This window comes from Typopeltis vanoorti, chromosome 10 (assembly GCF_054136105.1).
Source record: "Typopeltis vanoorti isolate ZY-2024b chromosome 10, IOZ_Tvanoo_1.0, whole genome shotgun sequence".
Lineage (NCBI taxonomy): Eukaryota > Metazoa > Arthropoda > Arachnida > Uropygi > Thelyphonidae > Typopeltis > Typopeltis vanoorti.
The window spans coordinates 133,502,076-133,574,164 of NC_143558.1; the positions used below are offsets into that span (position 1 = coordinate 133,502,076).

General features: G+C 34.9%; 4 protein-coding genes across 4 annotated transcripts; all 4 read right to left on the reverse strand.

Annotated features, from left to right (window-relative positions):
* Nucleotides 1-4,556: 4,556 nt before the first annotated feature.
* On the reverse strand, nucleotides 4,557-12,950 carry LOC150102808 (uncharacterized). The gene is made up of 2 exons (XM_090399506.1): nucleotides 12,333-12,950; nucleotides 4,557-5,124 (listed from the first exon to the last, which is right to left on the reverse strand). The coding sequence occupies exons 1-2, from the start codon at nucleotides 12,948-12,950 to the stop codon at nucleotides 4,879-4,881; spliced, it is 864 nt and encodes a 287-aa protein (XP_090255632.1). The 3' UTR covers nucleotides 4,557-4,878.
* Nucleotides 12,951-14,488: 1,538 nt separating this feature from the next.
* Nucleotides 14,489-20,964, reverse strand: LOC150102809 (uncharacterized). Its single transcript, XM_090399566.1, has 2 exons — nucleotides 20,327-20,964; nucleotides 14,489-14,938 (listed from the first exon to the last, which is right to left on the reverse strand). The coding sequence occupies exons 1-2, from the start codon at nucleotides 20,948-20,950 to the stop codon at nucleotides 14,552-14,554; spliced, it is 1,011 nt and encodes a 336-aa protein (XP_090255692.1). The 5' UTR covers nucleotides 20,951-20,964; the 3' UTR covers nucleotides 14,489-14,551.
* A 6,584-nt stretch (nucleotides 20,965-27,548) lies between these two features.
* On the reverse strand, nucleotides 27,549-31,328 carry LOC150102810 (uncharacterized). The gene is made up of 2 exons (XM_090399468.1): nucleotides 30,680-31,328; nucleotides 27,549-28,350 (listed from the first exon to the last, which is right to left on the reverse strand). The coding sequence occupies exons 1-2, from the start codon at nucleotides 31,295-31,297 to the stop codon at nucleotides 28,027-28,029; spliced, it is 942 nt and encodes a 313-aa protein (XP_090255594.1). The 5' UTR covers nucleotides 31,298-31,328; the 3' UTR covers nucleotides 27,549-28,026.
* A 7,971-nt stretch (nucleotides 31,329-39,299) lies between these two features.
* Nucleotides 39,300-42,091, reverse strand: LOC150102811 (uncharacterized). Its single transcript, XM_090399476.1, has 2 exons — nucleotides 41,445-42,091; nucleotides 39,300-40,106 (listed from the first exon to the last, which is right to left on the reverse strand). Exons 1-2 carry the CDS (start codon nucleotides 42,060-42,062, stop codon nucleotides 39,783-39,785), a joined length of 942 nt encoding a protein of 313 aa, XP_090255602.1. The 5' UTR covers nucleotides 42,063-42,091; the 3' UTR covers nucleotides 39,300-39,782.
* Nucleotides 42,092-72,089: the final 29,998 nt, after the last annotated feature.

Below are 72,089 nucleotides of genomic sequence, written 5' to 3' on the forward strand. Positions count from 1 at the left end.
TTAATCCCTATACTGTCCTCTACAGATAACGGGGAAGATGAAAAGCATTCTTGCTTCGCCCCTTTAAGCCAGTCCTTACAAGGACTAAAATCTTTGTATCCATTCTTCGTCTGGTGTCCACTCATGATGTTTGATGGCGTTCGGCTTTGGATTTGCTTACTTCGTGGGAAGTCGAGAGTGGTGGGCTTTTGCCTGTTGCTGTGTGATGCTATCGCTGGGTTTTCTGGTCGGAAGTAATGAGGAGTTTGATGATGGTATCTTGGTGTCACTCAGCAAGAGCGGTTCTTCTTGGTAGTAGAGTGCACTCCACGCATTGGGGATATATAAATATTCAAATCTAAAATTATTTTCTTAAGTATACTCAAATATTTCACTTGTAGTGTTTTGCGTAATTTTTATCATATACCATACATGTAAATGTACTGTACGTACAAAATATTTTAGTAATTTTTAGCATTGCATAAGAAGTCTAATTCCTTTTGTAATAACCATGTATGAAATGGATCATATGTTGTTAGTAGGCATAGTTAAAAAAAGTAAGTACATATATTCTAGTGTTAAGTATGGATCGTTATTTAGTAGAAAAAAATTAATATCAGATTATACATGAAGACTGTTAAAGAGACACTTGATGTATTTAAGCTTGCATTGTGGAAGTTTATATTTATTTATTTTTTAATCTGAGCCTCCATAGAGAAATCGGAAGGTTATTTTGACATTTTCCCTTCGGTCAGATAGAACTTCTGGATTCGAATTCCGTCACCTTTTATATGGAACCTTTCAAATGAAGGTAGGTAAGCATGTCTGGAGCTGCGGAGTCAGGGTTTCTTCCTATACTCTTGGGATTTTTTTTCCCGCATAAAAAGTAAACCTGCCAGAACACACACACGTGCTGACAGATTTTGTGAATAAGCGCAGTCGTCTTGTTCCATCAAATTGGCTTTGAAGTCGTGTAGCTGACCTGTGTGTTAGCGTATAACGATGGCGTGATTTTTTCCTATTAATGCTTCTTATTATAAATATAAGAAGCATTAATGTTTCTTTTTAAATGATGTTTTTAGTAGAAAACATTTCAGTCGGAATTAAATTTCATTTGGAAAGGACTTTAGATACGATAGATATTTCGACAGAAGGCAGATCCCAATTTAATGGTCTTGGATTAAATTACTTGTAATCTTCGTTTGTCAAACTGTGAGCAACTCGCACACTCACTACATATTTTCACTTATTTGTGGTAAACCAAACGCATGAACTTCACTGTAATATTACAGTGAAGTTCATGCGTTTAGTTTTAATATTACGAAGAATATTATTCGCAAATTATTTCAATGCACCAAGTGTCCTCGAAAATAAGTGCGGTCCATAAGTTTTCGGACAAAAAAAAAGCACACGAGAAAAGATAAAACATCTTTTTTTTAATTATTATCCGAAACACGATCCATTGACATCTTTAGTGCAGTCGTACAGTTTTTGGAGAGCCGCAGAAAATTCCGCTGGTTCGATTCCTTAATTTAGCTTTTTGCCTGACTGGAACATCCGTAAATTGGTGTGTTCTTTCAGCTTCCTTTTCGAGTTGGGGTATAGAAAATAGTTTGCAGGGGATAAAAGGGTGGAGATACCTTTTGTGTGTCAAAAAGTGACGCACATTTATAGATTTCTGAGCGGGGGCGTTATGCGACGGGGAAAAAAATCTCGCGATCGGAATGCTGCATGACGAACCCTACACGTTGAATGCATTTCAGGAGGCAATCCGTAACTTCTTTATAAAATTCCGCATTCACTCTTCTCCTCGGTATGATCGATTTCCTTGTGCACCACGCCTCGAGAGTCAAAAAAACAACAACATCGTTTTGATGCGTGACTTTTGGAATCTCGTTTTTTTTCGGACTGGGAGATGTCTCGCCAACCCATTCAGAACTCTGTCCGCTTTGTTTCGAGGTCGCAGGCGAAACACCAACTCTCACCTTCAGTTAAGAAATTTCCGTCTACATCCGACATCACGATAATGTCCTGACAAGACATGTCAGGACATTATTAGCACGATCTTCTCCTTCCTCAGCTGTCTAAGGCATATGGAACAAAACGTGGACACAATTCCTCTTCCTTAAATCTCCACTCAAAATGTGAAGAATGACGCTGTTAGGGATGCTTGAAGCCTCCGCCATCATCTGTGATGTGATTCGACGATCGTTCTTCACCAACTCTGGACACTGGCAGTGTTTTCCAGAGTTTGAATTGATACGAGACGGCCGCTTCTCTCATCTTCTACCAAATCGAGAATACCACTTGAAGACGTTAGATCGGTTCCGAGCATCATTTCCATACGCCTTTTGTTTGGTTCCCTGCAGCAGAAAGACAGAACTACACATCATCATCACTCGCAAACTACCGAACTTAAACTAACCTCACTCTCTGGGGATGCAGACGTTATTTGGTATTACTTAGCGCATTTGCCAAAAAATCGCTCCAGTACTGTACGCTTGTAAATCTTCTTTAAAACTTATGGACCTCCCTATACAGGGTGGTTCAAAATTCCACGTACAAACTTTGAGGGGAGGTAGAGAACATCAAAATCAACCATATGCACATAGGAAAAGCATGACCGGAAACACCACCCGAAAGTGAGAGGTGGCGCTGTTCGCCAGCGCTCCAGATTTGCAACTGGGGAGCCCTCATTCAAGCTTTCGACGTCCTATGAACATGTGGTTTTACGAACGTTGAAATGGCAGACGTGAACCTCGTTTACGGGTTAGGTGACGGTAATGGACGAGCCGCTGTACGAATGTATCGCGAAAGGTACCCAAACAGACGTGTACCGCATCACCAAATGTTTGCGTATTTGCATCAGATTTGTGTGACTATGGGTCATTAAGGGATCGCAGGCATGATAGTGGGTGGTCACGATCGACCCGAAATCCGCCATGGAAGAGGAGGTGTTGGAACCACATCTGCTGACTGTGCGTCAGCAGATGTGGTTCCAACAAGACGGTGCTCCAGCCCATTTTGGCATTTCTGTGCGTCAGTATTTGGACAGGTCCTTTGGGGCTCGATGGATTGGGCGTGGTGAACCCGTCGCGTGGCCCCCCCGTGACTCACCTGATTTATCGAGCATTGATTTCTGTCTTCCTCTGACATGGACCTCGTGGCAAGATCGCCATCGCCGCTGCTACTATCCGGGAAACTCCAGGTATTTTCGAAAATGTACGGCAATCAATGCGTCGTCGGCGTCAGGAATGCATCACTGCTAATGGACGTAACTTTGAGCACCTGATGTGAAACCATATTATGTATCCAAGTACTGTTGAACTCTTCAGTTACGCCTAATAAAGTTTTTTACACTACTTACTACCTTGTATTATTTCCGTATCTTTGTGTCCCAGTTAGTACCTTCCGATGGCCACCATGCTTTCCTAGGTGAATATGGTTGATTTTGATGTTCTCTACCTCCCCCTCAAAGTTTGTACGTGGAAATTTGAACCACCCTGTATATACTATTGTAGATATAGTCGCAGAATGATTCTAGTACTCTTCTCTGCTTTTGAACTACCTCTTGATAATCGCATATCGTACGATGCTTAAAGAGGTCTGACATTTATGTGACAATTTTTTTTTATCCAAAAAAGCTTCAATTAATGAAAATTTCTGCTATTTGGTAGCCGTTCCTTAAATAAAACTTCGTTCCACTTTAAAAAAGTTGGTTAAGCATTTTCCATCATAAAAAAAACAACAACAACTAAAGTGTGCTCAGATTAGTCACCTGATTTTTAAACATCAAGACTGTGGTTTTCAGACTGCGGCACACTTGATAAATCAAATTTCTGTCGCAGCACACACCCGTATTGTTTGTGGACTTTCTGTGTAATTAACCGTAAGTTTATAGTATTTTATAGTTTGCACAACATTGACTACATTACAGTCCTAGGTACTTGATGATGTAACCATTGACATATTGCTGGTGGTCAATTGGTGGCACTTAATTCACCATTTGCACCAATGGTTACATAAATATTTTGATATTGGGTAAGCGAAAGTTTTCATACAAATATAATCTTATAAATAAGCAAAAGCGCCTCAATATATAAAAGAGGCTGAAGGAATTTTGGAGAAAAAAGGTTCTCTGTGTTATCAGATGTCTTATCTACATTTCTCGACTACCTACTTGTGCGAGCAGGGATTTTCCTCATTGGCCAACATTAAAAGTAAGAAGCGGTAGCGAGAATATGATTAGTTGAAAACACATGGCTTCGCTGTAGTTGGAATAGTGAAAAATGATATTCTTTGGTACTCTTACTAAATAATTTTGCTTAACAGGCTGTTTGGAAGCTTAGAGTGGAAATGTTTTACGCGTTGGTTAAAGTTGATGTTTTATTACATATAACCTTTTAGATAATCCCAGTGATACTGTTTTATTAATGACTATACTGCAATCAATGTACTACAAGATAGTAATGACTTTCTAATTCAAAAAGATAAGAAATGCAGATTTGAACCGTTTACAGCAGATATTTTCAATCCTTTAAGATTACATTTTATTTTTTTGTTTAGATATCCATAAATCGCATAAATGAATTTAAAAAAATACACTGAAGCCAACTGCAGCACTCTGTTTTTATATGTACACTATTAGTAATATGATAGATATCCAACCCATGGTAAAACTCCTTTCAAGTTCTTGCATATCCTAAGTCACTGAGGCTCGCAATTTTTTTTTCTCAAGAAGTCTAGCAACTTTCTTCCCTGTTATGTGATGCAGGTCACAATTTTTGAAGCATCCTCTATTTTCAGCCACTGGATGATGTCTACCTCTGTTTTGAACATGCTCTGCAATCACTGGAAGTTCTCTAAATGTTAATGAATTCGGATGACTCAAGAAACCGATTACAGCGAGTCATCCATTAGCTTCCTCCACACAGATGCGCAATATTTAGTCCGCTTTAAGGGAGAAGAAACGTCTTTAAATCGTATAAACTTCGAAGGGATATCCCTGCTGAATATTCCGTTATGGTCAAAAAATTTTGTAAGTCCACAATTCCGTGCTTGTTGTTCAAGTATTTCGTTGTGCAGTCCTGTGCTGCCATCAATAAAGATAAACAACGCTCCGCTGTGCATATTATTGAATACACGCTAGAAAATGGAGAATAAATAAAAAAAAATAGATTAATTAAATATCTTGTTTATATTTGATTAATTGAATATTTATATATTATTTATATACAGAATTAATTTTTTTACACTTTCTTAAACCATCACAGCATCTACACTGTTACTTTTCTAGATTATTAATTCTCCATGTAGTACTTCCTTGGATTTAAGTATATATAGTATGGTGGTTCCCAAGCATTACTTGCCTGCAGAAAAAAAAAAATCATTTCGGCGGCAAGTAGCGCAGGGCATGGACAGTGCTTTGATGAATTGGTCACTGTTATTTATCTACTTTTCTCAAAATCATGTTCCACCTACTTCTCTTCTTCGTATCCTCTTTCCACACACTGCACTGATATACTATAGGTCTTGTGGCCTTTCCTGCGTGGATTAGATAAAAAAAAAAAAAAAAACCTGCCTAAATCATGATTCAGGAAGTTTTTTTACTTAATTTTATGAAGAAAACATCTAAAATCCTTTAAGCTTTTTTATTAACTTATAACACCCACTGTTATAAGAACAGAAATGTGATAAAAGTAAACTATACGATAAATAATAACAAAAATGTAAAAACAATCTAAATACATACACAAAGTAGAAATACCAGCCACCGAATTAGAACCTTTTACTTAATACCATGTTGGACCTCCTTTAGCCCGAATTATATCATATATGCGGTTTGGCATAGACTCCACAAGGTGTTGGATTGCATCTACGCTTGCACCGTACAACCTACCAGGTGTTCATCAGACAGTCCCCTTAATAGGAAGGAACATTGTTCCCGGATTTGTATCTAACATGTCCCATAAATTCTCAATGACGGTTCAGACCCGGGCTTTATGGTGGCCAGGTAAGATGATAGAAGTCGCTGTCATGTTCGCTGAACAATTCTTGGTCAGACAGTCCCCTTAACAGAAAAGAACTTTGTTCCCGGATTTGTATCTAACATGTCCCATAAATTCTCAATGAAGGTTCAGATCCGGGCTTTGTGGTGGCCAGGTAAGATGATGGAAGTCGCTGTCATGTTCGCTGAACAATTCTTGGTCAGACAGTCCCCTTAACAGGAAAGAACTTCGTTCCCGGATTTGTATCTAACATGTCCCATAAATTCTCAATGAATGTTCAGATCCGGGCTTTGTGGTGGCCAGGTAAGATGATGGAAGTCGCTGTCATGTTCGCTGAACAATTCTTGGGCGATTGACAATAACATTGTCCTCCACGAAACGACCGTCACCTGCTGGATAAAAAGTCAGCATTGCAGAATGAACTTAATAGGCAACAATGTTCAGATATTCCTTGGACATCTGAACTTTTAAACAATATTAGGGGACCCGTTCCGTGCCAACAGAACATTTACCACACCATTTCTAGAACCTCTTGAGTTGTGTTTACAAGGCAAGCTGGATTCATTGATTCATGGGGTTCTGCCAAATTCTCTGCCTACCGTCGGTACAGAACAATGTGTGCCGCGATTAGTCAATCCACATGACTTTTTTCCCATCTTCCAGTTGATCCTGACATCACTGTAGAAGAACTTTCCGGTTCTTCGCAGCAATCAGTAGTTTCCGTATAGGCATACGACTACCAGTACTGATCCTCATCAATTCCTTGTGCATAGTTTGGTGAGATATAAGTTGGGGAACAGCTACATTAAATGGTTTGGCCAATTGCTGCACACGGGAAGTTCTGTTTGTCCGTACAAGACTTCTCAGACGACGGCGAATCCCATTCGTAACAGACTTCTTTAGGACCACCGTTATGCCTCTTAGACAAGCAATGCGGGCTATTTTTCTACTGATTAAACACCCAGGATATCTCACCTTTCAAGAGAAACCAGTCAGCGCTGCTGTTTTCAAAGTCGTGGCTCCAGTTAAATGGGCATCCACCAATAAGCCCTTTATCGACCTCCGAAAAATCTTTTTTCTCATTGTGATCAACACTATCGACGATTATTGACCAGCAGAATTTTAAAATTTTTGCTAGAACACGTGGTGACGCACGTGATCAAGTGTTTTGCATATAAGCCGTCATAAGTGACGTTTATGTATATCTGCATAAAGATTTTTAATTCAGTAGCTGGTATGTGTTCAATGCATATTACAGCTATTCTTAAATTTGTATTTTTTTCTCACTTCGAGGAATTTAAATATTTTTTGGATTTGTCGGTAAAAAAAAACCCATAAAATTCTTTACATTCGAAATAATAATTGGTAGCATATGTGGAGTTCGGCGAAAGACTGGTTGAACGAAATGTTCAAGACCTGTGGTTGTGGTGCTAAATCGCGAGTTATATTATAGTAACTTCGGCCACCTGCTGTTAAATCATCTCTAGAATTAAAAAAAAAAAAAAAAAGTAAAACTTTTTGTGAAAATGTACCTTGTTTTTTATTTATTAAATTTTTGTGCTTATTGGAGTTTAAGTGATGAAACTGGTTCTCTCTCCCTCAAATCTGTTCGAAAATTTTGGGGATAACTTTTGCATTTCATATTTACATTAATTTTGCATTTTTAACGTCATTAAAAGAATAGCGGTACTGTATTTTGTTTTTTTTTTTCCTTCGAAGTTGTATCTGCCATGGTTATTAGAAATACGTGATTCAACAGGCACGCACGCACGCACTACAGAAGCTGATGATGCACTGTCACTATCTGAAATGTGTAACACGCTGCAAGGCCGTAGCAGATACACATCAAGCGCCTATGATTAAAAATACAAAGGTCACTCGAATTTGAATGCGCACTTTAGGAGCAAAGGATTTTGCTCTGGAGCAAATTCTGGAGGGAAAATATCTGTGTGTTAGAGTGAGTATATTTGCAATTCCAAGAGGGTTGGCAAGCCACATGCAGCCTGCTTCCTTTTTTTTTTATTTGCTGTCAAAATAGCTTTTCAAAGCACTTCAAAGGAATGCCGCAGACAATGCCACTTCAACTGGACACGGTCTGGGTGGATCTATTTTTTTATATTTGCAATTCGTTCTTTCTGGCTGGAAACCAATTGTAGGGTTTTCAATGTCTGTATTATCTTAATAAAGTAAACTCCTTGTTGAACCAGTTGATTGAACAGTTTTCAATTATTGGAGAAAAACTGCCAAATTTCCACTCATTCTATTGGTTTAGTTTGGTACCTGATCTAGTAATAAATCACTACGTTTAGCCAATGCTCCAGAAATACAACTCAAATTTACTAGTCACAAAACAGTTTTACTCGCCCAATGTATCGGTCTACTTTATATTGTTATTAGTGATTAATAAAAAAAAACTTAGCGCTCTATGTGGAGCCAGACTCATTTTTCACGATGCACTCAGTCAAATAATGCGACATTTGATTTGTGCTTGCAAGATAATTGTCCTTTTAAAATATTATAAGGCATTTTCGTTATGTAAAATTTTCAAGTATTTAATTACACTAAGCTAATTCATGTTTTGAGCTGTAAAAATAAGCTTAGAACAATTTACAACTGCGCGCCCACTTAAGGGATAAATGTGGTGTAGTACGCAGATGTATATACGTACTACAGTATTTAATTCAATTGTGCCAATTTTAATTTGTGTTAATAAGTACTGATTTATTTTTTAATGAAATTATATTGTGAGAAAAGTAAAATTAATTTTTTAAAAAAAATAATAGATTGTCTGTTAAATATGTCATGCGTACTGCAGTATACGTGTAAGGTTAATTTTGAACTAAACGAATGCATTGATTTGGTTAAAAATTTATGAGAATTATAACTGACTTCATTTAAATGTATCCATAATATGAAAAACTTACATTTCTCGCAAACTTCAAGTATGCGAGATTTATTTTCAAGTGAAGCGCAGTAACTATAACAGGCAATGGCGGCTAATTTGTCTTTCTTCATGGCAAAACCGGAAGTGTGATACGATGGATCATGCGTATAGCGAAAAGAACATTAATATTATCGTGAGAGAAAGGAGCGGATATTTATGAAGTCTTTCATATAGAAATAAAAATATTTAAAAGTTATCAGTTATGTTACGACAATTACAACCGAACAACTGTTGTGGCGCAGGGGAAGACACGGCAGGTTGAGCTTTTAATTAATTTAAAGTTCTGAACCTTAAAGGAGATAATAGAACAGAAGAAAGTGAAGGCGATTGGTTTACGTTATGACTATTAGAGAAAACCCTCTGCTAAAATTGCAAGTGTTTTTGTGATTCTTTAAAACGGAAGCTTTCTTTAAAAATAAAATAAAGTATAAATTTGCACAAAAGACAATGTATTTTGAATTCATTTACACCCTCTTTCCAAAAAGAAACCGAACTTTTCGAAAATAGAAGCAACTAGCGCGCCACCTGATGTATCTTTTTTGTTCTCGAAAGCGGCAACCTTCATTAGTATTGTGTCAACTGTTTATAACATTTGTTGCATTAGAAGCCGAGATATAATGCTAAGAGTGACGGTGTGTTTCGACGAACGGTCGGAAAATGAGTTTCAAACAGAGAGCTGCGATTGACTTTCGGTAAACGTTTTACCGAAACGCATCAAATGCTTCAAAAAGCATACGATGACGAATGCTTATCCCGTACTCAAGTTTTCGAGTGGTTTAAGCGATTTCAAAGTAGTCGTGAGACGCTTGAGGAGGACGAGAAGCCGGGCCGTCCAAAAACTGGGCTGAGCGAAGTTAACATCCAAAAAGTGCGTGATTTCATCAAAGAAAACCCGAAATCGTCCGTGAGATTGATTAAAGATGAGCTGGAGATTCCAAAATCAACTGTGCACAACATTTTGACCGAGTGTTTGGCCTTCGTAAATTGAATTCGCGATTTGTTCCTCACAAGTTGACCGCCGACCAAAAAATGTATCGAATTGAGCACTGCAAGGACCTCATTAAAACCGCTCGTAAGGACTCAAACTTCCTTATCATCTCATTTCTCTGATATAGTTGCCGATATGGGTTCCAGTCGTAGCGAGGTGATGGTGGTGGTGGGGAACAAACAAAAGCTCAAACTGATTTGAAAAACATAATTTGTACAAAAAAGGCATAACGAGATCATTACTTAGGATCCCACTGTGGCAAGGGTGTTGTGAGTGTCTTTAGCTGGGAGACGATTTTCATGTAAGACCACACTGTGTCTGTATTAGACACGTCAAATGCCTTGGAGTCTCGAGAACAGTTCCTGTATTGTCTGAGCCTTAACCAATTCGCAGTGCTAAATGCACGACACGCTTATAAACCTTTAATAGGAGGGTTAACATAAGTTATTAATTATTGGAGACAATTAAAAGTAGTCTTCAATAGCATTAGTAATTTTCAGAACCAATGGAACCTTGAATTCATGTTAGCATTATATGCACGTTCGACATATAATTTTGCTTTGGCTAATTTTGTAAAAATGGTCGTATTGAAATGACTCGATACTGATATATAATTTCCAATCGCTTTATGCCTTCAAAACATCCGATTGAAAGAAATCTTGATATGTTTAGACAAGTTCCTTAAAGAAAATGCGAAATACGTAATTTCAATGAATTCCACTCAAACTTAGGTTATAACTTGAATACGGATGACAAAAATATAATTGGTGCATGTATCTTAATTTTTCATGCAGAGCAAATACTTGTGTAGAGCACATCAGCTCTAATGAATGAATATTACCATCTGATTATGTAGATATATGATTGCAAACTATGAAAGATAATATAAAACGAGTGAGTCAAATAAGATATATTATGCATATTCTGTATCAACATTTTAGAGGTTGTTACTAAGGGTTTTTAATTATTTTAGGACAAGCTTTGGTAACAGAGGTATACGGTCTCAGAGAATCACTTGGTTTATTGATCTTTATTGAGCAGAATATATGCTTGCTATGAGAATAATGCGGCTGTCGATCATCTCATGAAATATCCGTTCTTTTGATCTGTTAGCTGATGTTGATTTTGCTATTTTATGTATTATTTCTGGTGTTAATTTCATCATTAATAATGTCTTCTAGTTTCTTTTCATAATCCGATTTCCTAAAGCATATGATTATTTTATCTATTTTACTGATCATGATGATAAAAATAAAAAACAACCATGAATAGATATCCAATGTCGTATTATATTAGTGGGATTAGGCTAGAAGAAACTGATGACGCTAGGGATCTTGGAGTGTTATTAGATAGAAAGTTAAAGTTTAGGGACTATGCGGCAAAGATTGCAAATACAACTCAAAAGATAATTGCAATGCTGAAATAAATGTTCACATGTAAAGATAAGGATGTTATTTTGCCTCTTTACAAGGCCTTGATAAAACCTTACTTGGACTGTTGTGCGCAGGTCTGGTCTCCTGATTTCCGTTGTGATTCTGATATATTGGAAGGAGTACAAAGGAGAGTGTTAAAAATGATATCAGAATTGTGGAATACTGATTATGAAGACAGATTGAAATTTGTAGACTGCAAATAGGAGAAAGAGGGGTGATATGATTGAGACTTACGAACTTCTAAAAGGATCATAACAGGATTTCAATTGATGGGATTTTTCAATTATGGAGGGTGGGGAAAGGACGAAAGGGCGTCCTTGGAAGCTGAGAATGAAGGCCGCCAAGAAGGATGTCAGGGCTAGATATTTCTCTCAGAGGATGGTGCGTGATTGGAATGGATTGCCATTGGATGTTGTGAGTGCAAGGTGTGAATGAATTCAAGAATAAGTATGATAGCTGGTGCGTGTAGTATGTGGCCTCCCTCGATGAGTCTCTGACTCCCTGGAGGTCTCTCTTAATAATAATAATAATAATATTGTTAGCATAAAAATAGATAAGGTTGATAAAACTGTGACATTCAGAAAATTGCGAAATGAAGTTTGAAGACAATGTTAATACTAATACAAAAATTAAAATAAGAAAAATATTATATCAAAAATAATAAAGGAAAATAGACATGATTTTGCACCACTTAAAAATTAAAGTAATTGATAAATATTTCATGCGATAATTATTAACCCACTCAAATGACATAACAAACATATTCTTCTTAATAAAGATCCATAAACATTCAAATAATAAGACACATTACATCATACAAACACACAATCGCACTCCCTTAGCAGAGTCTCAAAACAATTAAACCCTTAGTAGTGATCTCCAATGAATACTGCATATAAAATGCAATTAAAAACAAATTTCATAGTATAACAGTAGTCTAGTACCAACTTAAGACGGTTAAACTTACGAGATATACTAACCTGTAGCATTAGTTTGGCAGCTTCCACATGCCCTCCGGTGATAGTAGAGAGAAACCGCACCATAGTCACAATATCAGCCTTATTTGTAGCTTCTGTAACAACTTCGCTGAAGTTGTAGAGTAAGTTCCCTTCCGTGTATCTCAGCTGCTCTGGCTGTAAATCATGATCAATCTCTTCTAACTCTTTGTAAAGTATTCTTAATGACGCGTTCCACCCAGGCATTAAATCTATAATATCGACACTTTTAATCGTATAATTAGAATGTATTAGAGCTTTTCTTAGTCCCATAATGTCACTTCCTGGACCACCGCCTAGAGAGCAGATGCGGAAACCCGAGACGCATTTCCTGTAAATGATATTCAAGATATCGGAATGGTTAAGCAGCAATAATTTTACAATATCTTCTACAAGTAAGGAATGGATCGGTGCATACAAATACAGGTAGGCACAGCGATTGCTTGCTATAGAGTAATCCACTGGCTCGATTCCTTTTTTGAGAAGATTGCCTTTGTATGCTTTACTCACCTTTTCAACGGCATAAGCCAACTGTATGGTAGTAATGAGAACATTTTTCGATTCAAGATCAATTGCCCGCTGGTATAAATCCCAAAAATCCATCCTGTGTGTATGCACGCTATCATCACAGAATTGTGATCTGTCATCAGTCTGTATGAGAGAATAACAAGTGCAAAATTATCGACAGTTTTAGTTTCAGTTTCAAAGCGGCTTTAAACATACGTCATCATACATTATACGCAGCGTTTTCCTTTTTATCAGTTAATAGTTTTTTTTCTGATAAAGTCTTCATTATCTAACCGAAGCGAAAGAGAAACACAAAGTTGATTTGTACCATGACATGCGATAATTGTGATTGTTTGCGTTGTAATTTCTAATATATTATAATAAATAAATACTTAAATACAATACGCGCATTCCTTATAAGTTTACATTTTTTGCTAAAATAGCGAAAAAATTAAAGTGTACACTACTCAAATTATGGAAATTTAAGTTTTCTTAAACTATCAAAGAATAGTGTTGATGTAATGGACCTCCAGTGATGCGACTCCGTCGAGATGCCCATGTGTTATGATGATAATATATTTTACACGACACCTTTTGAAAAATACTGTGGGAAAATTTGAAAAATGAAATAGGCTAAATACATTCGGGGGAAATAAGTATTGGGATAATATTCCTGTTTTAAAATAAAATTTGCTGATATCTGTGTACCAGTTTCCAAGCTAGAGTCAATTATACCTCTGTGTGTGTACGATCAACATTATCAATATCAGAAGATGAAAATGCGAGGATTTCATCTTAGTCAAGAAAGACATAGAAAGAGAAGACAACACTGAGGGATCAAAAGTGCTCGGCAGTCCGATGTGGAAGAGATCAGTGAGAACTTCAGGACGTCAATTTAATAGTATAGAGTAGTTAAGCAGCTGCACACTGTAATGAACATTGCGAGGGGTTCGTAGATTTCTATATGTGAGTAGTAGGGAGGAACGAACCACATTATATTCTTCTTCTTACATCAGACGGACAGGTGTGAATATGAAAAATACTTGGGGGAACACCATATAGAACATCTTATGCTCGCGAATATCATTCCAATCGTGAAATTGTGACACCATGGATATAATAGTCTGGATCTGCTTTTCCTGGTATGGATTTCGAACTTTGGTTGCAGTGAATGAAATCTTACTACTTTGTGATAGATAGTTTTCCGAACATACTTATTTTTCTCCCAACACGATAATGCACCATGTTAAACAATAGCCATTATTACTACAATTTCAGTAAAACCATGTGGGAAAACTTCATTGAAATTCGCTGCACAGAGTCTCGATCTCCATACAGACCATCCTTGGGATGATCTGAGCGTCGGGTATGGGGTCAGACAGTCCAGTAATAACACATGGAAATCCCCGCTTTTACCAAAAACTAGTGGATAGAGTATTCCAGGCCAAAGTCAACTGAGGTGTGTACTTTAGGTTTATCTAAATATGTTCTCCTAATACTTATTTCGTGACAGTATAAATTCATTGTGTACGAGTACTTGGAATGGTTATTCTTTTTATTCAAATTTCTAAGTACTGATGTTTGGAATGCCGTAAAATAAATGACATAAGATATGATAAAACTCATTATTCAGATACCGTGGAAAATACAAAAGAATTAAAACAAGTGTACAGAGTATCAGTGTACATAAATACTTTTTAATATTTTTCCAAACGCCTCTCATCCGTACGTTCGCTCTCATAGAAACACAGACAAGAAAATAATGCTCTGAAAAACTCGTCAAGACAATTGCCGTCTGAAGAGTCATCGTCATTGTCTGAGTAACCACTCCTCGTTTCAGATTCGTCGTCCATCGTATCTTTTCTCCAAACAGATGCCCAATATTTCGAATGCATTAGAGGAAAGGCGACATTTTTAAACTTCGAGAACTCCAAAGGACAATCTATGCGGAATGTGTCAGCACTTTCAAAGAGTTTTACGAGTCCACAATCTTCTGCTTGTTCTTCGAGGATATCATTGTGCAATCCTGTGTTGCCATCGATAAATACGAAGAGTGCTCCATAGCGCATGATTTTGAATACTCGCTAGAAAAAGAAAAAGTTAAAACGGATTAATTTTTTCTTTAAATAAATCATATTAATGTTTTATTTGAACTACGTTAAATATAAACATAAAAAGAAAAAAAATCAGTTTTTATTTCTTTAAATATTTTTATTTATTATTTTATGATAGCCAATTCATCAGATTGACCGATGCTGTTGAGAGAAATTTAGATTGACTGCTTTAAGTAAGAATGGTGTGTAAGTTGCTTTCACATTCCTCAGTATCAAATTAAGGGGAAAAATATGTGCAGTTTACCTGCTCTCTGGCTTTTACTAGTAACCTATTTCATTATGTGACAACACGCGATGTCCACTTCATCATGAAGTTGGTTCAGAAGGAAGGTTACAATGACCAGATGGTTTTTGACTTGTTTGAAAGTTGTGTGCCTGGACTTTCCTTCCAAAAAAGATTGTTCAAGGTAAGTTTGTTATGGATGTCTATTGAGTAGAACTGTGATTAATCTGTAGTTTGGTTTCCACGTAATCCAACAGCATTCTCTCTCCCTTGTTCATAACATTTCACATACGTCTTTAATTGTCATTTTTCAACAATTTCAGCCCTGTTCAAACACGTCAGCCTTCTCGTTCACACTTCGCTGCCTCAAAACATTGAGTCATACTGGGCTCGAAGTCTTGATGAATATTTACACCCACTATACCTACAGCCAACAGAACTCGTTTCACTGAATATCTTTGCTGCATACGGTTAGCAGCAATTATGGCATCCTGTCGCAACTCCTTTTTCAAACTCCATGCGTTCCCTTCTTGCAGCTATTTCACCTGGACTCGCACTGACTTTTGGAGCATTGTATTACTCCAATTTAAACCGAATACAAACACGTGCTACAAAAGCATCTTGCCCATGGTCTTGTTGACTTCTTAATAAATTTGTCTCATTTCACTTGCAGTAAGTTGCGGTAATCGCGACGGAATGCTTCGTACTCGATCTAGAATTTTGTACTCCGCTCGTATATTAAGTGTAATAATCACACTCTGACAAAGAAAATTGTCTTCTTTTAGAGGACATCATAAGTGCACTGGTGTCGCTACTGCATCCACTGTAGAAAGTATAAATATGAGGCCTTGTATACAAATCACTTAGTGGGAATTGTTTTATTTACTTTTATACAATAAAATGGCTGCTACGGTAGCGGATGCTACCGTAGCAGCCATTTTATTATACTGTATATTCTACCAGATATATACAAGTAGGCACAGCGGTTGCTAGCTGTAGAGTAAGTTATCGGTTTATTCCTATTCCGGCCTTACTTCCCTATGTCATCATTAGTTTTTTAATGTTCGTAGGCAGCTGTTTGTCAAAAACATGAAAGTTGTTCGCTTCAATATTAACAGCTCACTATGGATTTCATCATATAGTACATTACTTTAGGAACACTCTCTTATGTTGCCTCACACAACAATAAAAGTAATGTTGCTTGCGTGTAGCGGTAATTTTAGTTTCCTAGCAACTGTTGATGCATAAGGAATCTAACACAGTTTCCGATGTAGTGGTTCAATAAGTATACAATTTAAAATCGCGCATTAAATAGATGTTCTGTGGGGTTGTTTGCTTGGAGTATTTGGACTTCATGTGGGCTTTTTATCTGTTCATTTATGTTATGCTCAGACCTCTATTGGGCCCAATTTAATCTGTTTCTTGAGATCGGACACCAAATAGCAAGGATAGAAGATAGCAAATAGAAGATACGTATAGCAAACAAAGAAAGAATATCCTTTTTAAAATTAATAAACATTGGAAACACGGAAGACTTAAGTTGCTTCTGTAAGTCGGATTCATTTTCCTAACAATCCCAAAAATAAGCTTCATACTGTACAACCATTCAAATCAAATCTGTTCGAATTTTTTGATTATTCTCACATCGTATTAAAATAAAACTACAAAACATACCTTTCACAAAAGGGAGTGACGAATTATAAGAAACCAGAATTCTTATTCTCCGACACTATGAAGAAATGCTAATGAAGAAATTTTTAACCAAATTTGTTAACAATAAGAAAATATGATAAAGACGTTATAGCAATTAGGACTATCAAATTCGTTAAACGAATATTTTGCTAAGATTTTAAGCTGACTGAAAATGTGAAAGCAAAATCTCATGATGCGAAAAATGTGTAAAATCATTAGGTCCCCCCCTACCCCCCTTTATTACACACTACAACAACATAAGATATCTTATCTTTATAAGATGAGATATTTTGTAAGAAAATTGTTAAAATGTTTATTGTTGTTATTATATAAATTTATTATTATTTTTATTATATTTGCTGGCCTGGTTCGCCGAGATGATAGCCCATCGCTCCCCAATAAGCGATAGGTTCGATTTCCACTATTCGGATGGTGGTTAAGACCTTCAGTTTTTAGACGATTTTTCTCGCTGCATGAAACCATATTACCCTTCTTATTGGAGGCTTGAAGTGGCTTCAAAAAGATTTGTTGGTCTCTGCAGCCCGTCCATGAGATTAAATATGCGATTGGTTTACAACATTTTTGTGGGTGGGATTCAAATTTTGGTTTGAAGTGGAGCAGGGGTCTCTAGTACTCAAGAATCAAAGCAAAATAATATCGTTAATTTTCAATGTCTGTTAGTAAAAAAGAAGCTTGTATGTATGTTTTTATAGTTAAAATACATATTAAGAAAAAGTAAACATTCTTAGGGAAGCATGGAATGAATTGACATTAATAATGAAATTTCTATTCGTCTGTGATTCTTGTTACAGTAAGAATCCAATTAATGTATTACTGACTGACTCTCGTCCATAAACATAATGTGTGTTTTTTTAAAAATATTTTTATTTTCATGTAAATCGTTTGATACAAATATTCTACAATCAACTTCGTACAAGAATATTCAGATTTTGATTGTATCTGATGATGGGTATCACTATACATTATGTTTATTTTCATTCATAAATGAATTTATGCATAAAGCCTGTTGATGCATGAATTCTATTCTTATAAGAATACATCGTTTGATACGCATATTATACAATTAACAGTCACCTTCGTACCAGGGATATCAAATTTAGATCGAATGTAATCCTCGATGAGTATCAGCTCTGCAGCTCAATTAACAGAAATTGCGATATTTAAGGTTTAGTTACTACTGAAAGCACTGGAAGACCATGAATTTGAGACACTTGTCACAAAAGAATATTTCGATGAGCTGATAATGATTTAAATATTACTTTACAATCATCGAAGTAGCAGTTGTCTTGGTTAGTTCTTTCATTATATTTATATCTTTTCTCCAAACAGATGCTCGATATTTAGTCTGTTTTAAAGGAAAAACAGCATTTGTAAACTGTATGAACGTTTACGGAAATTGTTCCAGTCGTTGGCCGAAACTCCGCAATCATCGTGTCGGCCGATGAATGGCAGTTTTTACAAATTATCGTATAACAACGGTCCCGTTCGATGAGTCCACTGTGGGTAGCACTTGCAGTTGACTCCTTGTGCTTCCATATGAGTACGGTATCACTGATTGTTGACCTGGGATTGCCAAATTTGTCAACTCTTTGCCAAACAGATAGGCTTGCGACATGGTATCCTATCACAACGTCTCTTTCAAACTCCGCTTGCAATCATTTCATCTGGAAACAGTTGCACGGACTTGGGAGCATCATGTTACCTTAATTTATACCGAATATAAACACGTGACTCATGTTTATAGCCCTTAGCAACTGCATTAATTCTATTTTATTCTGATTAGCGCCTAAAACTCCTTGACTCCCCCCCCCCCCGAATGTGCCTGGCATTAGTATATAAGCACAATAGCCCTCTAGGCCCACAGCTATCCTTATGTTTTATACTAATTATTATAGTTTAGATTGTTACTAGCGAATAATCCAGGCATATTTTGTACAATCTCGCACTCACTGGTATCTGTAGACTCGCTCAACAACTTTCCCCTTAATAGCTCTAGTTTCTCTAACATTCTATCTCCCATCTCACTTGAATCAAACCCACGTTTTTCAAACTCCGAACATCAAATACATTCAAGTGCAAACCATCCACCTTGTGTAAGTATTTTTGTCTGACAGACTCGCTCTATACATCCGCATTATTCCTCCTGCATAACCTACGCATTGACTAATTCGCTATTATGTCCCCCTTCTCAACTCACCTCTGCCATACTGTGGCAAGAGACTCATCTTAATTATCTCACTCTTCTCTTTCACTACTTTCAGTAACTCTTTCTCGTCCTCCCTCATACCATATTTGCCTTCTTTCAAATTATTCGTTCCTTAAAATTTAGAGTATTAAAAGCCGTATAAAAAATCTTAGCTGTTAAAAAAAAAACTACACAACTCAGTTCTAAAGAATTGCAAATAATGAAAACCAAACACTGACGTGCTTCTCTGTATCAGAAATTTTATATATATATAAGAATGGACAAATCATTTTTTTAAAATAATAATATAACAAATTACTGTCTTGTAATTTGAAATGAAAGTTGTTCGAAAAATAAACATCACACTCAACCCTATCCAAAAATAATTATGGCAATAAAAATTCTACAGTGACATACTTTCAAATATTTAGATATTTTACAGAAAAATTAATAGGTGTATTAAAATGACGTAACAACTTACAGTATAATAAACACAGCAGTCAACATTACGTGTATAATCTGAAATATGGTAGGATCAAGATGACATAATATTCAAAAATATTGTATTTGACTCGCGAAATTTATGTAAAACTTCAGTCAGCTATTCCAAACAGTATAAAGATTGGAGATGAATTTCATATTGAAAAAAAAAAAAAACATTTGATGTCGAGAGTTTTGGATTAGGTAAAAAAATAATTATATATCTATATATCCTAAAGCACTCTAGGTTGAAAACCTTCGAAAGGCAAAAGTCACATTTTAAAAAGTTAAAAAAAATTAACTGGTCAGAAGTGACTGGATAAAACTGTTGTAATCAAGATAGCAATGAAAACTACCTTTTCGGATATACAAAAGGAAGCCAATTTTTACTATAATTAATGCATAATTATATACTTACAGAAACGAATACTATTTATCGAAGAAAGAGTCATACAAATTATGACATGATTAATTTTACTTATTGCTAAAATAGTATACCGTTCGTTTTGATGAATATTATATTCAAAATATATCAACCATACAGTTTTAAAGCACACAAATCCTTGACTTTTAATTGTCGGTGTTAATATTGTTTCGGTGTTAATATTGTTTTACTCGGCCTTAGCCTTGTAAACCAGTTGGTGAATTTTCAAATATTGGCGTACCCGGCGATATTATCATACTTCAATATAAAACATTTGTCAGTTTACAGTGGTTCAAAACTGAAGGACACAAAAATTGAGTAACACTTACGTACCTGGAGCATTTCTTTGACAGCTTCGACACGTCCTCCGGTGATAGCAGAGAGACATCTGACCATAGTTACAATATCTGCTTTAGCTATTGTTTCTGTGACGGCCTTCCGGAAATCTGTTAATAAATCCTGTTTTATATATCGTAATTGCTTTGGCCTTGAATAATCGTACATGTCTCGGAACTCTTTGTACAGGATATTGCATGAAATGCTCCACTTAGACATCAAGTCTATGACATCCACACTTTTACAGAGAAAACCATTATCTTTTAGAGACTTCAGGAGGCCGATGGTATCGCTTCCGGGCCCAGCACCCAGGGAGCAGATGTGGAATCCTGAAAAACATTTTTCGTTCAATGTACTAGTGTATAGAACAGAAGGATCTGTTTGTAGCAATAATTTCATAACATCTTCTATGAGAAAAGAATGGATTGGTCCATACAAATACAGGTAGGCACATCGATTGCTTGCTATAGAGTAATCCACTGGCTCACATCCGACACCCAGACGGGTTCCATTATAAGACTCCTGCAGATGTTTAATACTGTTAGACACTTGCTTGTCAGTAACACGCAATATTTTCCTTTCTGTGTCTATAGTTCTCTGGTACAAATCCCAGAGCTCCATCGTGCGTATTTATATTGAACTCTCTTAGTTCCTTACTGCCTTTTTATACATCCCAGCTGATACAAAGTTGCTTGCAGTATTAGCAGCTGTTTTAGTTTTGGTTTCGCGTGTGCGTGTACAAGTAGAGCGAATGGTTTTGTTAGTGACGCTACTTCTTTAAGCATTTCCTCTTGCGTGCTAATTTGAATTCTCAAACGTCATGGAAACCAAAAATCGATGTTTATATTCAGTAGGAGAAATTATTGTAACTAGTTCAATAAATCGGTATATTTGCTACCGCGGAGTAATGCTAATTATGTCTTCAGTTGAAAAACTGCCTTTTGGTTTTTAATTTATATTTTACAGGTAAATGAGTTTAAAAACTACATTAAAATGGCATTTAATGAGATAGAAGCACTTCATTTTTAGAAAGAATCGCATAAAAATGACAGTAGCAAAAATTTAATAGTAATTTTTTTTTCATGCCTTAAATCTCACGTAATCACGAGCTTTTTTATGTATTACCGACATCCCCAAAATTCTAAATAATATTCCCATATGACGTGCAAGTCTGTTGCTTGAACCAGACATCACATGACGGGATGTCTGAAGGCAGCCGCACTTCAATTCTTGCTTACGACTGGATATTGTCGCTTGTCTCGCGTTTATTAAGCGACAGAGTTGCAGCTAGTGCAGTTGTACTTCCGTTATCATGAGTTCGCGTACCGAAACTAATAAATCCTCCTCTAGCAAGAGGAGGATTGCTCTAAAGATATTCTTGCCTGTGACATTAGTTTTGAAAATCAAATGATAAATTTTAAAATATAATGCAATTGGCTTCTATTTATATCCAATATTTTTAAAATGATTTTTAAGATTTTTTTTTTAAATCAGTGGCTATTTCAAATACCACATTCCAAAATAGAATATTTCATAATGCTACATATTATGATGGCTGTATTACAATCGTAGAATGCCATTTACAAAATGCCATTCTACCATTTCTTCAGGTTAATGACATTAAACTCTCTGGAAGTTTTACGAAGTGGTCAAAAAGTACCAAGAAGGTGATTTAAATTAAAACTGAATTAGATTTAAGATCTAAGCTTCTAAAGAGCATACTTACAGAATAATTCAGCAGTCGTTTCAGGTCATTGATAAACTAAAAACTACTACTGAAAAAATATTTAGGGGATCGTAGAATCTCGCAACTTAAACATCTAAGTAAATCATGACAAAAATGGCAAGAGAAGTATGCTACTTTTCTCTTTGGTTGAACGAGTACATACATAGATTAACGTATACTACCATATAACTCACTAATATTGTTGGTTAATCCATCCATGTGTACATCTTCTCTTGATTGAAGACATCGCTCATCTGTATTCTTCCATATTGTTTGGTCTTCTTCTCTGACGACCATCGCTCAGATCTGAAACCTGCCGCTGTGTTTGCGTTTCGTGCTACCAATTGATATCTGGAATGAAAGATTCTGATGTCTGCAGGCACTACGTTCTCCGCATCGGATAGCAGGCTTGCTTGCTTGCAAGAGACAACAGTGTCGCAGTAAGTCTCCTTCTCCATGGTCCAGAGACTATCTAAAGCCCTGTTGTGTCATACTGGAACCATAGTAAGCTTAAATAATTATGCTTTCTACTTTGGAGTGCAGCCAGTTGCCGCAGAGTAAGTGTCCATCCGTGACGGGCTGGAAGTTCGGAATTCTATCTTAATTTGAGTATAAATCCACCCGCAATAAGGTTCTAACTAAGTTTAAAAATTGCAGAAACAATAAACCACATGAACAAGAAAGTGAAAACAGTAAAAATGAGCATCATCGTTTCTAACGATTCATTCAATCGGTAATTTTCAAATTGGAAGTTTGTCGCCCTTCTTTATAAGAGCAGGATCCAAAAAATATGTTAAAAAATCCATTCCGAAGTTATCGTAATTAAAATTCATCTAAAATCATTCAAAACCCCTGCATAAAACAGTATACTACCCTAGAGGAATGATATCAGAATGAGACCTCCATTGCAGACGACGAGATTCTCTGAACTGGAAGATCATTTATAAGACGGATCTTGAAATGTAAGGTTCATAATCTTGTCCCAACAAGGAATACTTACTTAACCTTTACTTTTTATCCCCACACTTCCAACTTCCATGAAAACAGGCAGTTCAACTACCCTGTAAGGTTCTACATTCCGAATCCTTTGAGCTATTTCAGGTGCCACGTTTTTGGTCATTCTCAAACTTCTTGCTGTGGGTCTACCATCTGTGCTCGAAAAGTGAAGCGCATGAAATTAAACACTACAGGATCAAAACACATGACTGCTTTAGCTGCGAGAGAGAACTCATCCGAACATCTCAAAAGAAGGGAATCCAGAAAATCAAAACAGAGCAGATCATTTGTTATCAAGTGGGGAAGAGGAAGATTACAACAATATCCAGGGGAAAACTCTCTTATTCTGACAAGGAAGCACTTCAAAAAACGTATCTGATATAACTGTCCCGCCTTCTCACAAAATTATATCATCCCCGAACAACTCGAGGACTTTTATATTTCTCTGAAGAGTACGATATGGAAATCTCTCACAACGTCCGATCCCACGTCTGAACAGAAAGGATATGTTCTATTAATTTAGCAAAATTAATAGAACAAAATATTTTTTATGGATACTTGATTTTTAACAGTGAATGTTTCATTTCAGAAAACGAATATTTCATATAATAAGCTTTCTGGAATGTCACTTCCGAGTATCCAATGGAAATTGATCTACCACTTAACAAGCCTGCCTGCAATGCAAATTCCTCTTGACTATAAAAACAGGGTTGCGTTTTTTAGCTTGCTCAGTTGTTTAGCCAATTCATCATCGTGTAGATGATTCTTTGAGATAACGGCCCGTTGGCGACTTGAAGCCGAGCAGTTGCAGATGGAAAATCAGTGTCCCCACCGCTACTCTAATTTTCTATCAGCAAAATACCAAATGTTGTAGACTACATTATTTTAGGAACTGTCTGTTATGCTTCCTTGAACAACAATAAACCAGTGTAACATTACTTGTGTATATCAATAATTTTAGTTTCCTAGCAACTGTTGATGTCTAATGATATAGGTGCGCGATTTCTTTGCTTGTTTGAAGTATTTAAACTTCAGATCGGCTTCTACCTGTTCAATTTTGTTATGCAGCAACTTCCGTGAGACTACATTAATCTGTTTCCCTCTGTTTCCGGTTACTCAAGATTGTATTTTCGCTACTTCCGTTTTTGATTTTTACACAATTATATCAATATTTTTGTCTCACTGGAATAAAGGGTTGCGTTTTCGATTTTCTGAATACTGGAAGTAATGATCCAACAGGTGAGACTATAATGCATAACGCAACCGTCTCAGGACAGTAATGCTTTGAGAGGAATCAAACTTTGAGGTATAATATCCTAAAGTTATCCTAAAATTACACGAAACTTTATTATGACGTGTATTCTACACACGTCCACTCACTCCCTAGAAAAATAATATAATAAAAACACAAGATGTTGATATGAGAGAGACGAGAATATGGATACTTAATATTTTCTTCCAGAAAATATCGATTTTCTGAAAAAAACGAGTATCTACCCAAGGCTTTAAATATCTCATCTCATCCCTGAACGCTGCATTGACATTTCTGTGTTTCTGCTTCGAACTGAAGTCTATTCGCTGTTTTATTCTTGAAAGGGAATGCTAATTCGGAATCTTTTGAGTATACCATCCTCCGTAAGCCTATAAACAAATATACATTTATTTAGGACAGGACTGTGTGTGTTTACGCTCTGTTTGCAAAATACGTAATGTTCTGCTGTCCTACATCCTTGAATACTAAATTTCTCCGAGGGATTTTCCATAAACTACGTAAAGTTCTTATGGGTAGCGTTGTGATTTGGTAACCGTAGAAGACCAAGGGTCTAAAAATATTATATTATACATAATGAAACATCTCTCTCGTTGATTTTGACATTATACAATGAAACAGATATGCACATAGAGGCAAAAGCCAGCTTATACATACTTCATGAAAATTTTCTCTTTAAAAAAGCATTTAATGGCAATTTACATTCCACTTCTTGACAATTTAGAATCTAATTTTTCATGAGTTTTAGGAGATCGTTTCAGATCCCCTTCTCCGATTGACAGTTGTAGATATTTCGTTCTGCTGTACTACTCATAGAAGTCACATTCGGTTTCCTAAACTCAACTTCATACATATCGCTGCAAGAACAGGTAAAGAAGTGGTTGCAATTATGAGGAAGTTGGAGGTGCAGAATGGCCCACCGTGATGAACAGTGGCTTGTTATTCACAAGCAACTCAGCTTTATAAATCTCTTTTCGGTAATTATACAGCGGGTTTATGTCATCTTCATCGTCTGTTATCTCTGTCAATTCCGTTTTTTTTTTTTTTTCAATCCGGTTTACCTATTTTGCACGATATAAAACAATTTCCGCGATGAAGATCCTTCCCCCTCCATGCGAGACTGGCACTTTCAGTTAGAATGTCCTTATGAAGGTTTCTCGCTTTATAAAGTTCATTCAAATCCGTCTTTCTAACTAAAGGTCGTCATTACAATCAACTGCGCTATGATGGTGTTAACTACTTTTCGAGTATAATGTCCGACTTCTCTTTGGATCGATAAAATTAACTAAAATTATCAAACTATTGTAAATCATAAAATGTATATAGTGTGAAAATAAGCAAAAATAAATAAATTCTCATTCAGATTTTTCCAAAATGGGTTAGGTGGCAAACTTTTACTCCTTAACGTTTGGAAATCGGTAGTAGCTGAACTCCACCCTAAGTGTGTTGCACCAACATGTTAGACAGAGGCAGAAAACATGTTTCTTCTGAGAGAAGAGATCCTCCTTCATGCATTAAAGATCGACGAATAGAATAGAATATAAAATCAGATTGGAGGAACATTTTCATTTAATGTCATCTACAAAATATTCTAAACCTATCATACATTTATTCTTATATGTGGTCTCCAGAGACCAAACAAAACGTTTTCAAGCCACTTCACACCTCCAGTAAGCAAGATAGTTGACGAAAAACACAACTAAAAGACACTTAGTAAACATTCATACCACAACAGCCGAACCCGCAGCTTGCGGGAGAAAGGACGGGGGCTGGTGGCTATCAACTCGGCTAAGCAGATCGCAGAATATAATAATAATAATAATAATTATTTCAATAATTTAATTCTGAAATAATGCATGCTGTTTTATCTTACAGAATCAAAATATTTAAATGACACGTTTCAGTTATTGTTTGTGATTAAAGGGGGTGAACTAAAGATCCAGAAAAATAAACACTTGACGATACTATTTTTAAAGATATTTAAATAATAGTTTTCGCATTTTGATTTGACATTTTCTTTTAGCTTAAATTCTTAGCAAAATATTCGTTTAACGAATTTGATAGTCCGAAATTTCTATAAGGCTTTGCCTATATTTTCTTAACATTAATAAATGGATTAAATATCCCTTCATGAGCTTGGCCTTGTTTTCCATTGTAAAATGCAACAAAATTTACTGTGTAATTTTGGGCATCAAGTGATGTGCTGTTTCTTTCTGACTCATCTGCGATTTCCACAGAAGTTTTTTTTTCTTTATCATATTAAAGCAAAAGTTTCCTTTATTTATTTATTTATTTTTTTGGTACTACCCAAATGCGAAATCAGTGCTACCACTTAAAATTTTTGTTAACCGAATATTGATAATTATATATGGTGTCCATAATTTTGAGTTTGTGTTACTTGTTGACAGCATTCTGAAGATACTAAGAACAGAGAAAATTATTTTAAGAGATATTAGACTTATCTTGAGCACAACACGTCCTACTTATTGATTCCCCCTCCCACCTTACGAAGATCTGCAATCCCATTGACTTTTGTAAGGTCCCTACGAAGTCCATGTATGCCACTAATATATCATGTACCATTCTACCGTTGAGTTGTTTCATACATTCAAGAATGGTATCAAGGATGAAGATATACGAGGCTGTTAGGATCAGGAATGCATGTCTCATAATTTGACAATCCTTGCTCTAAAAGGCGTACTTTATATTTTATTTAACACAACTGAGAAGAATCATATTTGCTAAATTGAATTAGCGTTTAAAATATGAGCATATCAGATATCTATGGTCGTATCAATTGGGAGCAATGAACATTTTTGCTTGGAACAGGACCTTCAAGAGTCAGAGCAAAATGTTAAATTTCAATTATAAAAAAAGAAGTTTATATGTATGTTTCAGTTATAAAATTTATTTAAAATGTAAATAATAAAATCAAAAATGAAATATCAAAGAAACAGAATCAATTACATTAATAAAAAATAAATAAAGTAAGATTTCTCATTCATTCCTATCATATATAAATTTCTCCTTCCTAAAACTGAAGTGTGGGTCTGGCACTGGACTTAAAGGATGTAAGCTGAACATTTTCGATAAAAATATTCAACCGGTTTGCGTGTGTGTGTTAATTACTTACCCGGTTTGCATATAATTATGAACTTTTTCGACCTCTGTAATTCTTTGTACTGTAAGAATACAATGGTGTATTTTTGACTGACATTGTCCATAAGCACGATGTAAATTGCGTTTTATTAAAAACATTTTTATATTCATACAAATATATCATATAATCATAAATCATTTGATACAAATGGTCTACAATTAACAATCAGCTTACTACTAGGATATCACATTTAGATCGTATGTGGTCCCTGAGCAGTGTCAGCTATCTGCAATGACTATTCATATAAGTATACATTCTGATCCCATTCATTTATAAGTGAATTCATGTATGAAACCTGTTCATGCATAAATTCTGATCACATAAGTATAAATCATTTGATACAAATATTTTACAAATAACAGTTAACTTCATATAAGGGTTAAAAAAAAATTAGTGGTCTATAATTGGACTACAGTCGAACTATTTATATTGCTATCTATTAACACAGACTTAAATACAGACTCATTTACAAAGTTATATAACACAGCAATCACTGGAAGACACTGGGTTTGAGATATTTCAACTGAATAAATGCAAATCTGGATTTAACTGTCACTTCGAATCACCCGGAGTAGTATTCCTAGTAATGAACTCAGAAGACTAGGAGAAAGAGGCATGCTAAATGTGTCATCGTCCACCATAACTTTTCTCCATACAGATACACAGTATTTAGTCTGTTTTAAAGGAGAAACAGCATTCGTAAACCGTATGAACTTTTTAGGAATTTTAGTGGTGAATGTTCCCCTATGACTAAACAGCTTCTTAAGTCCACATTTTTTTGCTTGCTCTTCGAGGATATCATTGTGCACTCCTGCGCCACCATCGATAAAAATGAAGAGAGATCCACTGCACATAGTTGTAAAGACACGCTAAGAAACAAATAAAACATAACTGAAATATAAACAACAATATAAAATAAATCAAAATAAAAAGTGAATATTTATAATCATAACTTATTTGCTTGAATGATCTGAATTATTATTTGAAATTTGACTATTTTTAATGACAGTGAATAAAAGGAAATATTAAAGAAAAGATGCGGGAAATTGATTAAAATCAGTGAGAAGGAAAACATATTAAAATGAAACTTGTTAGTTTAGGGCATTGGGTATTTAATTACTAAATTAACTGAAATTACATTTAAAATCAGTAACCAAAATATTCAACAAAATGAGATCTTCAGCAATATTTCATGATTTTTCCAGAGGATCACTATTATCTATGGTATTAGAAAATGCAATTGTGGATCAGTTTTTGTGTTGCGCCCAATCTTAGAAGGGCTTAAGTCTTCCAAAAGGTGCAACTTATATATATATAAAGGTAACTTCATATATACTTCAGTTACCCGGGGTGTATAAAATCACATGTGACTCTGGGAAGCTATATTATGGCCAGACTGAGAAGTCCATCCTCCTACGTCTGGAGGAACATCAAAGGGACATTGCTTACAATAGAACCAGAACAAGCGCCCTCTCAAGCCATGTCCTGTTCTCAGTGAACACAAATAGTGAAGGCCGCCAATATCAGATAAACTGGACCACAACATCAAACCTTCATATATGCAACGACGAAGTAAAGCGCCGCATAGTCGAGTCTAAAGAAATTGTCCTGGACTTTTATCACATAAACAGTACCTTAGTTATAATTTACCAGACTCATTAGCTCTGTTATCAGATACTGGCGCACTCGTGAAGTCACACGCTCGCAGATGCCTAACAATAGAACTTCAGCCCGGACTGTAGCTTCAGTTCAAACTTAACTGTAGTTTATAGTCGGTTTTGCAGTGGTACAATGTTTCTTTGGTATTTTTTAAGTTTGCTTTTAATGTTCTCACGCCTGAAGAAGTCGGCTTTCTGACGAAACATGTCGTGTGTTAAGTAAAAAATAAAATTAATTGTCTAATTCTCTGAATTCAGTCAGTAAATAAAATATGAACATACCGGTATATAAAGATAAGCCGAAATTTGAAATGTTTTTATGTCACGTTTTTTGTCTCTTCATTGTTTTGAAACGTCCAACAATGTGTTTGCCTTCATGAGACTACAATTTGTGGGACGTTTCATAACAATGGAGAACCGGCTTACCAGCCCGGAACTCGGGAGTTGTGCGCCATAGGCGCCAGAGTCCCCTAGTGTGTGTGTGTGTGTGTGTGTGTGTGTGTGTGTGTGTGTGTGTGTGTGTGTGTGTGTGTGTGTGTGTGTGTGTATGCAGAAAGTGTCTGTCTGACGGCCATGGGGCCAGATAGCGAAAACATCGTCACCATATGATTGCTTTAAATTGTGCGATTTCGTTTCATAAAAACAGACATTTTATCGCATGGAATATATGACGTGTGTTTAGTTTCAATGATTGAGGTATTTTTTGGAAACATATTAGAAACGGATTAGGATCTGCCCCCAGCCACAGGAATAGCATATATTCGAGAATGAATTTTCCTACCAATTGGATGGGAGATGAATTTCATCGACTGTTGCGATATTACTACTGCCCTGCTTATTGGAGGCATGAAGTGGCTTGGAAAAAATTCTTGTTTGGTCTCTAGAGCAATATTTCCGGATTTGTAAAAAAAAATTAATTTTTGAAAAATACAAAAATATATAAAAATAGAAAAAAAAATCCTTAGCCCATGCTCGCTACAAATGTACTTTAGGTTTGCAAGTAACCTTTTGAAAAGTTTAGAATCTTGGATATAAAAAATCACAAATAATCCACTTAAAATCTCACCTGTTTTCGAAAAGTAAACATTCTACATCACCCATTCCAAAAGAGATACAAAGAATAATAACAATAAAACCCTAAATTGACGTGCTTCCATGTATCAGAAATTTCACAGAAAATGTTTTTTAATGATAATAACATAACGTATAATAAACACTATCAATGAAATTCGAAATGAAAATCGTTTGAAAAAGAAACACTTATCTTATCAAAAAGAATTACAAAGAAGAAAATAGCATCCAACATTTCCCATATTAGAGATTTCATGAAAAAATTAATCTGTATCCTAACATTACAACTCATAATTAACATATAGGTCATCACTGCCTGTGACAGTGTTGTGAATATCTTTCGATGGGAGATGAATTTTCAAATCATGATGTACCTAACGCATAATTCACGCTTTAATATCAAGCATTTGTTAGTGTAAATTGGTAGAAAGCTGCTAAGGTTACAAAACACTAAGAAATATTTACATACCTGGAGCATTTCTTTTGCAACTTCAACATGCCCTCCGGTGATAGCAGAGAGACATTTGACCATCGTTACAATATCTGCTTCAGCTATGGTGTCGATAACGACCTTCCGGAAATTTGTTAATAAATTCTGTTTTATATATCGCAGTTGCTTCGGCTTTGAGTGATTGTACATGTCTCGGAACTCTTCGTACAGGATCTTGCATGAAATGTTCCACGGAGACATTAAGTCTATGACATCCGCACTTTTACAGAGAAAACCATTATCTTTTAGAGACTTCAGGAGGCCGATGATATCGCTTCCGGGCCCACCGCCCAACGAGCAGATGTGAAATCCTGAAAAACACTTCTCATCAAATGTATTTAGAATTGAAGGATATTCTCGTAGCAATAATTTGACAACATCTTCTACAAGAAAAGAATGAATCGGTGCATACAAATACAAGTATGCGCAGCGATTACTTGCTATAGAGTAATCCACTGGCCCACATCCAGCACCCAGACGGTTTCCATTATAAGACTCCTTCAGATGCTTGATACTGGTAGACACTTGCCCGTCACTAACAAACGATCTTTCCCTTTCTATGTTAATAGCGCGCTGGTACAAATCCCAGAAATCCATTGTGCAGAATTGGGTCTGCCGTCTTTCTTTACTGCTATTTATACCTCACTGAACGAAAGCTGACAGTGCGAACTTGGTTGCAGTATTTATTATCAGCTGTTGTAGTTTTGGTTTTGGTTTCAAGCGTGTATGGGTAGAGCGAGTGGTTTTTGTTTCCTGCAGTGACGCCATTTCTGGTATTTCCCCGTGTTCACTGATTTGAAGCTTTTCTCAACCTCTGTGATAACCAAAAATAGATAGTACAAAAAATGGGTATTTTTGCATGCCCACAGAAAAATACTAACTTTTTCTTCAATTGAAAAATGCCTATTGGTTTTTCATTTATATTTTAGTGGTAGTTGAGTGTTTAACAATAATACATAAATTACGATTGTTACTTAAATAACAAAACAGAGCTTCATTTTTAGAAACCAACGTATAAAAAATTGACTGTAGAAAAAGTTTTTCCATGCTTTAAATATTGCTTTATCATGAATTGTGTACTTTTTTATTTATTTTTTGAGTAATCGAGTTGACGATAACATTGAGTATATCCTCGAAATGCTAAATAGTTTTCCTGACGTGCAAGTCTGCTGCTTGAGCAAGATATCATTCACAGAATATCTCAAGCCTGTACGTCATTAATTGTTGTTTACGAATATAAATATCATATCACGTGTCTTGTGTTACTAAGCGATGAAATGGTTGTTTGTATCGCTGCGCTTTCGTTATATCGAAGTGCTCGTACCGAAACTGAGCAGAGCGACATCTGGTGTGAGGGGATTTCCCGAAGGCTAATGACATTGCTACGGAGATATTCTTAGCCTGTTACATGCTAGTTTCGAAAATCGAATGATAAAATAGTCGTATGCTACTGTTTGGAGAGTATTTTACTTCTGTTATCTAACTGATAGTGAGAGGGTGTTTATTTTATAGTTAAAGATAAAAAAGTGACTTGGAAAATTATTCTCCTAACATTAAACATGAAGAATAAGGTCTAATTCAGTAACTGCAGCATCTTTTCTAATGAAGAAAGAACCTTTGACTTGGAATAGTCATCCTTTTCTTTCGTTACTATTAAATTCCGCTCTTCATTTATCTTCTTTCTTCCTATCGAAAATATCACAAAGTATGAATACAAGAAGGTTTGTTTTTAAAATTTCCAGATAAATTCACCTCTACTTCTTGTTATTTCAGTAATTAACGCACATCATTGAATAAACGTAAGAGGCTTCTCTTTAAATTCACTGTTTTAAAATCTTTGTATACATTTTTTGAAATTAGTTTCTCATTTTAAAACAAGAAACTTCAAAAGTATATTTCTTGATGTTTCACATTATTATAGGCCGGTGTCGAACAAGGAAAAACAAGAACATACCATCACAGCGCCACCTCCGAATTTCATAGTTGGGGTTAAATTTCAATTATATATAAAAAAAGAAGTTCATATGTATGTTTCAGTTATAAAATTTATTTAAAATTTAAATAATAAAAAATTAAATATCAAAGAAACAGAATAAATTATATTAATAAAAAAAAAAAAACTAGGAATTCTCATTCATGCCTATCATATATAAATTTCCCCTTCCTAAAACTGAAGTGTGGGTCTGCCACTGGACTTAAAGGATGTAAGCTGAACATTTTCGATAAAAAGATTCAACTGGTTTGCGTGTATGTTAATTACTTACCCGGTTTGCATATATTTATGAAATTTTTCGACCTCTGTAATTCTTTGTACAGTAAGAATACAATGGTGTATTTTTGAGACATAGTCCATAAGCACGATGCAAATTGCGTTTTATTAAAAATATTTTTATATTCATATAAAATATATCATAAATCATTTGATACAAATGGTCTACAATTAACAATCAGCTTACTACTAGTAATATCACAATTAGATCGTGTGTGGTCCCTGAGCAGTATCAGCTATCTAAAATAACTATTCATATAAGTATACATTCTGATCCCATTCATTTATAAATTAATTCATGTATGAAGTCTGTTCATGCATAAATTCTGATCACATAAGTATAAACATTTGATATACATATACAAACAAATACACAAACAAATATTCTACAATTAACAGTCATCTTCATATAAGGCTTATCAAATTTAGTTCGAATGTGGTCCATGATTGAACCACAGTCGAACTATTTATGCTGCTATCTATTAATACTTCACTATTAACACTATCGTTTATCCAGTGATTACTCTATAATCATTGGATAAATCTTGAAGAAAATTCGTTGATTATCGACTGAATAACTGTAGAAAACTCTTTTGTCAATTTAACTTGATCTGTTTTTTCCATGGGATTCTACATTTGCAAAGACTTTTTTTGTATTCGGAAAATATCGAAGGTATTGGAAATGACGTCACGATTAAAAATTGGTAATTTAGCTTCGAATGCTTTGATTAAATCAAACATGACAATAATTGTCTTGTTAACACCTTGCAGTTTAACATTTAATTCATTTAAATCATAACAAATCAGTAAAAAACATTAATTTCGAAAGCCATTCGACGTTCATTAATTGATTGTATTTTTCAATGATTTTCTCATTATGTAAAAAAAGTCGGACTTCATCTAAACACTCAACAAATCTTTGAAGAACTTTCCCACGACTTAACCATCGGACGTTGTTGTACATAAGCAAACCATTGTACACCGAGTTTACCTCACTTAATATTTCTTCAGTGGCTTGAAACTAGCCTTTGCGCTTAAAACCTGCTGATGTATAATACAATGAAAACCCAGAACTGAATGTCTAATATATTTGGTAAATAAATTGTCGAACCCATTTTCCTCTCCAGTCATACTGCGAGCACCATCAGTAGTTACTGATTCAATTTTGGAGGGATCTGTATCTCTTTCAGCAAGTGCATTTATAACTGCGTTGCAAATATCTATTCCTTTTGTTGCTGTTGCTAATGATAAACTTATCAATTCTTCTTTGATGTTATTCCCAACACAATAACGAATAAAAATTGCTAAACGAGCTGATCCAGTTATGTCAGTACTCTCATCAAGACAAAGAGAAATTAAATCAGAAGATTTTCTGTTTTTTGGTGATGAGTTATATTTTTAGCCATTTCTATGTTTCTAGCCAAAGGCATATCTTTTATTCTTTGAATAATTTTTTCCTTGTTTTCAAAATCTTCAAAGAGAACTGGTGCGCATTTTCACCACGCTTCTTTTCTATATTCCCAAACACTAAAAGGTTTCCCGTGTTTAGCAATTACATTTGAAGCAAAAAAATAGCAGCAGTTATATTTGAACCAATGCCGATAAATTTCATTAGGGTTGTGACTGGATATTCCTATTTTTAATTGCCCGAGCAATAAATTCTTTCTGTTCGTCCTTGCTTTTTTCAAGGAGCGATTTATGGTTTGTCTCATAATGCCGTTTTACTGACGACGTTCTGAACACAACTGTCCCGGAACATAAAAAGCATATTGCTTTATTGTCTTTATTAATCATGCCACACTCTTCAGTCCACCAGCTTTGGAACTCTCTACTGCTTGACTGTGATAATTTTCGTTTTTTATTTTCGCCAGCCATGTTCGGTAGAACTGAACAAAATAATTCACAATAAACCAAATACATTTTTTATAGTTTCAAAAAAATCAACATTTTATTATATGCCTAAATTAAATTATCTTTATAATTCCCATTTACAGTAGCACAAACAAAACGGTGCACATACGCACCAATAATGCACTTGCCGCTGCTTATTTCTGCCTACTGGCGGATGCGCAGTGCGAAATGCATAATCAACGCAGGTGCGATTAGAAAAGTCAGGGAATCCTAAGGATCAGTCGTTCTCAATTCTTTTTCTATAAGACTGTATTTTTATTTATTCTTACTGTATTAGAGGGCTCAGTCCCAACAAACTTACTCGTAAATACCGTTCCCATTTTTTTAAAGTTCATACATTAAACTAACATAAGTATTAATATTATATAAATTAAGTGGATATTAAATCCAACATTATTTCAAAGCCGACTACAGTAACTATAGAATTTTCGTGGGAAATTTGGCAAGTGTATTCCCGTAAGATCTCTGGTCAAGTTTCGCAAGAAACGTCTATAGTTTCTGTAGTCGGCTTTGAAATAATGTTAGATTTAATATCCACTTAATTTATATAATTTTGTATCGCCGATGTGAAGCCTTCTGGCTATTTATTTTAGTAAATAAGTGTTAATAATTAATTATGGCATAATCATAAGGAGTATTAATACACTTAATGTATACGGTGTAGCATGTCGACAAATATAAAAGTACGCATTTTAATTAGTTATCAATCACAGAACTAACGCTACAATATTGTAGTTTTCTCAGGCTAACATCATTAAATTAACTTCTGGTAAGTTTCATTGACATATCCCATTCTAATCACCAAAAATTTATAATATTATTCAGTATAAAATTGATTATTGTATTATTAAATTGATTTTAATGATGTTGGTTTGAAAAAAAAAAAAAAAACTGTAGTGAGAAAAATATTTATGCATTGTAACTCACCATAGAAGGTCATTGGAGCAGGGGAAACAGCAGAAGGATGTCGTCTTGTCGGCGAACTTACTGTCGAATATAACTTGCCCTCGCGTATAACTGCCACCCCTGATTTCACTTTACGAAAAAAGACATTAAAAGGTTTTGCATATATACCTCCCACACAAAAAACAACACGCCCTCATCAACAGCCATTATATACTGTAGATGCAAGAAAAAAAAAAGTTTTATTGTATCCCTGAATAAGGTACAGAGGCTTTTGCAGTCTGCGTAATATATTTCTCAACAATTAGTGCAATTAGAGACAGCTGGAATAAAAACGGCGTCTAAATAATGAATCACATGTACCGCTCTCACAGAAACTATGCCGTATAGGCAAGCAAAACATATGTTGCACCGGAAACTCAGTATCTAACTAAAACTATTGTCCAATTTTTCAATTACATGAAATAAGTGTTTGTTTGATTGCATTTGAAATTCTCGATGTCATTATGACAGATCACAAAGATTAACTTCAAATAAAATTCTACCACGAATTGAAACATGCCATATAATGCTTGTGTGAGTTCCCCTTCCAGCTCAAACCCAAACAAGGCAATAAAAACCAATCATGAGTTGAAACTTTGTGTGAGTAGAGCCCGCCGGTAATGAGAAGTTCTGTCGGAACGATAAACGACACCCAGTCCTGAATGTCTAAAAACTAAGAAATATATAGTGAATGTTGTTATGACTTGCAGATGTTATGGAATTCGGTTGAAGAGAATTAGCATTTCAACTCAAAAATTGTCGGTTCCATTTGTCTTTGGATCGCGTGATCTTTTGTTAGTAACGCACCAATCAAATTCGTGTCTTCATAGCTGCTCTCTCCTGTAAAACAAAATTTAACCCGTACGTATCGTAACAATTAAAAAAAAAAAGCTTAATAATTTATAAGTGTATAAAAGGATATCACATGTAAATCGTTGACGTGCCAGCAAAATTCTCGGGAGTGCCACCTCTGGCACGCGTCCCATAGGTTCGCCTCCACTAATGTGATCCAGTGGATTATAGAGTAATCCACTGGCTCACATCCAGCACCCAGACGGTTTCCATTATAAGACTTCTTTAGATGCTTGATACTGGTAGACACTTGCCCGTCAGTAACAAACGATCTTTCCCTTTCTCTGTTAATAGCGCGCTGGTACAAATCCCAGAAATCCATTGTGTAGAATTGGGTCTGCCGTCTTTCTTTACTGTTGTTCATACCTCACTAAACGAAAGCTGACAGTGCGAACTTGGTTGTAATATTTATTATCAGCTGTTGTAGTTTCGGTTTCAAGCGTGTATGGGTTGGGCGAGTGGTTTTTGTTTCTGGCAGTGACGCCACTTCTGGTGTTTCCCCCTGTTCACTGAGTTGAAGCCTTCTCAACCGCTGTGATAACACAAAATAGATATTTATGTTTTTTATGTTTAACTCTTACGACAAATGGGTATTTTTGCATGCCCATAGAGAAATACTAATAATAAACTAATTTTCTTTCGTTACTATTAAATTCCGCTCTTCATTTTTCATTTATATTTTAGTGGTAGTTGAATGTTTAACAATAATACATAAATTACGATTGTTACCTAAATAACAAAACAGAGCTTCATTTTTAGAAACCAACGTATAAAAAATTGACTGTAGAAAAAGTTTTTCCATGCTTTAAATATTGCTTTATCATGAATTGTGTACTTTTTTTTTTTCACGTATTAGAGATGAAGATAACATCGAATATATACCCGAAATGCTAAATAGCTTTCCCCATGTAACTTGCAAGTGTGTTACTTGAGCAAGATATCAATTCGCAGAATATCTCAAGCCTGTACGTGATTAATTGTTGTTTACGAATATAAATATCATATCATATCACGTGTCTTGCGTTACGAAGCGATGAAATGGATGTTTGTATCCATGCGCTTTCGTTATATGGAAGTGCGCGTACCGAAACTGAGCAGAGCGACCTCTGGTGTGAGGGGATTCCCCTATGGCTAATGACATTGCTACGGAGATATTCTTAGCCTGTTACATGCTAGTTTCGAAAATCGAATGATAAAATAGTAGTATGCTACTGTTTGGAGAGTATTTTACTTCTGTTATCCAACTGATAGTGAGAGGGTGTTTATTTTATAGTTAAAGATAAAAAGTGACTTGGAAAATTACTATCCTAACATTAAATATGAAGAATATGGTCTAATTCAGTAACTGCAGCATCTTTTCTAATGAAGAAAGAACCTTTGACTTGGAATAGCCATCCTTTTCTTTCGTTTACTATTAAATTCCGCTCTTTATTTATATTCTTTCTTCCTATCGAAAATATCACAAAGTGTGAATACAAGAAGGTTTGTTTTTAAAATTTCCAGATAAATTCACCTCTACTTCTTGTAATTTCAGTAATTAACGCACATCATTGAATATAACGAAAGAGGCTTCTCTTTATATTCACTGTTTTAAAATCTTTGTATACATTTTTTGAAATTAGTTGAAGTTTCTCATTTTAAAACAGGAAACTTCAAAAGTATATTTCTTGATGTTTCACATTATTATAGGCCGGTGTCGAACAAGGAAAAACAAGAACATACCATCACAGCGCCACCTCCGAATTTCATAGTTGTGGTTACGCAGTCGGGTAGGAGACATTCACCGAGCATCTGCAATATCTACACCTATTCATCTGCTCGGTAGAGGATGTAGCATGATTTATCAATCCACGACAAACTTTCGAAGCTTCCACGTCGCTGTAAATGCTCTTTGCACCATTGAAGACGATGCTACATGTTGGTTTGGGTGATGGGAGGGGCCTGCATATTGCGCTCCTATGATCGAAACCAATTCGTGAGCCTTGATTCTGAATGTTTTTTGTGCAGATTCGTGTTCCACTCGATGCCCGGAACTCCGTATGGCAGACTTTCGTAAGGTCCTTACGAGGTCCATGTATGCCACTAATATATCATGTACCAGTCTACCGTTGAGTGGTTTCATACATCCCAGAATGGTATACGAGGCTGTTAGGATCAGGAATGCATATCTCATAATTTGCCAATCCCTGCTCGTAAAAGTGTACTTTATATTTTATTTAACACAATCTATTTGCTCAATTGAATTACCATTTAAAATGTGAGCATATCTGATATTTATGGTTGTATGTTTCAGTTATAAAATTTAAATAATAAAATAAAAAATGAAATATCTAAGAAAAAGAATAAATTATGTTAATTAAAAAAATAAACTAAAAATTCTCTTTCATGCCTATCATATATAAATTTCCCCTTCCTAAAACTGAAGTGTGGGTCTGCCACTGGACTTAAAGGATGTCAGCTGAACATTTTCGATAAAAATATTCAACTGGTTTGCGTGTGTGTTAATTACTTACCCAGTTTACATATATTTATGAAATTTTTCGACCTCTGTAATTCTTTGTATACTGTAAGAATACAATGGTGTATTTTTGACTGACATAGTCCACAAGCAATTGCGTAACATGTAAATTGCGTTTTATTAAAAACTTCTTTGTATTCATATAAATATATAATAAAGATTTGATACAAATGTTTTACAATTAACAATCAGCTTACTACTAGGAATATCACAATCGGATCGTGTGTGGTCCCAGAGCAGTATCAGCTATCTGCAATGACTATTCATATAAGTATACATTCTGATCCCATTCATTTATAAATTAATTCATGTATGAAACCTATTCATGCATGAATTCTATTCACATACGTATAAACATTTGATATAGATATACAAACAAATATTCTACATTAACAGCCATCATCATATAAGGGTTATCACATTTAGTTCGAATGTGGTCCATGATTGAACCATAGTCGAACTATTTTTTGCTGCTACCTGTTAACACTTTTAACAGAAATAATCATATTTTACAAATTTTAATTAACAGGAAAACCACTGGAAGAGCATGAAGTTAAGATTTGCACTGAACAAATGCAAATCTGGATTTAACTGTCACCTCCCATCAACTGGTTTATTCGTTTTAGTAATGAACTGAAAAGACCAGGACGATGAGGCCTGTTGATTGTGTAATCGTCCACCATATCTTTTCTCCATACAGATGCACAGTATTTAGTCTGTTTTAAAGGAGAAACGGCATCCATAAGTCGTATGAACGTTTTAGGAATTTTAGTGGTGAATGTTCCGCTATGACTAAACAGTTTCTTCAGTCCACATTTTTCTGCTTGCTCTTCGAGGATATCGTTGTGCACTCCTGCTCTGTTATCAATAAAAATGAAGAGAGCTCCGATGCGCATAGTTGTAAAGACACGCTAAGAAACAAATAAAACATAAATCAAATATAAACAACAATATAAAATAAATCAAAATAAAAAGTGAATATTTATAATCATAACTTAGTTTTATAAATGATGTGAACTATTATTTGAAATTTGACTGTTTTTAATGACACTGGATAAAAGGAAATATTAAAGAAGAGATGAGGGAAATTGATTAAAATCAGTGAGTAGGAAAACGTATTAAAACGAAACTTGTTAGTTTAGGGCATTGGGTATTTAATTACAAAATTAACTGAAATTACATTTAAAATCAGTAATCAAGATATTCAACAAAATGAGATCTTCAGCAATATTTCATGATTTTTCCAGCGAGTTATTATTATCTATGGTATTAGAAAATGCAACTGTGGATCAGTTTTTGTGTTGCGCCCAATCTTAGAAAGGCTTGAGTCTTCCTGAAGGTGCAATCTTCAAATAATAACACACCAATAACGGTATTCAAACAGTTTGTAACTCAACCATTCTTCGTACATCACTTACGGCATCTGTGAGATATTAATTAAGGAATTGTCGTTATAACATAACTTAAAAAATAGGTTACCATTTCTGTGTTACTGAGAATATATAAACTAATAATCCGAATTATCTCGTACTATTCTTGTGTGAATTAAATGCCATAAATTCTGAGTTTTAAATATATTACTTCCTGCGTATTTCTAACAAGATTAAATAAGAATCCTAAGACACTATTTCTGCGAGATACGCAGTGTGCTTATATATATATATATATATAAAGTTTTATTTGCATTTAATTACTTTAAATCGTACGATTTCGTTTCATAAATTTTAATGATTCAGGTATTTTTTTTTGAAACATATTAGAAACGGATTAGGATCTGCCCCATCCCCAGGATTAGCTTATATCTGAGAATGAGTTTTCCTGCCAATTGGGTGGGAGATGAATTTCATCGCCCTTTGCGATACTACTGCCCTGCTTATTGGAGGCATGAAGTGGCTTGAAAAAATTCCTTCTTTGGTCTCTAGAGCAGTGTTTCCGGATTGTAAAAAAATCAATTAAAAAATACTAAAAATATATAAAATTGATAAAAATAGAAAAATCCTTAGCCCACCCACTCTTAAAATGTACTTTAGGTTTGCAAGTAACTTTTTGTGGATGGATGTAACATAAAAGACAACATAATTGTCGGTGTTAATATTGTTTTACTAGGCCGCCTTGTAAACCAGTTGGTGAATTTTCAAATATTGGCGAACCGGACCTCTATTATCACACTTCAATATAAAACATTTGTCAGTTTAGAGTGGTTCAAAGCTGAAGGTCACAAAATAAAACATTGAGGAACACTTACGTACTTGGAGCATTTCTTTGACAGCTTCGACACGTCCTCCGGTGATAGCAGAGAGACATCTGACCATAGTTACAATATCTGCTTTAGCTATTGTTTCTGTGACGGCCTTCCGGAAATTTGTTAATAAATCCTGTTTTATATATCCTAATTGCTTCGGCCTTGAATGATCGTACATGTCTCGGAACTCTTTGTACAGGATATTGCATGAAAAGCTCCACTTAGACATCAAGTCTATGACATCCACACTTCTACAGAGAAAACCATCATCTTTTAGAGACTTCAGGAGGCCGATGATATCGCTTCCGGGCCCACCGCCCAGCGAGCAGATGTGAAATCCTGAAAAACACTTCTCATCAAATGTATTTAGAATTGAAGGATATTCTCGTAGCAATAATTTGACAACATCTTCTACAAGAAAAGAATGAATCGGTGCATACAAATACAAGTATGTACAGCGATTACTTGCTATAGAGTAATCCACTGGCTTACATCCAGCACCCAGACGGTTTCCTTTATAAGACTTTTTTAGATGCTTGATACTCTTAGACACTTGCCGGTCAGTGACACGCAATATTTCCCTTTCTCTGTTAATAGCGCGCTGGTACAAATCCCAGAAATCCATTGTGCAGAATTGGGTCAGCCGTCTTTCTTTACTGCTGTTTGTACCTCACTAAACGAAAGCTGACAGTGCGAACTTGGTTGCAGTATTTCTTATCAGCTGTTGTAGTTTTGGTTTCGGTTTCAAGCGTGTATGGATAGAGCGAGTGGTTGTTGTTTCCTGCAGTGACGCCATTTCTGGTATTTCCCCGTTCACTGATTTGAAGCCTTCTCAACCTCTGTGATAATCCAAAATAGATATTTATGTTTAACTATTACAACAAATGGGTATTTTTGCATGTCCACAGAGAAATACTAACCTTTTTTTTATTGAAAAATGCCTATTAGTTTTTCATTTATATTTTAGTGATAATTGAGAGTTTATCAATAATACATAAATTACGATTGTTACTTAAATAACAAAACAGAGCTTCATTTTCAGAAACCAACGTATAAAAAATTGACTGTAGAAAAAGTTTTTCCATGCTTTAAATATTGTTTTATCATGAATTGTGTACTTTCTTTTTTCTTCAAGTATTAGAGATGACGATAACATCGAATATATACCCGAAATGCTAAATAGTTTTCCCATGTAACGTGCAAGTCTGCTGCTTGAGCCAGATATCATTGACAGAATATCTCAAGCCTATACGTCATTAGTTCTTGTTTACAAATAGAAATATCACGTGTCTTGTGTTACGAAGCGATGAAATGGTTGTTTGTATCCATACGCTTTCGTTTTATCCAAGTGCAGGTACTGAAACTGACAGAGCAACCTCTGGTGTGAAGGGATTTCTCCTAAGGCTAATGACATTGCTTCGGAGATATTCTTCGTCTGTTACATGATAGTTTAGAAAATCGAATGATGATACTGGTTGGAGAGTATGCTATGTCTGTTATCCAACTGATAGTCGAGGGTGTTTATTTTATAGTTAAATATGAAAAAGTGACTTCGAAAATTATTAACCTGACATTAAACATGAAGAATAGAGTTATAAATTATTTCCAATAAGTCCATAGGAGTTCTACAAAATGATTAATAGTACTGTACTGTGGTTGGAGAAGTTCTTTCTTTCTTTATTTTTATTAAATAAAATAATATTCTATTTTGGTCACCCTGCAGCTGGGCGAGCGTATTTATCGAGTCCTGATTATAGGCATATCCCTATCCTCGCACATAAGAGAACGTCACACTTTTATTACAAAAACCCTTGTGTATTTATCTGGCTGGTTTCTTTGTTTTCTTTCCGATCAGTATGAATATCCGAGAAAAAAAAAAAAAAAACTCTAAGGCCTCTTTTGCAAAAAGAATCACTCACAAAATAATCACTCACCGTTTGGCTCAACTAATATGATACTTTTAAATTCTTTCAGTAAACTATCGATGATAAAAAAAAAACAGTAAAAGTAAGCTGCTTAATTTTGTTAAATCTAAATGTTTATGATTCGAAGTAAAGGAATTTTACCATCAGATATTATTCGCAGATAACTTTACAAGAGCTTCAGCAAAAAAAAGTCCCTTCCCTTATAATAATCTTTATACGCTATTAACATCGTTCTTGTAACTAATTATTTATTTGATTATTTGTTTACAAAGTAAACACTTCAGGCATTGCATGGAATTTAAAAGTAAGTCAACTATCTCAATCCTTTGTAGATTGTAGCTGATTTTTACTGCGGAACAAATTCACAATTATAATTGTGACTAATTATAACTGACAGAAAACGTCAGTATTATATATCATGATTAGAAAATAGTAAAACAGACCAGTTAAAGGAAATCAAAACAATTCTCAGAAAATTAACAATTTCGTCCAATCCTAATGGAAAAAATATTTGAAAGCGATTTTACAGAAATTGCTTCATCAAAAACCGAACTTAAGTGTTTAATTCTACTCAGAAGTTTAATACGAGATGATCCATATTTCACGGACTCCTCCAATCCTTTTCGCACACTAGTTCTGGTTCCACCTTACTGTAGGTATCTTCATGAATGCTGTTCCAGTGAACTGGCTGCAATCATACCTTTACTTTCTTTATAGCATGTAAAAGCATAAATCGCTGCTTATCAACTTTCACACGCATTACATCCTGATTTTTTATTCCGTTTTGAGCCTTTTAGAAAAGAACAGAACAGTCCTTATCACACATGTCCAGCTGTTCGTAGTTACTGTTGGCAAGCACATAACACATTATATTTATACATTATACACATTAACACATTATAATTGTATACAATACATTAGCCCCTACCAGTCCTATTGTATGGAAGTGAAATCTGGACAATAAAAAAAAGACAATCAAGATTAATAACAGCAGAAATGAAGTTTATGAGAAAAACTGCAAAGTATACTCTATTTGATCACAAAAGAAACGAAGAAATTATGAAATAATTAAACCAGGAATTAGTAATAGAAAAAAAAATTAAAAAATATAAATATAAATGGATAAAACACGTTCAAAGAATGAAAACAGAAAGATTATCAAAATAAGCCTTAAAGTACAAGATATTAGAAAAAGAAAACCAGGACGTCCTCTTAAAGGATTCAACGATGACTTCTAAGCCCGGAGAAGGCCACTCCAGGCCTAAATCCTTGATAGGCATGAATATTCGTTCATTTATTTTATCCCTCAGACAAACAGAGCTGTGTTATAGATTTTGTGACTCCCATGTGTGGAGTTGATATAAAAAAAAAGATTGTCACCAACTTAAACTATAGTGATGGAATAATGTTGTGGTAATTTCATTGATTCTGATATCTGATTTCTTGTCATTGGCACATAGAATATTTCTCTCTTAAGAAATTCGGGTTTTTAATTTTACAACTCAGAAAAACAGACACACGATTGCATTTAATAAAGTTAGGTGCTATAATGTCTAGATATTCGACAGATGTTACTGTTTTCAGTAACTGATGACAATAGTGAAAGATGGAACTAATAACCTACCGACTTGAAGCTGTTTATTTATTTTATGGTAATCGCATAAAAAATGTATTTTTTTATTATTATTCTTTAACCTGTGTTGCACTAGTACTCAATAAGTAGTTTTTAATCTCGAAAGCCCTGCAGATTGTACTCTTTTAGAAAATAAAAATGGAGGCTATTCGAAAGGAAAACAGCAGTAGTAGAGGAAGTATATGAACAGGGAAAAAATGGTAATGCGAGTTTCGAGCTGAACTGTATGGTACGGTAATTAGTTGTTGTATCTTTCTTAATATATTTATAAGAGTAGGGAAATTACTACTGCCAATTCTGATGAGCATTGAGCATTAACTTACTGTGTAGAAAATGTGTGCAAAAGAATGAAGTGAATTGGCGAGGTACACATGATTCAATCAATTAGCCACTCTCATTTTGTATTGAGTATGGTGTCAGGGACTATATGAGCACAGTATTCAATGGTTGGACGCATTTTTAATTTGTATAGGATTAATAATTTCTCAGGTACTGTCTAATGTAAAGAGAAACAGTGATGTTTGTTTGTCGATGAGAAATTTGTCAAAAAGTAAGCCTGTAAGAAAAAACGGTTCATTTTTCCAAGAAATGAAGCAGAATTTACAAATACTAGTTGAAGTTAAGAATATTAGAATCCGTTTAAGAATTCCAGTCATTTGAAGATCAATAATTAGGTTTCTGAAGTACCGTAGATTAGTAGTCATAGGAAGAAGAAGCAGAGGGAAGAGATACTGAAGGAAGCGAGTGGATGAAAAAATGGAGACCTGTGACATTGCATGTTAGTTGTTAAAATTGAGAATGAAAATCCGTCCACCGTTACACGAAATGTACAACAGGGGGAAAAAAAGTTACACTTCATTTGCAAAATATAAAAGACAGGACATTGCTGGAAAGTTTGCTTGACAAAAGAGGGGCCGTGCTCAATTGCACTGATTTTGCTATTACATCAATATAAATAATGATAGCCTGTTAAAAATAAGGCCTTGAACGTAGGTTTCGCATCCAGATCTTTCTGTTTCTTCACTGACCTTGTCTATATTCACGACGTTGCTTTGAAGGTCTTTTCACCTCAACATTTACATCTTTCGAAAGGGAATATTAAAGTGCTATTGTTAACCGAGAATGTCGCTTCTTCGAGCTTGAAAGTGATGCACGTAACATACACGTTTTCAAATACGTGGAAGATTTAATGAAACCAGTTTGTTAAAAAAAAACAAAAAAAAACATACCAGTGGATACTTCGTTTTTCCATCACTTATTAGGGCAAGAATTTTTTTTTTTGTTATAACAGAATGACATTGAATTCTTTCAGCCGATGAGTTTTTTTAATACGTTAAAAATTTATAAATTATGATAACATTATGCATGTTTAAACGTGTATTTAAACATACCAAATAATTTTTTAATTTATTTGTTTATTATTATTATTTTTTTTTTTTAAGGCGAAAGCAAATTCAAGTTTAGTTTTACCTTTTTACATCAAAAATCCTGGTTTTTATCAAAAGCCAAACATGTTTCTTATTTCATTGCTTATTATTTGGAGGAATGAAGTCGTTATAATATTTCGCGCTACACGCATTCCAGTGTTTTTAAATTACTGCAGTGGGTCAAGTCTTGTAAAAGGGTGCTGCTGCAGCAGTTATGCACAGCAATACACTGGGCGATGAAGTTCATCTCTAACCAAAGACAATCCCAGACACATCGCTGACGGGTGGAATTGGAATTCTCAGCCTGCTGGAGAAATGATACGCTAACCACTCTGCTAACTACGTAGGAAAAAACAAACATCCCATTTTTTAAGTAAGAGAACTACTGTTGACATAAAAATGTGATTAACATGTAATTAAGCTGAAATTTTGCATTATAATTTCAATTGCTCTTCTTCAAATTTACGCCCTATTCCAGTTTATGATTCATAAACTGGAATATATAGTGGAGAGCTCAAACTCAAAAAACAGCAATTAAAGTAAGTGTACGAGTCGTTCTTATCTTCAGTTAATCCGAGTTGGATGTAGTTTTATTATATCAATTTCCAAATGATGTTCAGTCCAAAGTTACAAGATAACAGCTGATATCGGCATTATCAGTTTTTTAAACTGAGATGACTAATGTGAACAGAAACGAATACTGTAACTATTAGAAACACGTTAGTAAATGATAAATGGTGAATGTTTTGGACATTGTTCCTAGCGCAAATCAGAAACCGAACTTTCAGATTTGAAAGTCACCCCATTGTGTTATCTTTTTTCTCACACAGCAGCGAATATTAATTGAGGGGAATTCCATGGTATCGGATATTTTTAACTGGATTATGACCGTACTTATTGTATCAGCAGTTTCATTTATTTGTCTCAATGAGACAGTCACAAAATAAGCGCTGATTCACCAGGGGACTTCCCCTCCTCCTTCACCCCACATTCTACTGGGATGTTTTACTTATATGTTATAATAGAAATATGGTTTCTCAAATAATTAAAAAATATCACTGATGTTTCTTTTGTGTTAATCGAAAGCAAATATTATCAATATGTTAATATATATAATTAGTTAATAAATAGATACTCTGAAAAAATATTTTTTTTAAATTGCTGTCGTGAATTTTTTATGTGAATCCCACTAATCAAAGAATGTAAACTTTGTTCTGAATACCAAACGTCATAATATTTCAAACTGGTCCAGTCAGCAAGGTGGCAGTCTCACAAGGGATGATGAAAAGTATTTTCCACCTTAAGACACCGTTTTCTTCTATTTTCGGAGCCCTATTATCCAACGAAGTCCATAGATAAGCAGATAATTTGATCATCTGATCCCAATAGTCTAGTCTGATACTTGCAATCCGACTGTTTCACACGGACGTCAAAAGGGAATATTCATCCAAGCGATCTGCAATAGACTCTCTCTGTTTATGAGCGTAACCTTGATACGCTGGTAAAGCGTATCAAGGTTACGCTAATGTCATCACCTCTATTTGGTGAAAACATCGCCTCTGTTTTGTGAAAACATCACCAAACAGTGTTTGGTGATGATATCACCTCTGTTTCACCAAACAGAGGTGATGTCATTACTTCTGTTTGGTGAAAATATTTTTTTTTTAAATTTTAATTTAGAGATGAATAAAGTTAGCAACGCAGCATCCCTTCTTAACGTTGTTGATGTGGCTAAGTGAATATAGATAGCTCATCTTCTGCCTTTACTTAACGTAGCTCTGCTAGTTGGAAGCCGAGGATGAGCTAGCCAGACGAATGGGGAAGAATTTACCTCTTACACTAATTAGTTAGCTAATAGTTAATTGAAATGCATATTTAAGGCTTTAGTTGCTAACATTTGATTATTCTATATCTCTTTCAATAGAATAATCTCATTTGATTATTCTATTGAGTATTTTATATCTCATGCTGTCTGTGTGCCTTTTTATGGTCAGAATGCTTTGAGATTTCATGGTTGAGTAATCGTGTTTGGTTTGAAGACATTCACATATCAAATGTGAATGTCTTCAAAAAGATTAGTGCTAGTAAATTTAAATGTTGTCGATAATTATTATGTTTCAGTTTCGGAATGTCTGCATTCACATAGAGCATGCTAATTGGTGTTTATAAGCAATATTACCACAACTTGTTTTGATTTCTCGATAAACTTTTGCTGTATCTAATAGTTTAAGATACGAAAATCGCATACTAGACCTACACCCTCATTACCTTTCAATCACATCCACAGAGCGTCAATATGCTAATCAGAATTCCATTTGATAGTAATTCCGGATTGTATTGCAACTACGTGACTTGAAGCTTCACGTGTTGTTATGTCCTTTAATGTCGGTGCATAATTTTCAATTCTGTTGCCAATGGAATGTTCCACTAAGAGCAATTATTGACGCATTTCGAAATGCGGACTCCAATGCAATTTACAAATGCCTAACTCGTCTAAGTGGCCCAGAATCGCTGCAGGCTGAATATGGTGAATCTAAACTCCCAAGCGGAATTAACAATTGACAGTATTAACATAATGTTAAAATCCAATTTAGTAAATGTATAACTATCATTCAATGTAGCCAACACGAGCGAAGATATACAGCTCGCATTTTCTATCATTGGTATCAAAAAGAATACAGAAAAGATGCTCGTTTCATTCCAGTTTATCGTTTTGACAATGCATATACGTGGATGAATGAATCAATGATGTCTGCTTGGAATCAAGATAACCAATAAGAGTCAACGCGAGTGGAAGCGTTCTGATTCCATATGGAAGTTACCAGTTTTCATAAAGACAACTTCTAATTTTAAGCTGACAAAGATGACCAAGCTTTGATGGATTTAAATATCGTTGTTCTATCATAGGAAAATAAGTTACAATCATGTGCATGAACTATTTAGCAGGTATTCTCCTTTTTATCGGAATCATGACCGCGATCAATGGCACATTGCAGCCACTTAGAGATAGCTGAGGGCGAACACGGAGCATGTTTCGAACACACTTGATGATCCATGCATAAATTTTCGCTCTTCTTCGTCTTTGAGGAGCTTCAGTTGTGTGCAAGAACTGTTCCTAAGCTACACAGAATAAAAATTAATATACGAATCGCTGTGTCTTTTCACCAGCGGAGTACCTCTCTCATTAAAATTTCAGCTCCTAACATTAACGACAATAGTATTTGTCACACGATGCAAAATATTTTAGTTTGGAATACACAATTTGTGCTGCAGTAATCAACAAATCGCATGGCATTATCCTCCTGGATAATGCCATTATCCAAAATCCTCCTGGCATTATCCATTCTCAGGTAATAAGAGAGAGAGAGAGGGGACTCTCGTGGTGATCTTCGACTAGGATTGTCATGTCCAGGCCAGCGCAATAGCTCTCTGAATGCTTTGGATACCACTGGTGTGGTCCTGTTGAATAAAGAAGCTCTTGGGTTGAAATCGGGTGACATCTATCGAATTTTGTGATACTCATTATCACTTTAACAATCAGGGTTGTATTACTGACATTATTCCAAAAGCAACAGAACCGACTACAAACTTTATAAATTCTAATTTCTGTGGATTTTGCAATGCGACTTTAAATTGACTTCTGTCTTGATCCTTTTCTAAGTGTTATGTAAATCCAAAATGATTATTATGTGACACCTCCAAGTACTTATCGCTAGAGGGCACTCTACTCCACTCTGCTACACACATCTGTCTGTCTCCCATTACACATAACTACCATCAACGCCATCTACCCGTCCATCACTTTTCTCTGGAGGATACAGAAGAATTTCTTTGGATAAATTCCTTCTCCTAGCTTAGCTATCTAAAGTTTAGTTTCACATTATTTGAGTGAAATTCATTGTTATACCTAATTTAGCATTCTCAATAATGTTCTGTCCTGTAATAATAATTTTCACACAGCGCGGTTGGTATTTTTTATTAAAATAAAAATCGGCATACCTTTGAGAGGTGACATTTTTTTTAACCCTTTTGTACCATGTTTTTACCCTTTTGTTCCATGATCGTTTAATTTTGTTAGTTGATATATCAGTAGTGTTTTATTTTACGGTTGCCAACTTTACATTTATTTTTTCTGTGTTTAGCTGGAAGAAGCTACACTGAAGACTCGGTGTGTGTGTGTGTGTGTGTGTGTGTGTGTGTGTATATATATATATATATATATATATCTGTCAAGAGAACTTCAGAATATGAAATGAAGATAGCATAAGGAGAATGAAATTGTTCTCTCTGGACGGAAAGAGAGAGAGAGAGAGAGAGTGTGAATTAATTGCTACCCACCATATGAAGGATATCTATCCTAGTTAATTTCATAGACCTAACATGTATTTAGCTTAACACTTGTGACATAAAGGCCAAGCGCCAACAGCATCATAGAGCCAGCTGCTAATTGTTCATCTATTGTATTGTATGGTAATCTCTACATTAGAGTAACGTCAGCCAATGTTTGAGTTGCTATTTACTAAAATTACGCAGCTAAGGCTGTGATGAGCTAAGAGTCATGATCTTTTTATGACTCCCACCTATGAAAGGTTGTAAATTTAGAACCGATTTTTTTTGCCTTTTTATTAATTATATATTTTGGGATTTTTATTTATTTTTTACAAAACTCGGGATCTCTGCTGTAGACACCGAATATGGAACTTTTTCTTCACTCCACTTCCAAGGCTTCCACAAACATCCACGTCAACGGGGGGATTTGAACCCTGCAGCCTAGTGGTCGGAGAGAGAGAGAGAGAGATCTAACCGCTCGGCCAACCAGACTAGCACAGTAATCTAAGTATTAACAAGTTTCCAGAGGGGGGGGGGAGCACTGCTGTCTTCATATGAGCTGACAAACTGTTTACTGAGTTTTGCTCATTAATAATATGCTAAATATCAAGTCTTTCCAGTGCATGCTTTAAGCATATACATTTTAATTATTTTTTTTAAATTCAGCATCTATTAATTTTTTAATTAAGTATTTGATTGAAATTTAAATGATTATCCTGTTTTTAAATAAAAGATCTCCACATTTTGTTACTGCTAACATTCAGCAACGTCCTGTCCTGTTAGAAAATTATAGGCTCCAACAGATGGAATTTTATACGAAGCCAGTTGTAATTGTAATTTATAATAATTACAATTACAGCTTACCATATCTATCTCGGGATAGTGCTAATTTTGAGCACACAACTCAGATGCTCTGCTGTCTGACGATTTTTAACATCTTTGAATCCTCCTCGCTCTACCATTAGAGATAATTCTCAAAGTCAACTTATTTTCTGTAATCTTCTCCTAAGCATAACTGTTTATGGGATGCAGTGTTACTTTACTAGGGAATATTAATTAAAAAAAGGTGGTTTTCCCACTGTCTTCCTTTCTCACAACAAGTATTTGCAGCCATGTGCATTCACGGGACCTGTTTGCTAGATGAAAACCCTAGTTTCCCTTCCACAACCGTATGAGACCGGCTAACTCACCTTCAGTTGAAATTCCCTGATAAAGGCTTTCATGCCCTACATAGGATTCGAAAGGTCTTTTCAACCAATGGGCTTTGTCGCAACCAACTGAGCTGTGGATGTTCATATTACAGGACTTGACAAATCATGTAAAATCCTACTCGTCACGAAAAAATGCACTTATCCAAGCCCTCTCCCCCCATTTTTGATGTGATGCATTGCTCATTGAAGAACATTTCTATTCTGTAAGAACCGTTCCAAGAAGTCAATGAATAATAAGAACAGAAACAGCAGTAAAAACATTGATTTTTTGGAAAATATTATTTGATACATTAATTTTTATTATTAGAATGGACATTTATATGATGTATATCCTTCTTAAAAAGGATTATTTGGTTTAGAAAGTTATTCTTTATTAAATAAAAAAAATATTCTATTTTGTCCAGAATTTTCCAAGCTCGCCAACTTGGAAAATTCCATGATTGCCCTCTAGAACAGGGTTTACCGATTATGAAACCCTTAAACCACCACAGTAAAATGTTTTATAAGCTTAAACCTTTCGTGGGCGGGTTGGGGTGGGACTATCAGACTTAAAAGTAATTCCGATATTCGGGCATAACTTTTCGAAATAATGGCAAATTCTTTTTTTTTTTACAATGGTTAATTCTTCTATTGATTGTAAAATTGCATTTCAGCTATAATGCAGAATTAAATCTTCTAATATTTTTATTATTTTCTTATTCTTCTTTACTTTACTAGTAGAAAAGACCTAATGTCTTTTAAAAGGTTCTTGGAAATCTAGCATTAATAACCTTTTCAATGTCAGGTTATAATATATCATGGGCCACGAAAAAAGAAAGAAATGGGAGGTCTCGTAATATTATACTGAGCTTTGCATTTATCTAAAGTATGGCAACTATAATTAATTACTAGAACAATTATGAAAATTGGAGTAATTAATACTGAATGATAATGGATAGCACTTTATGATGATGTCGATAATAATCTAAGAGATAATGATGAAAGAGCAACACGTGATTACTCCAGTGGTGCACTCAGGATTTAATCTTTTAGGGGACCGAGCACTCAAGATTTAATCTGGGGGGCGATCACTCATGATTTAATCTTTGTGGGGGAGAGTTGAGTAGACAATTTGAGAATACACACTACGCATTGCATACGACCTATGACTGAACATCTGCAATGATCGCCAATACATGATACCCGTGATCTCTGGCCCGGCTCGGGCAAACAAAGTATCGCCCGAGCACTGCTTCGTTCGCCTTGCGTTCACAACGGCGGTGATTCCCGAGAGCCAGAGGGTATTCCCACCTTATGTGACCGCTAATTCATAAGTAGTATATAAATAGAAGACGCGACACAACATAAATAAAAAAAAATTAATTAGGAAAAGATTTTTGGAAAATTTTCTAGTCTTTTTTTGCCTTTTTCTTTTGGGAGGGGCCAGGGCCCCCTCCCTGGGTGCACCAATGGATTAGTCATCAAATTTCACGCTTATGTATCCATGATAGCAAAGCCATTGGATTCAGTAAAACTTTTCCTTCTACACGAAAATAAACGTAAGATGTAAAACTTACTTGACATAGCTGTTACTTGAATATCTGTATCTAGACATTGTAACGCCATGCAAACACTGATTTTTCTCTGTCTCCCGTATTATATTAATTTCTCTGAAATCAGAAATATTCCCTTAAAACAGATTTTATGGTGCATTATGCGGATTATGATAAAGAAAATTATTGAAATTAGTTCTGAAGAGCACTACTTTTACTTTCTGTACTGGCAGTGCTCTTCAGAACTAATTTTGTACAGAATTAATGAACTTTTTTATGGGATGACACTTCTGGAACTGAAGTATCATACAGTTATCCGCAATGGTAAACGTCTTATGGATTCAAATCTCACGAAAACGTGAAGGTTTGATAGAAAACAAACGACTAATCATCCAGATCAATATATTAGGAGAATTAGTATTAGAGACTCAAGCGGTGTGGCAACATTAATGCCATATAAGGAGAAAGTTAGTTCAAAGCGAATGGCAACGCTTGCAGTTGTCAAGTGCTACCAAGGCTGTTGTTGACGCAACAGCTTAAGTAACGGCCAATCATGAATTCAACCGTAAAATAAGCGGTACTATTCTGTTGGATTATCTGTTCTATATGGCCTACTGCGCAATTCACCAGTTGTTGGGAAACTGTATTAACTACACATGCGATGCGATGATGCATTTCTGCAATGATGGAGATTAGTTGCTCGTTTTCTATGACATAAAACTCCCGACCAAAACTGGCTTCTCCTGGATAATTGACCTGGAAAAGAATTTGAGTTCAAATTCTGTGTGTGATCGGAAGGATTTTCTGTAAGATTGTAACGCACTATAAAAATATATCAAAAGGCTCTAAAGAAAGGAATGGAACACGTTACATAATATTAGACTTTGGTTAATTCTAATGGAAACCTTAAATTAATAGTGTAGTGGTGGCCTACCGTTTTTTACGGATGTCAGATGCGTTTATTCTTGTGACTGTTTTGAAGAATGAAAGAGGTCCAAATTCTAAAGGAAAAATTGTATCGCCTCCGTCCAAATGTGCTCATCTTCATTTGGAAAGTCCACACCTTACAACGCCTTTGATGTCTATTCCCCATTTTCACTTTTGTGTGTGTGTGTGTGTGCGCGCGCATATAAAATTCAAGTTCTATAATAAATTTGTTGCATTTCAAAATGTTGAATTTCTTTAATAGGTTGTTGAAAGCTTATTGAAAGTTTTATGATTGAAATTTGTGCGTTTAATATGCAATTGATACTTAGGGTTTTTTTTTATTCGGTTTTAAGGGAAGATTTTGATACTGCGATCTCTATTACTAAATAGGCTCAACGTGTTTGCAGAATTCCGCTTGAATAAATATTTCAAAATAAATACGTCTTATTTCTATTTATCTGGATTCATTCCTCGAGTCGATGCACCATGTTTGCACACCTCACGCATCTCTGAAGCTACAGCTAAATCCCTTCTTATATATTGTACGTACGAGAGAAGCTTTGTCACCGATCTGTAACCGCAAGGCACCTTCTCCAAGCATCGAACACCATCCACGCCTGCTTATCTTGCGCTGCGGGGTTATATACTGTCACCGGTGACAGGCATGTGTGGAGCGCTAATAAATGACGGCTCTCTTCCCTGAGGAATTAAGGCCGACATGCAACAAGATATTGTAGAGAGATTCTCCTTCTGTCTGCCTACTGCAGCGACAGTATTGATTACGGCCGTCGAGTATTTTGTCCCTCCTGAGTGCACGTGTGTCTGATTGGGAATGCAAAGAGGAGTTCACCTCATCCATAATATTGCATTTTTGTAGTTTCGTCGAAGGTCTGATGGAAAAATTTGTAAACATTGTAGTTTCAAACACTTTATTAGGGTCTTATTTAAGAGCACTGGTTTGTAAGTTAGTGTGTGGTTGAAGAACGATGCCTTGCAGAATAATATTTTTCTAGTGGCTTTACCGTCTTTTAAGGTAGTACTTAAGGAATGATCCAATAGTCTCTCCCCCAAAGGATTCCTTTATCAATTTCTTACCTTAGTTGTGAAGTTTTGTTTTCAATACCACCTTTTTCTATTTTGCTATTTAAAATTTTGTTTAATTTTAAATTTTGTTTTGTTTAATCATATTGGTTTGAAAGAAAAAATAAATCAACCAGAATTTTCTGATTTCTCACAACACTCACCAGTCCAAGCTACTAAATTATTCTCATTGTTTTAAAGATTTTTAATATTAGTTAAAAATCTTTAAACTTTAAATTTTTAATCGAAGCATTAAGGAACTGAGTTCGATGAACAGCTTATTCACCACACAGATAAACAGTTCTTTCAAATAATATTTGCAGAGAGGAAATGATTATCTCTATCCCATTAGGAAGATAGAAATATTAATTCAAAAATCCTTAGCATGTATGCATTATGAAAATAAATAACTACATAAATGTTTCTAACTGATAATAATGAACTTTTTTCTAAGAATGTAATATGTCTAGATTACGTAGAACCACATTTTACTAAATAAACAAAGTTTTTATATTTTGTAGTTTTTTAAATTAAGGATTTGCAGAAAATATAAACCTGTCTCAGGTGGAGTAAGCGGAAGAGTCACTTCTCATTCTAGTGCCCAGAAACATGAAATCGAAATCAAATCCTTCTGATGACACGTTTTGCATCCGGTAAAACAGACAAAAAACTTGATAGACACAGGTAGTTAGCCTATCTGCATAATTTGCAATCGTGTATTAATTAGGTTTATATAAAGTGAATTTATTTGTCTGTGACAGGTCATTGAGTATAATACGGTGTGTGTGTGTGTGTGTGTGTGTGTGTGTGTGTGTGCTCAGAGGAAATATATAAAAATAAAATAGATCTCATCGGACGTCTGATGCTCTAGAACAGCTAGTTATGAAGATGGAATTATTGCGATAATGGCAGTTTGCAAAGAGTTTTTCATAAATTCTGCGAGGTAAAAAAAAGGTCTTTATTGGTATATGATTATTTAGACTACTCACTCACGCTTCAGTTATAAATGTTTAACAATATATGAGAAATGTTGTTATTCAAATCACTTTTTTTTTTATGAGAGATATTGTCTTGTGGATTTTATCTGTACTGTTAAATTTAATGGAAATGCACACATCACTTTCTCGCAAAACTGCGATAAAACTCTAATCAGAGAAAGAAATGCATGGAGAATTTCTACACAGTGGATGTAGAGAGAGAATTGAATCAAATTCTGAAACTAAATTCTCACTCTCTTCGTTGAGTGTAAACCAAATCCAGTAAGGATGCTCGTAGAACATGAAAAACATAAAGAACTACGTATACAGAATACCAATGAGCTTCTCCTCTCTGCGTATCATGAATAAAGAATGTTTCGTAGAGTCAAGTCAGAAAAGCAAGTTTACGCACAAAAAAAAAAAAAAAAAAAAAAAAAAATCAATACTTGCTTCTCATATCCCCTCCCCTGTTAAATGGGAGAATTTCAACTTTATATCCAAAACTTTAAGCTACAGAATTACTTTCTTCTTAATTAAACTAGCAGATCAATTTTTAAAAACTTATGCATCCATTTTTTTTTTCTTTCTTTCAGTTTATTTACGATTACTTACTGAACTAGATCTTTGGTACGAGTCAAACCGCTACATGCGATAGTATTTGAGTGACAGCCATGAGACAGTGCCAAACGTATTCCAATATCGCAAGCAAAATAATTTGTTTACAGTTATTTCCAAAAAAAAAAAAAAAAAGTTTTTTTTCTTGACACTATCTTTCCGACAACAGAATTAAGAATAATACATTTTATGAGCAGAATACAAAAAAGCGCTCATGTTACATATTCCTTAATGCGTCTAAGCATTTCTTAGAACAACCTTCCTATAGAATATTCTAATGGTCTAAACTGAAACGTTTACCAGATGATTGAGTGATGATGATTGCGAGCATTAGAAGATCCATCATGCCTATTTTTTCCGAGAACAACGAAAATGGGTTCGTCTTTTAATATAATAGTAAAAAAAATCTTAACCCTTTTCAAATGAAAAGGGTTAAGATTTTTTTAATCTTAAGTTACGATTTCACAAGGGGAATAAAAAAAGGCGAATGGGAGAAGAGAAATGAAAATATGAAGAGAAAAGAGAACAAAACGTCGTCAGAGGCTTTATTTTGATTAGTACAATGTACACATTGTACTAATCAAACCAATGTACACATTCTAACCTCTAACCAATGTACACATTCCGCATTTTTGTCTACTCGTATTTGTAAGCAGGACAAAAACGTTTATGGACTTTTTCAAAACTTTTCCAGATGGATGAAGTTCCTTTGTTGTTCACTGGCCAAAAGTCTAGTACAAGTTTTTACTGCTAAGACTTTGCGAACCTGATTGAACAGATAGCGCCTTCGTTCTCTAGGTAACAGACAATGGGTTTGAATCCAACTGTGGCTTCGTAAATGACTTTGAGCGGTAGGTGATCATTATCTCCCCGGGTGAATTCAGCATCTTGCTAAGTGGGGATCTGAAGTGGCTGGAGAAAGTCGCTTGTTGGTACTCTAGAACCAGGGCTTCTCACCTTAATCCATCACAATGTTGCAAACTATATCTTCAAAGCATTTATAACGTCTCCTCTGAGCACAACTTTTAAAATTGCCACTTGGACATCACTCCAAATTATTATTATTTACATCTAAGAATCATTTATGTTTTATAGTAGATGATATTACCAATATGCATGCAAAATGCAAGAAAATACGCTAAAGAAACAAACATCTTGTTTTGTTTTAAAAGGAGAAAACGTCATGATTATGATGTTCAAAATCTCACTACTTACCATACAACCAAAGTTAATAATAAAAAAAAACCATCGATTTCTTTTAATGAAAAATGGGAGCCATCAAATAGCATCCTTTGTTATTATATGTTTACCAAAGTTCAGATTTATTTATAGTGATTAAAGCATAATTGACATACTGATTACGTGTTTTTCTGCTGTTGAGGTAACAAGAGACTGCCAGAGTGCATCAAAAACTCGAATGGATTGGGTTTTTTGCTTCATGCTGAACTCGATGGCATCACACGTTTAAATAGTCTGTTTAGACATGCCATCACACTGATTTTATTTAGTTATTTTAATTTATACTTTATTTTATTAGTTTTTAATTAATAAGTTTAAGTTTAATTTTTAATTAATAAGTTTAATGCTCCACATAATACAGCATGGATAAACTATACCGTTATAATTATGTAGATAACTAAAGTCAGCTATAAAATACAATAAACCTTTTTAGCTGTACTATCTGGTATGAGGTGTAGATTAACGAAGACAAAATAATTGCCGATTGCGAACGATGTTTATCCCGTGTGTTTGGGTGCGTGGATGAGTGGATTTACATTGCATCGATAACTGTCGACTCACTGGTCAAGTTTCTTGTAATTTTGTACACGTGTTCCTAACACTACTAGAAATAACTGCATTAATTGTTGGTTGAGATCTGTGCATGGAAAAGATAAAAAAAAAAAAAAAGCCCAAAATTATCTTAGCGGTTTTTTTTTTTTTTTTTTTTTTTTTTTTTTTTAGGTAACAATTTGAAATTTGTTCAGGCTCCGCAATAAAGAAACGGCGTTTCTTAATAAAGAAATACTGGCGCCATCTGTTGAGGATTTTACAAGTGCACCAAGGTACTATAATTATACACAGTATAATGAGTGCAAATACTTGGACGTAATTTATGATACAAATAATAAATTTCTGATTTTTTTTTTTTTTTTTTTTTTTTTTTTTTTTTTTTTGTAGGAAATAAAATCAGAAGAAATCTCTCGCTTATAGCTTCACCGATTCTTAACAACATCTGAGATATTTTAATTAGCAATTTTGGTGGGTGAAGGAATAATAAGTATGATTGATCATACTTATCACTTACGTATCTTACGTCGCTTCGGTGTTAGTGTGTGTGTGTAATTTGAATTTTTGAACGTTACTTTTATGTGCTTCTAATATAAAATAAAGATTTTTATATTAATTTATATATTATTAAGGAACTAAATTTTTGTGTTATACGAACATGACGACCATCTTTCCCTTCAAGAATATTCAGTTATTTTTTGCTCAACACTCTCTTAATATAAATCTTAGTCGGTAATTTGCGCATTTAATTTTTTAGTATACGGTTGGTTAAGGGGTAAAGCTTCATAAACGTGTGTGTGTGCACACGCATTTTTATTTTATTTATTTTCCTTACAAGTGAGCACCTTAGCTATCTTGCTTTCCGTCACTTCCCTATTAGGTCTTTTATCTAAGTGAGTTTTGCACAATTTTCAACTGCGACTGATCGCTAAGATGGTATAGACAAAATGCCAAAGAACATGTTTCTTTGACCCGTTCGTGTAACGTTAACAAAACTAGGTCAATCGTTAAGCACTGTTAGACCGCACGCTCTGGCGGCAAATGTACAAAGTTCAAATGCGTATCAATCTCTAAGGAAATAAGAAACGGGGAAAAAAAAAAAAAAAAAATTCACAGACGTTCTTCTCAAAGTAGTTGCAAATTGCAAATGTGCAGCCAGCCCTGGCTATCGAAGTATTGCTCCTTGCCAAAATAATGTTCTTCGCAGTGCAAAGCCAGAACGGGTTGAGGAAATTCAGCAACTTTAGCGAGAGTTTCAACAGCTTTCCGAGTTTTAAGCAGACAGCAGTCCGCTACATAAGCAATACCTCACGCGCTTTTAAAAGAGCAACGGATAGAAGGCACGAACCGTTTTTCTCTCCAACTTTCCAGCAAAAAAAGAATGTGTTCAATTTTTCTTTTCTATGACATGTCCTTCGAAAATCGTATTCTTTGATTTTATTATTTATTTATTATTTTTTATGCTAGTCATATTTGCCAAACGCAAATGCAATAAAGAAACAGCGTTTCTTAATAAAGAAATACTGGCGCCATCTGTTGAGGATTTTACAAGTGCACCAAGGCACTATAATTATGCACAGTATAATGAGTGCAAATGCTTGGACGTAATTTATGATAATAATAATAAATCCCATCATTTTGACATTTTTTTTAAATTAAAGCATTTCCACAAACAACAACAAAAAAAAAAAAAGAAAGAAAAGGAAAAAAACGCGATGTCATTTTATTTGTTCTAGTTGGCACTTTGCCGATTATCTTTCCAAGATTATATAAATCTTTGTGAAATGTGTAGGTATTCCCTTTTTCGTTAGTTGCCCACGCTGAAATAGTTCTTGTTGTTAATATAAAGTTTCGATGGAAACATATAAATCTCTCTGGATATCAAACTAGCTAATATTTATTTCTACATAAAATGTTTACAATTATAAATTCAAAATTAGCATAAATGTTTATTTTAAGTTCGTTTTTAAGTCCGTGCGATTAGTCGAGTGGCTATGTTACCGTTAAAGCTCGAAAGCCGTTAATGTGCACATTACCCAGTTAATCTGCGGATTAACTGATTTGCTCCGTTAACGTGCGGAATCAAGAGTTTTCCGCATTTTACCTAGGTAATGTGCACATTAACGTCTTCCCTATGATTAAAGTTCAAAAGTTTGTTTCTCTCATTTCCTTTCCCTACTCCTTCCTCCCCTCTCCCTCCACTTTTAGTTTGGTTTCGCCAGTGTCATATGTTTTGCAAATTCATTTCCTTAATTGTAATAATATTTTAAACCGTTTGATTCTTTGTATTATAGTTTTTTAATTGATTGATGATTGATGCTATCAACTACTTTGTTGATTGTTTGATTGTATTAACTTGATTCTTTAGATATCGAAAAATAAATAAATAACATTATGTTAATTTAAGCATACAGAAACGTTGCTGTTGTTCCAGCAAATATCTTATTTTCACTTTAACGAGTGCCTAGTAGGTAATCTGCAGATTATCTAGGTAATTTGCAGATTACCTAGGTGATTTGAGAAATGAAACAATTTTCGGCACTTTAACGGATCACCCTAGTTAATCTGCACAATACCTAGATAATCTGTAGAATAACTGATTTCTGCACTTTAGCGGTAACAGCTATACGTTTCTTATTGTTAAAAGAGTGTTCTGGGTTCGATTCCTGTCGTTAATGTTGAGAAGCTTAGGATCTTTCTGGACCTAGCGCATGGACTAGAGCGTTTTTCTCCCCAGTTTATCTGTTTTTTAATATATATATATATAGATATTTATTTTATTTGAATATAACGTACTTTAAAATATCCTTTCTGCTCAAATGATATTCTAGAAATAATCTAAAATAACCTGAACCTTGCGATGATGATAATATTAAACCAAATTACGTCCAAACTAACAAAGGCCAGGTCTCCCCCTCCCTCCCTCCGATCCCAATCTTTGTAGGTCATTCGAAGTGATGACTCGACATTGCCTCCTTGGTTAGAAATAGTCTGAGTTCGATGCTCATTGCTGACGCGAACATTTCTCTGAAATAAATAAATAAAAAATTGTAGGTATGGATGTGATACGGAGGTAGCTGGGAAATCAAATAAGAATATTGATGATAGACAATGGACACGCAGAGTTCACGAAATAGTTTCAAGGACACAAAAAGAATGTTGAGAAAGTTTTCTGGGTAGAACGTAAGTTAGGCACTAGATTATCGGAAACTCGATCTTCAGAGAAAGTGGAAACCTGGGCACGGATGAAATAGGTAACTGGGATATAAAACTGTCTAGGTAACCCCACAGGACCATACAAGGATTAACTCAATACCAGCAGCCTTTCCCATAATAATTAACCGACCATCCCTGAATTATTCTGTTAATATTTTAAATGCTTACTTAGCTTCTCATAAACTTGATATAGGCTGTGATAGGGCGATTAATCCTTGGATAGAAGTTACATGAATGTGTGTGTGTGGGGGGGGGGTTCATTTGAAGATTGCCCAGTGAGCAGGAAAAAAAGTTATAGGATGAAAAATGTCTCTATGTATGCATCGATAAAAGCTTTACATGAGAAGCTCTATTTATAAGATGGGATTTTTAAAAGAATTTCATTGAACGCAGTTCTTTTAGAGGGCGTTGTCACTAACAAGACAACCATGGAAATCAAGAATCTAATAATATCACTACCACAAGCAGGGCCGCCGAGAGAAATTTTCGGACCTGTGACAATTCTGTGGTCCGGGCCCCACTTTTTTAAGTGGCGCCCGGACCATAAGTTTCTCCTTTTGGTTTTGATTTCCAGATTTATGTTGATACATTTCTGTTTGTCAAATTTTTATTATTAAAAATATAATTTTAATAATTAAAAAATCAAATGAATAAGAATATGTAATTTCATTTTTTAGCGCACGGCCTACGCTATACAGTTGCACACTTTACAAACAATCACAAAACCTTCGTCTATCAAAATACTAACAAGAACGAAGCGTTTAGGCAAGGAACATTACTGTGAATGCAATTACTAGCTAGCGCTAGCCCAGACAACTGCAACAACCTTGCACGAACACCTATTGACGTCATCACCTGCTATAACTACAGCGATCCGCGTCGAGAGAATGAGTGTCTTCCGGACACTCATGGCGAACTAAAGAGCGTAGCCGACTGTCTAAAACAAAACACAGTATCATTCTCGAAATGCCATTATCATTGTTGTATTATTACGAGAATTAAAACCATGCATTATAAACACACCGAATTTGGCAGCACTTTTTTTCACAACTTTCATTTCCACTCTCGCGAATGTCGCGAAAAGGATGATTGCCTTAACTGTGATACTATGACGGGCTATTTCAAGGGAATAGCTGAATAACTATATTCTCGAGATAATGCTTGGAAATTTTAAGTGTAAACTATTCGGTTATAACATTGCAACACAAGAACGAAAATATTTACAAGAAATCCCTGAAAGAAAATCCTGAACATCATTAGCTACACGGACGAAGAATAGATATTTGAATAACTAATAAAACCAGAGGCGGCTCGTGCATTAGGCTCCGCGGAACTGCAGCACCCCCAGTTTTTCTCGATATATAAATATATTTATTAATTTATTTATATTTGCTTGTAATATTTAATTTTATCATCAACAATCCTATACAATTCTCTTATTTTGTATTTAAAATAATAAAAATCCATCTTGTAGCACTTAGGAGGGCGCTAGCAGCACTGTGTTTACCACAGTGTCATATTGCTACGCGCTCAAGCATATGCACGTCATAGTGAGATGCGAGCTATTAGCGTAATGTGGCACTGTCCGTCGCGCAGTTCCACTGTTGTTTACACGCAGTTTGCGCCAGTAGTAGGGTGTTCGTAGTGCTTATCGTGTTTGCTCCGTCTCTTTAAATATTTGGACTTTACAATTAAAGGATTGAATTGTAATGTACAAAAATTGTAAATCCATTCCTTTAATTACAATTAACACTCGGGCGCTCGTATCTGATCTAACAGATAAATGTTTAATATAGGTAAATATTCTTACACAATTCAGTATATAGCTTGGAGGTCATGAGTAGCTGTGCATTCGTATGTTACCAGTGATATCCTGCACTGTTTTTTTTGGTGTCAGTTTGGTTTAATGCATGTTATGTAAAGGTTTGTATTATTTGACAGTAAATTGTATCTGAGAGATACCGCGACCTCCGATGTCAGAATAGTATGTTTTTTTTATTTTTTTATTCCTTGTTCAATAATTTCTAGATTGTAACTGAAAATAAATACACCATCATGTATCACTGAAACAGAGTCAAAGGCTTATTTTCATCATACATATCCTCTAGGAGATGTGCTTTACATTTATGGAAAATACTAAGGAAAGCGATCTGGAACTTACTCCACCTTTACTATGAGTTGCCCATAAGGTAGTAATGCTTGCGTCTGCCAAAACGTTTAATTTCTATATTTTCGGCATAAAACTCTTGTAATTTCTATATTCGGCTATGAAACAATGTTGGATTCAATATTCACTTAATTTGTAGCAGCATGTATTATATTTGCAGGTTTTTTTTTTTTTTTTTTTTTTTTTTTTTTTTTTTTTTTTTTTAGCCCATACTAGTAATGAATGCTCTCAGATATACCACGTCGTACGCTGGAAAATTTACAGCTGCGAGCGCCCGAGTGGATTTTATTTTTAAATAATTTTGAATTATACTAAACTGTACAATTTTTATCGATAATAAACAATATTTTTTCATGTTTCAGTTTTTTAAATTTTTACCATAATTTTGATATTTTATCGAAACACGTATACACTGTTACTTACAGTGTGTATGCATATTTCGAAAGTTGCAGCACCCCCACGATTTTAAGCCACCAGCCACCACTGAATATAATTAATAATTAATAGAAATATGACATCATTATGATGTCATATTTCTGTTAATTGCTGATTAAAATATATTAATTTTAAATGGCTGTTATTTTTTTACAACACCGTTACGTATAGCTGATTTTTTGTCAATACATATAGAAAACTGACAACGAAAAAATGTCACGATGCTTCAAAAGTAGTGTATTGGAGAGTTCATAGAGGGCAGCACATTAGTAATAGCACACTGCAAAAGTGTATTGTAGTTCGTGGTTAGATAAGATTACCGCTGTAATTGTACGAAGTTTGGATATTCTGCTTCCCATATACTACCAGTGCTACACGAAATGTTTTGTATAGAACGTTAAGGATGTTACACAATTTCTCTTTTATTTTCTTTACGTATTGTTTTACTATTAACTGAAATAAATCATTGTTGATATGGAAAGACATTTTCTTCACACCAAAATGTCTTGTAAATAATGAGAGCCTTCACTCTCAGAAGGAGAAAATTCTTAGTGCTCGTCTCACTTGTTGCAGGAGTAACGTGTTGATACCGAAGGAAATAAATTGTCTTAGCTGCCAAGTGCGAATTCAGTGATTTACCGAAGGGAAAAGATAGGTTGCATGATTCTAGGAAGGGGTGGAAACAACTTCTATCCACTCTTATAAATCTCTCATATTACCTCCTTAAGAATCAGGAAATGGCCCTTCTGAAAACCCGGAGGCTTTGAGCTATCATTTACCGTCTGCCTGCACAGCACTTGACAACTTTCATAAATATAGCAAACAGCCCAACCACGTGTGTGTTGACTCAAATAACACCCAGTTAGCTATATCTATTGCCATATTGTGTGTGTGTGCGCGCGCGCGCTACTGTGGTACTCGTCTTATATCACATGTTATCCAACATCTGCAATAGTGCAATTGAATGCGTTTTCTTCTCTATCTTTTTATTTTAACTATAAAACATCGCAATTTAAAACAAAAAAAAATAACAGATGATATTATCATATCGCAACAATCGCGAACAGTTTGAGTTCAGCACGTGGCTCGAGATTAAAATCAAATCACGTTCCTCAGTGATTTAAACAAAGACAATAACAGATGTCATCAAGTGTGCACGCGAAATTTGAATGAAGTAGAATCATTTTTCGCGTATCACAAAGGTTGTAAGATTAACTAATGATTGCTCATTAAGTAAATTAAATACGTGCCGTAAATTTAATAACATCATTATTTTGTTACATTTCTCGTTTTGCATTACACAGACTAAGTGATTTTAAAGTGTCATCTTCATTTAGTAAAGGAATTAATCTTCACGTTTAATGAAAAGAAGAAGAAACCCCAAAAGAAAAGCGGGTAATTAGTCGCTTGAGATTAATCGGGCACAGCATTGGTACGACAAAAAGGAAATGTTAATCTACCTTAATGAACATGTTCCTGCAAGTTGCAGTGCCATTAGTGCAACCAGAAGATAAGGGACAGAGTTCGGGTGACGGACGTGGCGTAAAAACACGAAATCCTGCGGTTCAGGCATGCAAGCAAATAGGTCGCGTGCACAGGGAAAGGTGTAAAAGGCAGACGCTAACAAATAATTTCCCTTCTGCATCACACTTGATGGCACGTATCTAATGAACACTCCGCATTTTTAAGGAATGACGTTGACAACCTTATCTTGCTGAAGCGACCTCGCGTCATCGTTACGTGGGAAGGAAAGACAACATTAGACATCTTCCGTCCATGAGAGAAACAACGTGCCCAACATCTTTTAAATGGCATTCATGTAACTGCGACGCCACCGATTCCTAATTCAAGTGATGTTCGCGTTTCTTTAAGCAATTTTCCATTTTACACCACGTGGTGTAATTTAATTGCAGAATTCAGATGATTGGGATTTCTTTCTTTCTGTTGTTTAGGTAATTGTATGACTACGCATAATTCCGAGACATAAAACTGAGACGACTCTACAAATGTTTAAACTATGAAAAACACTATTTTAAAAAAATTGTCCAGTTGAAGCTGGAGACTTCTTAGCTTTTAATTTCGATGGAGTCAGTTGGGTGGAAAGACTTGGGTTCAAATCCCGCCTAGGGCGCGTAGAAATTCAATTCTAGCAAGGCTTTTAAATCAAAGTAGGTTAGCCGGTCTCATGTGGAGGTGGAGAATTATTTTCGGTTTTTAGTCAACCCTGTAAACAGGCCACCCAGCCCTCTAAACACGCATATCTATAGACAGAGCCGGCGCTAGGCTGGATGTCGCCCGCTTGCAAAGCTGAAATGGGCGCCCCCAAACAAATGGGCAATTTATTTATTTATTTTTATTTTTGACATAATCACGTGGAAAGAATTTACAACAAAGAAATTAAATTACACATTTGTTTTTGAAAACATTTTATTAATTAAAATTTAAATTTCCTAGTTTTGATATTAACGAAATTAGCCGAAATCAGCGCGGTAGTAATTGATATCTACTACTTATCAACAGTAACCAGAGCAAATGTAACTGAATTTTATTGTTTTCATTTCAAAATAGAACCATCCCCGTGAATCGGGCCGTTTTAGTTGTCAATCTTAAAATCCTGAATCACATTACACCTGGTGAGAATCGTTAGAATTATTTACATTGGCGAAATGACGATTTCACAGAGTTCTGCACCTGTTGAACAGGGCCAAACGACTACTAGCGCTTCAGCAGAATGAGACCCTGAGGTCCCGTAGAAAGTACATTACGGGATAGGGTCGTTACACAGGACTGCTCTGAACCGAGCGAAGCATTGCGCTTGCTGCCCAAGAAGGCGCGCTCATTTTAGTGGGAGAAAATCTGATCTATTTTTATGCAGAATATGTAAATTTGCAGTAATTATATTGACTTACCTAATTATTATTACTTAATTCGTTTACAAAAATTTAAAGAAAGAATGAAACTTCATACTAACACTTCGAAACGGCGCCTACCTTGTAGTGGCGCCCTCCCGCATTGCAGGCTCGCTTCCGTCGGCCCTGTCTATAGACATGAATGCTTATAACTGGCAAGGAAGGTAACGGGAAACCACCTTGTTTTATAATAGTTCCCAAGAAAAGTAGCATTGCTATCGCACCAACCACTTGGTTGAGGGAAACACACACACACACACACAGTCGAAGCTGAGTTTTTATATGCGTTTTTAGATGACAGCTGTGCTGACTTCTAATAGGCAAGCTCATTCCATTAATTAACACACCATACATGTGAATACGAAAAAATGTAACTGAGAAAATAAGCAGAAAATGAAAAGAAAAATATAACGACCAGGGATTGCTAAGCACCAGAGATAAGTTCCTGCCGCATAGTTATTTATCAATCTTTTTCCCCACTTTAAAAGTTGAGAACTCATTTTATTTCTTAATACCAACATGCAACTCACTATCTTCTAAATTAGCACGGCAATAAGACCACAACTTTCGTCCATCCTAACATACAAAATGGGTTTTCTGGATATTCTGAACTCTTTGTTAATGTTAACAAAATTGCTCCTAATTGTGGGCTTCACAGAAAAGCCAACAGTATAAGAAAATGAAGTCTTATCAGCTATCCTGCAAATATACAACGAATGGATAAAAAATACAGGACCGCTTTGCATTAAAAAAATGGGGATAAATAAAGTTTCTGTAATAGAAAAAGGATTGTTGAGTGAAATATCGATAAACCAAGGTCTAATTTCTTTTTTTCTAAAAGAAATTAATGTTGTTGTTGCTTTTTCAGTTTAATGTTTTTTTTTTTTCAGCATCTAAGTCGAATTCTACTATAGCAATGTTTGCTATAGTAGAATTCAACTTAGGCGGTAAATTTTCTTTTTCAGCTCCATTTATTATCATCTTTATTATTATTATTTTTTGCTAACAAAGCACGATGGATCATTAAAGCTAAGTTGTATGAGATAAATGCTAATTGCTGCTGTAAGGAGCTCTGGGGATCATCGGATGCTTTTGACTAGGTAATTTAAAATCCAGAATAACTTGCTGATGCTGATAAGATAACTTAAAGCTTACTGCGTGGGATTTCCGCTTGGTAGAATGACGAAGTCTAAGACTGATTTGAATGGAATGTAATTAGCACATTTTTCTTGTCCCTTTTTTAGATTTTCTTTTGAAATAATTTTCTAGATTAATTTTTTTATTGTAATTTGCCAATAGAGATTTATTTATTAATAAAAATTGCAAAAATTATCATGTTCTTCATGTGATTCTATTTTTTGTAATATAATACCGAGTGGAGGAAAAAAAGTGGACACAATTGATTTTTTAATTTAATCTATACAAATGTAATTATGTAAAAATATTTACTTTTCCAAACAGTCTTGCTTTTTTAAACATTTGTTCAGCCGGTTCACATGCTTTTAATGCCATATTATTATTATTATGTGACACCTCCAGGGAGTCCAAAGACTCATCGAGGGAGACTGTGCCAACAGTCGAATCCTTCCAACTACTAACCACGCTCAAACTTGCTTAACTTTTTTCGTGAGCCTTTGCTACTAATGGCAGAGTTTACTTTACGTCTATATATTTTTTTATTACTTTTTGTATCACGTTTCTTCAATAAAAATATTGAAGAAACGTGATACCTCATTAGACTATTTCTTATATAAAAGTCGGCATTCATTATTTTTACATATAATCTGTTTTGATTTTTATTACACTCTTTATCAGAAGCAAGTATATATGTTACCGCTAAAGCTCGAAAGCCGTTAATGTGCACATTACCTAGCTAATCTGCAGATTAACTGGTTTGCTCCGTTAACGTGCGGAATCAAGAGTTTTCCGCATTTTACCTAGGTAATGTGCACATTAACGGCTTCCGTACCGTTATAAAGTTCAAAAGTTTGTTTCTCTCATTTCCTTTCCCTACTCCTTCCTCCCCTCTCCCTCCACTTTTAGTTTGGTTTCGCCAGTGTCATATGTTTTGCAAATTCATTTCCTTAATTGTAATAATATTTTAAACCGTTTGATTCTTTGTATTATAGTTTTTTTAATTGATTGATGATTGATTCTATCAACTAATTTGTTGATTGTTTGATTGTATTAACTTGATTCTTTAGATATCGAAAAATAAATAAATAAATAACATTATGTTAATTTAAGCATACAGAAACGTTGCTGTTGTTCCAGCAAAGATCTTATTTTCACTTTAACGAGTAACAATTTTCGGCACTTTATCGGATCACCCTAGTTAATCTGCACAATACCTAGATAATCTGTAGAAAAACTGATTTCTGCACTTTAGCGGTAACATATAGAAAAAACAAATCCAACTGATTTTGTGTTTAGCGCTTCCCATAATGTAATGGGCAATGCTATTGGTAGAAAGCAACTGTTGAGACGAGAAGACTTGAGCTTAATCCTTTCTTAGCACAAGAGAAATGTTTTATTAACACCTTTCTAAGGAAGGTGTGTTGGTTGATTTCGTAAGGGGGGAATGATATTTCTTCTTCCGGAATATCGGGTTTTTCATACAGTGAAACATACCAACCTTTTGCATATTTTACTGGATCACATGCAAAATCAAAGAGGATATTTTCACCTCATAGCAATGTAACTTCAGACATCCGATAAGCGGAAGTTTGAAGTGACATCGTGGACAGTAGTCTCACACGGGGTATTGGAATCAATTTTCGACCCGAACTTACTTTTCCAAATCAATCTGTGTGTGTGAGAGAGAGATAGAGAATTTCTTAAGAAATGTTCAAAAATGAGGTATTTTATTAGTTCATCAAGCATGCACGATCTTCAGGGAAGGTCGTAAGTAATTTCATACTTTAGCGAGTGATGTCTTAAAGCTGGAAAGACTGGTTCGAAAATCTCGCCTAGGACGAAAATAACCTTCGTAAGAGAGTTTTTTTCCTTCTTTTAATCTAAAGATTTTGTTAGTTTTTCACCAAGAAATTGTTTGTTTTTTTTTTCATCAAAACAGACAAATCGTCAGAAGAAAATGCTCAGTTAACAGACTAATACTGTGCGACCACAGATGCGAGACTCTCCGACACTTCTGCGCATATCAGAAGGCGAATCCATTCCAATAATAGGGTAATCAATGCGTTTCGTGTGATGAGTTTATTACACGTCGAAAAATTATCTTTTCTTTTATGAAAATTCAAGTTTTTAAAGTAACTATTTTGCTTGTACAACGGTTGGAACTTTTACGTATAAAGCACGTGATTGCGTGTTAATTCGTACATCGCTTATTCCTTTCTCCCCTTCAATATGAATTGACTCTTCTTGGCACGTTGCCAGACTAGGGTCTCGGATCTGTGGTCGGACAGTACATTGGCCTTACAGAATTCATTCTTTCGGTTATACTTACAAACAACATTTTAAAATCTATAAATAATCAGTCAACCAATAAAAGGCAGAAATATGTCTTAAATATTGCAATAATAGCGACAATAGTAAACTAAGAAATATGAATATATTATTATTCTTTTAAATACTCCATATTATTATTTTATTATCAGTATGTAAATAGCTTCTTAGTTCGAAAGTATTCACTTTCCTTCTGTTGTATATTAAACTATTGTTCATATCTATTTGCAGCTTGTACTTCGAGCAATGCTCTCCCCCCTTTCTACGCACGCAATTATGGCAGAGTAACTGGATGAAGTCTTGGCTATTCCCAAGTATTCAACATATAAATTATTTCGCTTGAACTGTGTCTAAATTGTACTTTAAGAACCGGCTCTGACCGTATTCGTACTTAGTGATGTAATTATACAATTTCAAGAACTCCAATCGGTGGAAAACTCGCTCTGCCTACTGAAGTGATCTCTTTAGATCCAGCGATGTATGTTCAATGGATGGTTATTATTGTCCTTACGCACGTGTTGATTTTCCACAACGGACTGAGCAAACAAGAGCACTAAATAATCAACAAGGATCTTTATGTGGACAAATTAAAGACAGACTATGATAGGTCAGAGAGTAAAAGGCTTTGTTCACGTGTTTATGCGCCTCTTTTCTAAGATGAATTTTTGCTTTCAATTCATTTCTGTCATTCACATGTCAATAACAATTCTGTCAAATATAAGGAAGGATGTTTAATAACAAAAATATTATTAAACATCCTTCCTTATATCATAGCTGAATAAATAGGAAAACTTGGAATGTTTCCAAAATTAACCCGAGAGTTTATGAGAATACAATCCTCGGCATCGGAGTTGTCTTAGCTTGCACTACTTAAAGGATATGAGTGCTGATCAAGTGTCCATATATTCACCTTTTATTAGTAGGTAATAGTTTCACTGGCCTATTTATTTTACATCACAAAAATGAAGCCTCTTTTTTTATAGTTCAAACATATTCTTTTGATATATATATATATA

Excerpts from the sequence above, each read along its gene's own strand:
- LOC150102808 (XM_090399506.1), bottom strand. The coding sequence starts at position 12,950 with ATGGATTTTTGGGATTTATACCAGCGGGCAATTGATCTTGAATCGAAA. Across the intron at positions 5,125-12,332 it reads CTGCCAAACTAATGCTACAG|CGTGTATTCAATAATATGCA; the intron begins GTTAGTATATCT and ends TCCATTTTCTAG.
- LOC150102809 (XM_090399566.1), bottom strand. The coding sequence starts at position 20,950 with ATGGAGCTCTGGGATTTGTACCAGAGAACTATAGACACAGAAAGGAAA. Across the intron at positions 14,939-20,326 it reads CTGTCAAAGAAATGCTCCAG|CGAGTATTCAAAATCATGCG; the intron begins GTACGTAAGTGT and ends TTCTTTTTCTAG.
- LOC150102810 (XM_090399468.1), bottom strand. The coding sequence starts at position 31,297 with ATGGATTTCTGGGATTTGTACCAGCGCGCTATTAACATAGAAAGGGAA. Across the intron at positions 28,351-30,679 it reads TTGCAAAAGAAATGCTCCAG|CGTGTCTTTACAACTATGTG; the intron begins GTATGTAAATAT and ends TTTGTTTCTTAG.
- LOC150102811 (XM_090399476.1), bottom strand. The coding sequence starts at position 42,062 with ATGGATTTCTGGGATTTGTACCAGCGCGCTATTAACAGAGAAAGGGAA. Across the intron at positions 40,107-41,444 it reads CTGTCAAAGAAATGCTCCAA|CGTGTCTTTACAACTATGCG; the intron begins GTACGTAAGTGT and ends TTTGTTTCTTAG.